This window comes from Prunus persica, chromosome G3 (assembly GCF_000346465.2).
Source record: "Prunus persica cultivar Lovell chromosome G3, Prunus_persica_NCBIv2, whole genome shotgun sequence".
Taxonomy (NCBI): domain Eukaryota; kingdom Viridiplantae; phylum Streptophyta; class Magnoliopsida; order Rosales; family Rosaceae; genus Prunus; species Prunus persica.
The window spans coordinates 14,044,469-14,114,763 of NC_034011.1; the positions used below are offsets into that span (position 1 = coordinate 14,044,469).

Sequence of the window (70,295 nt, forward strand, 5' to 3'; positions counted from 1 at the left end):
CCTTTACCCCAGGGTCCTTTCACAAGATTAAATTTAGCTTGAGAACATAGATCTAAGAAACAGAGAGAGAGAGATAATGTTACCAACAATTTTTTTTGGGTTGTTCTACAAAGCATATGGCTAAGAAAAAAAAAACAAAGAAGAAAACACTCTTATCTTTGGTATATTGCATCGACGTGACTTAAATCTTATGTGGAGAAGCCATTGTAAGAGTAATAGCCTAGTCCCCAGCAGAGTCGCCATTTATGTTGGGGTCTTTTTCGTTCGAAGGCTCATCCAGGCTTTGTTGATTCTTGGATCGCCATAGAGTGATGAATGAAGACTTCATTGCCCCTTTGTCTGAGTTAGCAAGAACTAGGCCCAAAGTATCCTAAGGGAGAAGCAAGTCCCGGGGGAATACTTTGTTCTTCTTCTAGCGGCTGCGTGTTTTGTGTTGATGTTTCTAGCAGCTCGACGAAGAGTTGAAGATGACTTGCTGATGTTGTTATGAGATTATGTGAGCTTGGCATGAGAGCTTGGAGTGTGGGAGCTAAAGACCCACAAGTTTAGCAAATGAGAATGCATGTGCTTGGCTTGGTGTTGGATATGTTTGAGTTTGGTGTTGATACTTTGTTGTGTGTGGCTATGGCTATGGGGATTTAAGAGTTTCAAGAGAATGAGGATGGAAGGAAAAGCTTGAGGTTTGAAGGTTGTGGTGTTTAAAGCTTGGAAGGAAGGAAAAGCTTGGAGCTAGGTGATGCTTTATGGGGGGATGCTTGCAGCAGCCGAGTGAGGAAGTGTTGGCTGAAGAAAAATTTGTGCCTTTTGCTTGAGCCATGAGTGCCAATTTATAGAGGGTGAAGGTTTTCCTTTATTTCCAATAAGTAAATGGAGGTACTGGAACCAGCCTATTTCTAATGGTTAAAAGGGAGCACTAGGGCATGCTATTTTCCAGCAGGTAAAGCTAGGTACCATAAACTGGTTATTTCCTATGGGTAAAAGGAAGCACTGGAAACTGGTTGTTTTCAGTGGGTAATAGGAAGTGCTGGAAAAGGCTTGTTTCAAACGGGTAAAGCTAGGTATTTGGAAAATGACTATTTCCTATGGGTAAAAGGAAGTGCTTGAAAAATGTCTCATTTGCTCACCCACATTGGAGAACTCTAAGTAGTGGGCTTGGACTTTGGTGCTCCCAAGTAGCTAGCCCAAAGTCTCCATTATCTAAGAGCTTCCGTGGGCCTTGTGGACCTCTGTAACCTTCCACACCACAATCCCTCATGCAAGCCCCGTAAACCACATGACTTGGGTTCATGTGAGCTTGATAGGTGATTGGCATGAGAAAAATGTATTATTAGTTTGGCATTGCATATACACTATTTTTATATTTATTCAAATTACAGCTTGAATTAATGCATGACTGACATTATATGTTATATTAGGCTTTGAATGTCTTTGGGCTTCTCGTGACTTTTTTGGGCCTCAACAAAAACACTGCATCAGATACATACAGAGACTCCTCTTGCATTGAAGGTCTAATCAAGTCCTTTGTTTGTTACATAACTTGATATTATTGGACTCAAGTCCAAGCTAGTGCAAACCAACACAATTCAATACTCCAAGTTCAATTCTAACCAATTCAGTCTGGCTCACCAAATGTCCGTGTTTTGCTGGTTATTTCGAGGATCTTATTAAGTCTGGGAAATAGTGTTCTAACAAGGTTTTTCCATGCACAGACTTATCTATCTTCTATACAGTAAAATTTGTTGTATATGTACATATTCTATAAATATTTCTCGCAAATTTAGGACGTCAAGAGAAGTACACAATATTAACTAATGACTAGTATATCAAGAACATCGTTTTACATTATTTGAAGTTTATTTTTAATTTCCCACTAGTAATGGAGGTAGGTCACTTGGATTATATGAAGAGATCAACCAGTGGCTGCTTATACTGGTTACCTTACAATAGATTTTATTCATAAATTATTTGCATATCCCACCAATTCATTTACACACGTTCCTTCAAATATGCTTCAAAAGACTTCGGACCCCTCCCCACTAATTATTTGCTTCTATTCATGAAGTCTCAATTGAGGCTGCAGAAAACAATAATAATCATAATGTTAATTTGTCTACATACACAGTATAAAATTAACCAGAGCTATATGATATCATATTAGGCAATCATTTACCGATCACTACAAGAAAACAACATTATATAATCATTGACATTCGTGACACACAATGAAGTGGCTACACATATTATTGGTGCCTAATAAAAAAATAGATATGATTATCCGTATCCATTGTGCTATTAGGCACTAATAGTGTATTTAGTCGCCTCATCATCTGCTACGAATGTCGGTGATTATAATAATTTTTTATTTGGTAGTTGATGCCAAGGGCTGAAGTTGTTATGAGATGATGCCAAGGGCTGAAGTTGTTATGAGAGAGAGAGAGAGAGAGAGAGAGAGAGAGAGAGTATTACTGTGTGCAATCCATGCTATTAGAAATAGGGAAACTAAGATGAGCATTGCATTTTATGGGAAGATCTTGGATGAGAGAGGCTACAAAAGGAATGCGATATACAGAAGCCATGTCCTGAATGCATTGACATATATTCCCAGGTGCTAACTCATCACCTTGGGCCACCAAGTTCAATGTCCTCACCGCGTCACAACACTCACGTGATGGATATTGAGGGTATAAGCCTGTAAGGAACCTCAGGCAATTGCTGAATTCATGCCAGGCATAAGCACAGAACTGGGATGCTTGTTGAGCATTGGCTGATCCACAAACTAAGAGAAAGATGCTCACATAAGCAAAAAGGTAAGCCATCGATCACTAATTAATTTGGATTTTATATGATCGATGCTTTTGTTTTTTAATGTCTTAGAACTAATTATAGATTTATAAGCACACAAAGCTTATTCTTTTTGGTAATCCAAAAGACAGGTAATCTGTTAGTTTGTTGAGTGCTACCTGGGCAAATCAACATCATGCTTCATGAATGACTTTGACAATATAATATAATACATGCATATATATGTATATATATGAGAAACATAACAAAAGGATAAAGGAAAAACAAACATTAATCTGAAACTAGAATCCATAAAAATAAATTTATTTGCGATTATAACTGAATAAGGTTGTTTAAATAGTAAACTCAAAGCCCTAATAATCTTAGAAAACAATTCAATCTTAAAGTAAATAAATATAAATAAACCTTTATTAGAAAAATAATATCCCAAAAATTTATTTTTTGTCAAAATCCTAAAAACTATTTTTTCCATAATTGAAAACAAGATAAGAAACTAAATATAAATCTTGCCAAAACCATTATCATCTTGAAATATGCTCCAGACCTGAAAATACAAATGATAGGCCTTGCTTTTTTTTCTTGGCCACAAGTATGATTTTCCATCTTTTAACCCATATTTCATCATTTTGAATCGTTTTCTAAATTTCTCCACAAGATATAACCCCATCTTGTCCTATATCAAAATTTCCTTTCAACACCAACGAGAGTTTGGCTGAGTTGGAGAGGATCGATTTCTTCACGATCAAGGCTTAGGTTCAAATCCTGCTGCCAACAATCCCTCTTAGTCAATAATTTGTAAAAAAATTAAAAATTAAAAAAAAAAAAGAAAAAAAAAGAAAGGGCTAAGACCCACTCTATAAGTCCTCAAAGAGGCCTTGGTATGCCGTGGCCTCGGGATGGCATAGCCTCCCCTCTCCCTAAACTTTTAGTCATAAAATAATAATAATAATAATAATAATAATAATTTCCTTTCAACAAAAATGGACCCAAAAAAAAAATTGCAATTATTCATCCACCCCAGAAAAAAGGGATGGGGTACTTCAATTAGAGAAGTATCTACTTTAAGTGGTTTGTTAGCAAACTTGTACCATTTTCGTCGCTTGTCATCGTGCCAAACTAAAATGGCTTGAAAACTGCCACATTTTCTGTAAGCATGTGTTTTGTGTTGTTACTATAGCCCAGTCTTCTTGTAGTGCTTTCATTTCTTAATTGCTATAAACATTTTCTTTTATGAGATTGTTATAAACATTCGAATTGCTTAGCCAATTTACAAACTTCGCTAAAAATTTATTTATTCTTTGTTGTTTTGAATGTTAGAACGTGATATCTGATGTCGAGGGATGAAATCTTGCTCATGTCACGTCGAGGTACTGCAGAGGAAAAAAACTGCAAAATTCGATCTCATTTATCAACTTAAGAGTTCACACGATCTTTATTCATTGTGAATTGATTTTGAATTGACCCGACAATACTCCCACACTACTCAATAAAAATTCTCCACATGAAGGATTTCTTTCTGCATAAATTCATTACGCACAAAAGTACCTGCATATCATCAGGAAATATACCGAACCAAGCAAGTTCACCAATAATAAACAAAACTACTAGGATTTTATGAATCAAAGGGATCCTGCCATTACATGCTTTCCTTTTTTCACTAGGAATATATAGCACTCCCTTGAAATGATGAAATTCAACAAGTTACGGCCTTGACCTATTGCCCCAATCCTCTCCTGTAACCCTGCAGAAAACAACTTAGATTAATTGCTGATTAATTAACTGTTTATGCATAGAGAAAAATTAATGAAATTATTGATACAGCATTTACTCATCATCTGTTCATAATATTCGACCAAAAAGAAAAATTATGTTCATAATATTACTAATCACATCTTTCGTAATTCAATTAGAAGAAATACATGACACACTTATGCAAGTATATTCCACACTTCTGCAAGAGAGATGTCGTCATTGTCACAAATGCGATCAATAAATGTAGTACATGATGAGAAAAGGAGATAATTTATGCTATTCGAGATGGGGAAACTAAGGTGGACTTGGCATATTGCCAGAAGATCTTGGATGTGGGACGTGTTGAAGGAACATTGGTCCAGTAAGAAAAGTTCTCAATGTATTCACATATCATCCGTGGACCGGCTTCAGCATGTCTGGCAATCGAATTCAAATTCTCGACGGAGCCACAGCATTGATCCGACGGTTCAGAAGACAATTCCCCCAACAGAAGGTCATGCAAGGGCTGAACTGTAAAACACACAGTACAAGGACGTCTGAGCCTTGGCTATTATTATGAAGTACTGCACAAAGCAAGACGACACTCGCCACTAGACCAGCCAGAGCCGTATCAAAGATCACTAAAATCTAAATGGGATTTTTGAAGGATGAGGCTAGCTCTAAGCAACCTATATATTAGTGAAGCTGGTAGAAAAGAGTCACTATACCATCATTTATTTACTTCAGCAATTCCAGCAACATATATTGGTTAGTTTGTTAAGTAAATATTAAATTACCATGCTTCAAGCATGACTGAAAAGTTTTGTTGGTAAGAAATTTCTCAACACCATAGTGTCTGCTGATATAAACAAACAGGTATAAGATTATCCAAGGAATATTGAAACATTTCATATGCTTCACAAACAAAAAAGAGCCTGAATCAAACATAAAATTGTTACATACGACATCAAACACTATCTGGAAGGCCACAACAAAACAACTTGAAAATGAAAATAAATGGCGGTTTTAGTGTCACTCACCCAACTGATGATGAAGTGAAACTATGTGATGAGATTTATTTTGGTCTACCAGTGCAGAGGCAACTGTGCCATAACTCTCTCATCCTTGTCATATCCAGTAGGCAAAGCAGAACAATCACTCTAAAAGTAAAAGAAGGATGAAACAACGTCAGGCACATAAAGATATATTCTTTTCACAAATGGGGATGAATAGAGATGCTGAGAAATGCTTCAATTTCCCGGAAGAACCGTCAAGAAACAGAGACGTATCAAGATTAAACCGATAAGCTCTATTGGAGAAGATGACTATCAAAAAATTAGACCCCAAAGAGTCGCAGCAATAGCTAACGCCAGTTAAGACATTTATCTAGCTCTTCAAAACAGTCAGGCTCATTTGCATCAACTATTACCAATCATACAAAACATGGAAACAATACGAACTTATACTGTCCAGACTAGTGTATGTATAATGTACTATATGGCCAAATGTACATGTGATGCAGGACGCGTAGGACATAAATTTATTAGTTTCCTAATGTATTTGTTTGTTTCCTAGATTCTCTAGTTTTCCAATTACTAGTAGGATTTCTACTTTTCCAGATTTCCATATTTCTAGTTTTAAGTTTCCTATTTTATTTGGGTTAGGATTTCTGTTTAAGTAAGGGATTTTTATCCTATTATTTCTAGGGTTTAGTTTGCTATAAATAACCCCATGTAGTTCTTTAAAATGCAGATTTGAATGTTGAGTAAACCCTTCCCTAGAACTCTCTGATTTCGTCCCTTCGATCTATATTTCTTCTCCTTGATCTCCAATATTCTTCTTTGTTCTACTGTTTCTGCCCTTTATCTCGTCTTTTTGATCTATTTCTTCTCCTCGGTCTCTTATATTCTTCTATGTGCTATTGTTTAAGTGCTTAATCTAACACCTACAGGCTGTACTACATCAACATGTATTCATTTACATACTAGAACATGCAAACTTCTAAATCAAAGTAAATTTGTATGGTGGTCTTTCAAGAAGTAAATTGCCCATATCAAAATCCAAGAGAGTAATTAAAAGGCATGCTATGCATACGCTGAACACAAAAGTTCAGCAATTCCCTTTGTTTGTGCATGTCATAGTAAAAGCAGCAGCACAATTACATGGTCAAATTAATAGGTAGCTGGAAGCTTAATGGGTAGACCCTAAAGAAAACAATTCAATTACCAATATATGCAAGCAGTAGATGTAAAATTTACTTGGCTTTTTACCTCAACTGGATCAGGCCCTGCAACTCAACCATCATAGGGCCATTCATGCTGCTCATTCAAAACATTAAATTTGTAATGGGTCAGAGCCAAAATTGATTTTTCAACCAAATGTCAGACTGATAAGGTGAATTGAAACCCAAAAAAAGAAATATTAATTTCAATTCAATTCAAAGTTCAAATACCTGCTCTGCACAGCGGGGGTACCCAAGATTCTGGCACATTCATATTTGGTCATAAATTTGGACGTTCTCTGAGGCCATTCCATGGGTGCTTGTTCATCTATGGCAAGCATAATACATGGAGCACCCAAGTTATGTCGGGCTGAATCCTAAAGTCGCATGTAAACACTGCATCCTAAAGTGGCATGTAGATGGCATATCATCTCCTATATGGCTTAAGGTGATAATTTTGAAACTCTGATCCAAATGAAATAGACTCTTCATCAAGCTTCTTTTTCAATCTTCTCCAAGTTCTCAACATATCAGATTGTATTAGCCCTTTGTAAAGCGTCTCAAAAGTAATCTTCTGAGGGAGAAGCCCCTTCTCTATCATCTCTACAAACAACTGGCAAGCCTCTCTCCACTTTTGTTTCCCACATAACCCATGAATCAACATGGTATATGAATCCAAATCGGGTCCTACCCCACTCTCTTTCATATCATTCCATATCTCTCTCACAATCTCCATACGATTCAATTCCAAAAGCATTCCCACCAGTATGTTATAAGTGTGCATACTGGGCACGCACAAACCCTCCTCCTTCATCTTCCTGTACAGCTTCAAAGCACCCTCGCTGTCCTTTCTCCCCCTGTATTCTTTGAAGAAACAATTGTACGTCGCTGCACATGGACTAACCCCACTCGTCACCATCTTACCAAGCAATTCCTCTGCATCCTCAAGTCTCCCGCATGAGCAAAGACACTTTACAACTGAAGTATAAGTTTCCAGAGTGGGGCAAATCCCTCTCTCTCTCATCAGCTTCAGCTTTTCAAGTGACAACTCGGGCTTATGTGCCCGACTATAAACATGAAGCACAATTGAAAAACTAGTGACATCAGGCTCAATCCCTCTCTCCCACATTTCCTTAAACACCTTCTCTGCATTCCTTATCGTCCTCTCAAACCTTTCCTCAGGGTGCAAACTCGCACGCCTACAAATACCATTCAAGAAGACATTGTAAGTTACAACATTGGGCTCAATACCACGCTCAATCATATCCCTCAAGAATCTCTCCGCCATATCAAAACGACCAATCTTACACCACCCATAGACCAAAACAGTGTACATTTTGACGTCAGGCACAAACCCATTCTTCTTTTTGTTAAAAACTTCAGCTGCAACTTTAACATGGCCGTATTTGGAAAGGGTATCAAGCAAACAGCAAAAATCTTGGCTACTGGGTTTGGTTTGGACGAAGGTTTCCATGTCCTCAAAGGCCCGAACGGCTTGGCGGGTGAGGCCGGAGGAGATCAACCGCCGAATGAGGATGAGAAATGTGGAGGCGGTGGGGGTGAGGTTGAAGTTGTCCATTTCGAGGATGAGCTGCCAAGCGACGTCGTACTGGCGAACCTTGGCGAGGATGTCAATGAGGAGGTTGAAGGAGGCGGTGGAGAGAGGAGGGTCGGGGAGGGACTTGGCATAGTTGAAGAAGGCGAGGGCAATTTTGGAATTGTGGATGAGGCGCAGGAGGGTGTGGTTGAGGAGCTGAGGAGAGAGAGTGATGCCGTGGAGCTGCAGAGAAGACTCCATGGAGTGGAAGGGATTGTGGTGGTGGACAAGGATCTTTGATATTAATTCGGCATCATTTGAGTGTTTTGCCTCGTCATTTGGGTCATGAAGGAGGTTGGTGGAGAGTGAAGAGCAGTGGCGGTGGATTTGCACTGAAGGGAGATGAAGGAGAAAGGAGAAGAACTGGAAAGAAGCTGAGCGACTTTTGGCCACCAAAGTCATTATTTCAAAACAAAGATAAAACCTCCAGAGTCTCAGTCAAGAGACCAGTTATGAATTAAGTATCAGAGTAAGTAGAGCATCGCAATTAGGAGACAAATAATTTGAAAACCTGTTGCATGGTGGTGACCAAATTGAGGATACTTTTGCCAATGAAAAAGCAAATCAACACCTGAAAAAAACAAAATAAGCACAATCAAAATCAGACAGAAAAGAAATTCAGATCCACAATTAAATCACAGAAAAGGAAATAGGACATCTAAACTAGAATGCCGCAAAACACCAAGAAACTTTGAGACAACCTCTTTTGGCTCGGTAGTTTTGGCACACAGAGAGTGATGATGGCGTGGCTGAAGAAATTTCTTGCCCAAGTGAAGTTTAAATTTTAAATAGCCAATAAAACTCACAAATTCAACCCCAATCTCAAAACCCACATCCAAAATAATCTGAAATAAGATGTCCAGTTGTTCAAATCAATACTTACAAGCCCTGGTGTTCGAATTGGAACAAGAAAATTTTCTTTTTCCTTTAACCGGATACTTATAAGCCCCGGTTGTCCCAAATTTTCTAAATTCCTCTAAGTGAACACGCGACAAGGCACAACTGACTGCACCGGTGCAGCCATTATACCACAGAAGAACTTGTAATGGTTAGTTGATTAGTTAAAAGGTAAAATGACAAGACAGCAATTGGAAGAGTTTGATTTACACCTATCTATAATTCAAAAAAAAAATTCAGGCACATAAATAAACATATTTCAGACCCATCACAGCTTTAGTCATTTATATTAGATTAAGGAAACTTGTGTTAGAAAAAGAAAATTTTGAACTTTTGTCTATGATTAAAAAAAATTAGATGAAAATTCAAAACAATTAATTAGATGAAACTTCTGCCATGGATGGTAGAACACCTTGATAAATTAAGGAAACAATTGAAAAAATTCAGAAACAATTCATTAATAAAAATTGTACATCAAGAACTTTAAAAGTAGCCAAAAAAAACTTCAAAAGTAACCCGAATCAAACTGAAACAACCATTGAAGAGATATGACTTACCATATTCTTTTGAGGAACAAGTATTTGTTGTTGCTATTTAACTACTCATGTAATTACCAACTAGCTATGAGTCTAATCGTATTTCTATTTCACAAACAAATAAGTTTAGGTCAAAAGTAAAAAACGTAAGTAATTTTTGTTTAAAATTTTAAGTAAAATATTTGAGATGAGGATACTCATGAGTGAACTTGTTAAGTGCTTAGAACACAACTAGTTTTTCTAGAAAACTAATGTGGAGTAGTGGATTTCTTGCAAGGTAAAGGAACAAAGTCTTCAGGGGGAAAAGTGCCTTGTAGGAGCAGTGTTTAAGATAAAGGTGGAGAGAGAGAGATTTTTCATGAGTGGGATCTCAGAGAGAAGAAAATGGTAGCTTCAATGGAGGTGGGATTTTTGGTTGCTCCTAAGTAATGTGCTTCGAGGCTAAAGAAATGAAGCAGATTTCCACAAACCAGAAGACTACTCAACACAAACCAGCTGAGGCCTCAAAACCCTTACAAATCAAGGCCTCTAACTTATCTGTGCATAATGAGCCAAAAAGTTTCTCCTAAAGTTCTTAAATGATAAATTAATACTCACTCTTGCAAGGTATCTAAGAAATAAAATATTTCATATCCTTAGCAAACCTACAAGAGCTAAAGTAATAGTTATACAAATTATCACCTATCTACAAGGTCATCAAAAAATTTGAATAAATGTGGCAGCCAAAGTGTTACTCCCAAAATAATAAGGCAATAACGATAATAATAGCAAAGAAAAGAGGCATTATAAGGAGCAATCCTAAAATTAACGGAAAAAGGACAACTAATGGTGATTATACATGGAAGCCTATCAAAAAAGCATCTTTATTGCTTGTTATCTTTGATCACAAAATCATCAAATGTCCTATGGAGCTTTTCACAGGGAACACACGTACCTATTGTTCTTTGATGTAGGATATGGGTGAATTGAGTATTTGGGTAATTTAGAGGAAGCGAAAACAATGGAAAAACAGAAAATAGATGGTAAAAGTTGCCTTGGCTTCACACCAAGGAGTCACCAATCTTGGAAAGTAAACTTTTCTTAATATCTCAAATCTCCATTTTAAAGAACTACATAGGAAGTATTTATAGCAAACTAAAACCTAGAGAGAATAGGATAAAAATCCCTTACTAAAACAGAAATCCTAATCCACCAAGGAACTAATTCAAATAAACTAGGAAACTTAAATAAAATCCTACTAGAATCTGGAAACTAAAATCCTAGTGAAATCTAGAAAACTAGAGAATCTAGGAAACTAATAAATCAGGAAACTAACTAATGATGTCCGCATCATTTTCTTTGGCAATGGCGTGAGCACACCCCACTTTCTTGGCTTCTTCTCGGCTTAGACTTTGAGAATAGCTCTCTTCCAAGAGTACATACAATGACGATCAGCAAATCAGAACACAAACTCAAGATTAAGCTCTGTTGAAAAACTATATACGATGACAAAACTACATGAAGCTCTATTGGAATTTAACTTTAGCATTTCTTTATAAGTATGAAGCACAATTCTAAAAAGAAGCCTACCCTAGTGAGTAAAAGCATACGAAAACTACAAAGACTTGAGGTTTTCTGAGGACGTTCACTATTTACTCTGTTTAGCAGCTGCAAAAGGAGCTTGGTAAGAAAGAATGTATGTATAATGTATTTTATGTATAATGTATAAGGCCAAACATATTATGGTTAAAGAGTAGAATTTGGATAAGGATGAAAATGGATTTTCATGGATTTGGGAAGGAATTAATGTGAACGACAAATGGATTGATTTGCTGACATAAATCCGGTAATCAAAACAATGATATTAGGAAGAGGATATTGAACGATAATGTTTGAAGAAGTGGATAACTAATATCACATACTATTGATCGAGTTCTTTTTACTAATACCATCCTTTATTTTTGGAACAAAAATTTGAGGAAAATTTGCCAAAATGTAATTATTATTCAATTCTCATACGCAGAACACAACATGCAAACTTCAAAATCCAAGTAAATTGGTAAGGTGGTTTTTCAATAAGTAAATTTCTCATATCACAATCCAAGAGCGTAATTAAAAGACATGCTATGCATATGCTGAAAAATTCCCCTTGCCAATATAACTGAAACGAATCCAGTGAGATGTGCTTCTTTCAGCTCACGCATTTTCTCAAACACCTTGCCTACATTATTATACCTTATTTTCCCAATCATGGCCTCATGACACAGCCTCTCAGGCCCATAACTCGCTTTTAGCTAAGTATTATTCACAGTCAACAATATGATTCAATAACCAATCAGATGCATCCAGTTTGACAAAGAAGGAAATACCTGAGATAAGATTCAAACTTTATGGTGCTCTGTAGCAATGCACTGACATTTGGGGAGGAAGAGAGAGAGAGAGAGAGAGGTTTTGATTGAATTTGGCTTCCTCTGCTCTCGACGTCCTACAAACAAGTAGGTAGGTAGTTGGGGTTTGCAGACTCAGAGCATAAGGCCTCAGAGAAGAGAGAGGAGAGAGTGAGAGGAATACTGTGTATAGGGACTGAAATATCGTTAGTCCATAAAGAAGGGGAGATGGCATACATAGAGTGTTGGGTCACTTCACATTTTACCCCTTACGACGTCGTTTTGGCCTCTAAAGAGTTCAGCTAAAGCATTGGAGATGTGGTTTAATCTGAACCGTTGAAAGCTTCAGCATAGTTAATGGGTTAACTATTGATTTGCCTCCTAAAATATAGAGTGATACGGTATCACCACGTTAGCTAGTGATACTCCCACTCAAAATCTGCCATGTGTCCTTTTTAAAAAAAAAAATTAAAAAAAATTTACACCTGGACTTTGTCTTACAAGTTTACCCTTCAACATTAATTACCCTAACCCCTCTACCCCGTCTTCCTTGTGCTATCGATGCCACCTAGCCGTCTTTGCATCTCCCTCACCACCCACCTAGCCTTTCCGTGCCTCCCATTCTTAGTAAAAAGTTAAAAGTATTTAGAGCATCTCCACCTATAAGGGCTAAGGGAAGGGTAAGGGCAAGTAAGGGCTGCCACTATTCATGTGAATAGTGGCAGCATTGTCTTTTTTGGTTCCACTCCAAAAGGCTAGGGCAAGGGCAAGAAAGAAAAAAAAAGAATATGCAACAAAATATAAACTTGTTATGTATTTATAGGGAACAGTCCCGATCTCTTGGACCACAGGAGTCCAAGAGATTTGTGGTCACTCATCGTTGGATGTAAATTCAACGGTTCACTCAATATTGAACTCCTTTTAAGAAACTTTTTTGAACCATTAGATTAATATTTTACGGTGAGTGACCACAATCTCTTGGACTCCTGTGGTCCAAGAGATCAGGACTGTTATAGGGAAAGTGAATAAAATTGTTATGTATTTATAAGGAAAACATCCATAATTTTTTGATATTTTTTTTTTAAAAAAATTTGATTTTTTTTTTCCATTTTTTCAATTTTTTTGACTCGCTGACGTCAGTGTGACATCACCACTGACATCAGCGCCCTAGGGCTGAAGCCCAGGCAAAATCTGCCCTTAGGCTTGCCCAGGCTGGTGGGACCCAGGGCTTGCCCGGGCTGCAGGTGCTGCGCTGGAGATCCAAAACTGAGGGAATGGGCCTATTGCCCTGGCGAAAGTCCCTGCGGTGGACATACTCTTAGAAAACCCAGAAATCTTGAAAATCAGTGCAAACCCAGTAAACATAAAACAAAAATCTTCAAAATCTCCTATGACGACAACCCACTAGTGAAAGAAGGGTATGTTTGATGTTGATATTATTTGAGGGGGATTGCAGCCAAGGGGCGGTAGTGCAAGGTAAGCAGATTGCCGTTAAGGGAAATTGCTACAGTCTTCTTGTTTTCTTTACCTATTTTTTCAAATTTTATTTTATTTTATTTAGGGTAAAGTTGGAAGACAAAGTCCAGCAGTGAAAAAAATTAATTTTCTTTTCAAAAAAGACACATGGCAGATTTTGAATAGGAGTATCACCAGCTGACGTGGTGATACCATATCACTCTATAATTTTCCCTAAAATTGTACCTAACTTTCAATTTATCCCTTATCCTTTTTTTTTTTAAAAGAAAAATAAGGATATGAACTTCTTTTTTTCCTTCAATTTCCCTCCACCTTCTAATCCTCAACATTTCATTCAATTTTTTTTATTAAATCATTAAAAATATATTTTTATAAATTGAATTGAATGATGTTAGCAGGATAAATTTTTTTTATTTGATTTATTGAAGCCTGAGGCCAGGATGAATTGATTTCTTAATACAATTCAATACATGTTGAACGCTTGAGTTATATAAATGACTATTAGTAGGTGAAAATTTGGGGGAATGTTTAATTTACAGGGGAGACTCTGCCGAATTTTCGGCAGAAATCCAACTTAAGATAAATTGTATTATGAGCAGAAGGGCAAATAGGTCATTTGTGCCCTGCACCCTCCAAGTGTCGGACACGCATAGGATTCGCCTAGGATTCCAAAGTGAAATTTGGGTCGGGTCTTGTAAACTCGGTATCAGAGCAGTCTAAAAGTGCCTCGGGACTTAAAAGCGAGAAAGTACCAAAAAGTCAACTTGGGACCCCGTGGGGTCTACGACCTCAAAATTCAGATCCGAAAGTCCCTAAAGGTTTCAATATGCTTAGGATACGTTTCCTGAAAGTTTGGTCTCAATCGGACTGTCAGATTAATCACGATCGCACGATCGGACAGTTTCTGTAACCCTAGCCCTAGGGTTGGCCTTTTTAGAGTATCCGGGACTCCGATTCACGATCTGTCAATTTCTACACGATCCTGGAATTATCTAGATCAACAAACACGAAGATAACTACGATCCAACGGTTCAAATGTATTGAACCCGAAAATCGCACAATATGCGAGATCCGATCGGGGCTCAAACGTTGTCCGAATTGAGATCCGTGAATTCCTATATGCTCGTGACAACACGAGGATCATTTAGACTGAGAGTGACCTCACCAAGCTGCCCCATGCGCCAGCAGCGTGTGGGTGGCTTGATCAAATTCTAGCAACTGGAAATCTTCAAAATTGGGAACCCAGCTTCCTACCCTAGGTAAAACACCTTATTTGGAACCACTTTTGTTCTTGGACCTACCCAAAAAGTTGACGGAAGTGATTGGAATCGGAGGCCGAAATGGCCAAAACTTCAATCGCTTAATCAATCAATTAAACGCAGAAATTTCTCAAAACTAACACAATCAGCAGCTAGAACACGTTGAAATGATAGAAAAGCATACCAAATTTGAAAGATTTTGTGGCCGGAGGCGTCCGAACAAGCTCCCAAAAGTTTACTAAAAAACATAAAAAAATAAAAGTTTTTTTTCTCCTTCTCATCCTCTTCTCGAAGCTTCTCCTCCGCACTCAGCTACTCCGGTCCATTCCCAGGGATTCCAGCTTAGCCTCTCTCTCTCTTTCTCTTTGAATGGTCAACGGGAGTAAAGGAAAGCTCATCTCTCTCTCTTTGAATGGTCAATGGGAGTAAAGGAAAGCTCATATAGAACCATAAACATGATCATAATGCTTTTCTCTATGTCTCTTAGCCTATTAATTGCCAAGTTAAATGGGTATTTAAAATAACAAATGTGTTGTTTCAATTGGTGAAAACAAAACAATCATGTTGAGTTTTTGAAATTAAAAGTGGGTGTTGATGGCTTCGTGAGTTGGAATTAGGGTTGTGGCTAGTGGAATTGGAGGGAATTTGGTGGAGGAGGAAAGGAAGAGAGAGAGAGAAAAGGTTGTGGGAGTGGTGGGTTGATTTTTATTAAAATTCTTTTATTTTTTGTATTTTATGTTTAATGTTATTTTATTTTTCAGTATTTTCCTATTTTTAATGTACAAATTGACTAATTTACCCTTATATTAAAAGACAAATTGGATAAAAATTGAATAAAATGTTTACAATTTAGACGGCATGGAAAAACTGGTGAAAAATTAAAATACATATCCTTAAATTTCTAAAAATAAAAGATAGAGGTAAATCGAAAGGGCAAATCAACAGTTAACCCTAAAAAGTCTTGGTATAATCAGGTAACGAGGTCGAACCCGCTTCCAATTTCCAGAGACGCCTGCTCGACTCACATCTACAGCTGCTGCTCCTTCTTCTTCTTCTTCAGCGGCACATAGGAAAAGCTTCTTCACCAATCAACAATGGCGGACGACGATTACAACGAAATGGATATGGGGTTCTCTCTCTCCCTCGTGCCTAATATGGATTTGATACTCATAACTCAACAAGTAACTTACTGAGATCTTGCTGATGCAGGTATGAGGATGAGCCAGTGGAGCCAGAGATTGAAGTAAGGATTTTGTTACTTCTTTTTCTTTTGGGTTTAATATGGTTGTCTAAATCTCTGATAAGAATGGAATAGAATGGTTGTTTGTATTTTTATGAGATAAATAAATTTGCTGAATAATAATTGAATAATGGACAGGAAGGTGCAGAGGAGGAAGATGTAGAGAACGCAAATAATGATGATCTTCCAGGAGAAGCCGTTGAAGCTGATGACAAAGAAGAACAAGCACCCGTGGAACGGCCTCGGAGAACATCCAAATTTATGACCAAATACGAACGGGCCAGAATCTTGGGTACCCGTGCTGTGCAGATCAGGTATTTGAACTTTGAATTCAATTAAATTGAAATTTCTTTTTGGTGTCAAATTCAACTTTTCAGTCTAAAATTTTGTTGATAAATTAATTTTGGCTCTAGCCCATTACAAATTTAATGTTTGGAATGAGCAGCATGAATGCGCCTGTGATGGTTGAGTTGCAGGGTGAGACTGATCCACTTGAGGTAAGAAGCCAAGTACATTTTACTGCTATTGCTTTGCTTGCGTATATTGGTAGTTGAATTGTTTTCTTTTGGGTCTACCCATTAAGCTTCCAGCTACCAATTATTTTGACTATGTTATTGTGCTGCTGCTTTTATTATGACATGCACAAAACAAGTGCTTGCATATAGGATTTTGTTTTAGTTATTGTCTTCTTCCGTACTTCTTTGTAAGCACTCCTTTATATAATTTGAATAGGAGGTAAAAGTGAACAAGAGCAGAAACTTATAGTGCAATTGTATCAGAATAGCTAGTGTGGTGGATAATGCGATTAAGACCAGAAATGGTGTCACTGGCAAAATGAAGACCATAAATTTTGTGTTGTAACTTGTGAGTATGTGTGTATCATCCAAATGATAGCACAACTAATGCAATGCATACAAATAGTAGTTATAGAGAAATTTTAAATCCTTGTTTAATGAAGTAATATTTATATATCTCTTTCAAATGTGCTTTTAAAATCGAAAGAAAGTACATGAGTATGCTCCGCATTTTTCTGCTTTTGGCTTTCTTTTGGCTTACTGGGTGAAGCTCATCGACCTCCTTTCTGTATAAAAATAGGGTTCCATCGTCCGCTGAGGATGATTTTTCTTCGGATAAAAGAAAACATATTGGTAGTTTCTTTAAGTTGAAAGGAAATTATGGTATTGAATCTGACTTGTGAGAGCTCCAATTGTTAGTACACAACTTGATAAAATAAAATATTGTTCCCTTATGTCTACACTAGTATGATCTCTTTCATTTTGAATTTCTTAGATTGCTATGAAGGAGCTTCGTGAGCGGAAGGTACCCTTCACCATACGCCGGTACCTCCCTGATGGAAGGTGCGGTTCTGACTTTGGTTTTACTTCAGTGAAAACATTGTTTTTGTGCTTTCGCACAAGTGCCCACGGACAAAACTCTTTGTAACTTGTAGTGTCATGTATGTATTTTTGAAACATTTTAATTGGGTGTGTAAATTTTCAGTTATGAAGATTGGGGAGTAGATGAGTTGATTGTGGAAGACTCGTGGAAAAGGCAGGTGGGAGGCAATTGATCATTTATGCATGAAGAATGGTTTCCGATGTCAGATTGTTTTCTCTATAAATGTCCAGATGTGCTTTTGTGGACTTGTAACATTTCGGCACTGATCCTACAAACTTATATGTTAAAACACTATTTGTATCTTTTTTTTGTTTTTGTAAATGTGTTGAAACACTGTTGCAGGCATCTGAAATTTAGTTGATTAATGGCTTTTTGCAATCTGTTTGTATGTATATTGACAATGCTCACTTTATTGTTTTGTGAGCCAAACAAAACCCATTGCTTCTTCAATCCCAGTAACTGTAAAATCTCCGATGGAGAAAATCTTCTTACAAATTTGAACCCTGTTTGCAATAAGCGCTTTTATTCATGACTGATATTCTATAGGTGTTTGTGCAAATAATCTCACGGGAGAATATTCGCTTCTAGATCCTTCAACCTTCGATATTCCTTCTCTCTCTTCCTCGATTCCTGCAAAAAAGACTGGAGTAAATAAATCACACCCGGGGGGTGCTGGCCAAAGGCCCTCCGATGCCTAAGTTAGTTTGAGTGTTTGTAGGAAAACAATAGCTAAGCAAAGAGTACGGAGTTTTATGTAGAGTGTAAACCGGGTGGCCGGAGCCGTGGGGAGAAAATATGGAGAGTGGAGAGGGAGAGAGAGAGCTTCGGGTATTTTCTCGGGTATCAGGAGTAGGTTTAGATGTACCTTGAATGATGAATGAGGTTGTCTATTTATAGGAGCCTCGGGGCTAGGGTTTCGTAGGAATCCAGTTGGGCCTGATAATATCTGAATTAAATATATATTATCTCTTAAGAAAATAATATCTGAATTAAATGATATTATCTCTTAAAAAGATAATATCTGATTTAAATGATATTATCTTCTCTTTATTAGGATAATATCTTAATTAATGATATTATCTCTTTAAATAAAGATAATATCATATTAATTAAGATATTTATCCCAATTAATTAATTAGCTAGATAAACTGGTTTAATTAATTAATTAAAGAGATAATCTTCTTTTCCACGTGGCGTGCCCTGATTGGAGACGAAAATATATGCTCCCACAAATGCCCCCAGCTTCTGCATGACGCTTGTGTGGCATGTAGGAGATGAAATTATTTTTTTCGGGCTCTCCAACTGTGTCTGGGCTTTATTATGTGAGTTGGACTCCTTCGCAGATTGGATTCCCAATTGGTGTAGGCTTCTGACTGTTGTTGGAGTTGGATTCCCAGTAGGAATGAGTTTGTGATTCCTTCTTGACCCGGGTTGTCCAACTTATATAAATACAGGGCTTCTCTTCACTCTTTCTCACATCGCAAACTTAACTTCTCTACTTTCTAGCTTGAGAAAGATCTTGGAGAATTTTGTACTGCTTGTCGAAGAGAGGAGTTGCCGTGCATTCCAAAGTAAGTCGAGCATGTAAATTTTTTTTCTTCATCTTCCCTTTTTCGCGGCGAGGACCAACTGGGTGGGACTAGGCTGGTTGTCGTCGTGACTGGCGGCCAAAGACGATTGGAGCAGCGGTGGCCGCTGGTGGCTGCCGAGCGACAATCAGGAAGAAGTTAGTGGACTGCCCCCTGCTGAGAATGTCGAGAGATGGAAGCAGGATGGTCCGAACCCTGATGATTTGCCTGCTGCACAAAATGAGTGCTCTGCTGAACAGGAGGAGTGCTCTGCTGAACTCCCACCAAAAAGGAAGGCCGATGTCAAGTCTTTGAGAACTCAAGCTACTTCTTTACGGGCGAGGAATGTGTCTCTATTGAGGAAGAAGCCAAGGCTCCCTTCTGCTGAGAAAACCCAAGTAGGAGCTATTCCCGCGTCATCTGCCAGAGTCAAACATCTTGTTGGTGCAGATAGCAAGAAGATTGGTGGTATGCGCAACATTAGGGATGTTCCCCTTAAGCCTCTTGCTGATGAGTTTGGAGATCGTGATCTGCTCTGCGACGTAGTTCGTGCACGGTCCAGCTCACCTGTTGAGAAGCCAAGAGATGCTGATTTTCCTCTCCGAAGTTCGGGTCGTTTGCACCAGTCGAAGAGTGGAGGTCGATGTGCGAGGTCTGTTCATCCATCCAACCATCATGTTTCAGTTGTTGAGTCACGAGCAGTCAAGCGTGGAGTGGATTCGTCGTCATTGACTCCTTTGGAGGTGAGGATGGCGGCGGCCAAGAAGGCGAGAGAGTCATCTGCCCGGGCGAAAGGTTCTTCTGCAACATTAGCTGCTGATTCTAAGGTGGACAAGTCCAGCCCTGCAGGGGATGCAAGTGTGTCTAATATGCTGAAGACGAACTTCCTGTCAAGTCCATCCACTTGTGCTAAGCTGTTGATCAAATCCGTCAGGCTGGTGATCTTGGTACTTTCTCAAGTCTTTCCTTGGAAAAACAAAGGGAAGAAACATTTCATCTCCTTCAAAAAGGAGGTGGCGGCATACGTGGCGAATCAGGCAGGTGGAGCTGCTGATAGTGTGGCTGATCAGGCCAATGCTGAAGAGTCTGCGGATCAGGGATCTCCTGCTGACGTCTCGAAGTAGATGAAGACTCCTTTATTTCTTTTCAGCTTGTAGTCTGCTTTTTGTTTAGGATAATTGGTCTTGTTTTGACCATCTTCTTTTTGTTTGAACTTGGCCGGTTGGTTGCTTTGCTATGGAAATTTCAGTCTTTATTTTTTCAACTTCAATTTGCACATTTTCTTGTGAACTGCTTGAGTAACCGGTTAGTGTCCTGCTGTATATTTCCCTTGGGATTTCGGCAAAGGCCAGGGTCCCCCTTGAGGGACTCCGGGCGTATTCTGCATTTTTCCAGAAAACGCTTTAAGACGCTTCTGGTCGTTGCCCTGCGTCTCCCTTAGGACGCTGCTTATGGACAACTGTCTGACTATCCTGCCCCCCCTTAGGAAACGGATAGGAACCTGAATACCTCCCTTAGGAAATTCCTGGCGCACCCTGCAACCCCCTTAGGATGCTGCTTTGTGGGCTGCGTCTCCCGAAGGACGCTTTTGGTCGTCGCCCTGTGTCTCCCTTAGGACGCTTTTTATGGACAACTTTTTTGACTATCCTGCCTCCCTTAGGAAACGGATAGGAACCTGGATATTTCCCGCAGAGAGCATGTTGACCCCCTTTTAAGAAACTCCTGGCGCACCATGCGTCTCCCTTAGGACGCTGTTTTGCAGGCTGCGTCTCCCAAAGGACGCTTTTGGTCGTCGTCCTGCGTCTCCCTTATGACGCTTTTTATGGGCAACTGTTTGGCTATCCTGCCTCCCTTAGGAAACGGATAGGGACCTGGATACCTCCCTTAGGAAATTCCTGGCGCACCCTGCGTCTCCCTTAGGACGCTTCTTTGCGGGCTGCGTCTCCTAAAGGATGCTTCTAGTTGTCGCCATGCGTCTCCCGAAGGACGCTACTTATAGGCAACTGTCTTTTGTTGTGGCACATTCTGGAATTTGCAGTAGTTTGCTTCTCTTTTTCAGAAATGTGCAGTACTCAGTCGTCTACTGGGGACTGAGCAGGTAGGAGGAAGCGTCATGGATAGTATCTTTGGAGATGGTAGGCGTTCCATTGTTGAGGAATCTCCTTCCCTTCCATGGTGTCAAGCATATAGCTTCCTCTGCCCCCGGACCGACTGATTATGTAAGGGCCTTCCCAATTGGGTTTCATCTTTTTAGACCCTTGTCTTTGTGCAGTGATGAAGGCCTTTCTTAGCACAAGGTCGCCTGGTTGAAACTGTTTGATCTTGGCTCTTTTGTCATAGTAAGACTTCAACCGTTGTTGATAGGAGGCGACTCGGACAATGGCCTTCTCGCGCTCGCCTTCAAGTAAGTCAAGGTTGAGTCTCATCTGCTAAGAGTTCTGCTCAATATTGCCCACTTCGATGCCTATAGAGGGGATAGTGATGTGGGGAGGAATGATCGCTTCAGTTCCATAGGCGAGGGAAAACGGGGTTTCGCCAGTTGATCTTCGCTTGGTGGTGCGATAAGCCCATAGTACGCCAGGGAGCTCATCTACCTATTTTCCTTCAGCGCCTTCTAATCTCTTCTTTAGACAGTCCAATATTATTTTATTGGATGCCTCGGCCTGGCCGTTGCCTTGAGGATATCTTGGGGTAGATAGATGCTGCTTGATGCCGTACTTTTTGAAGAAGGCAGTGATCTGCTTGCCGATGAATTGCGAGCCATTGTCGGTAACTAGTGATTGTGGGCAGCCAAATCGGCAGATAATATTTCTCCAGATAAATCGTTCCACATCATCTTCTTTAGTAGAGGATAGAGCTTCGGCCTCGATCCATTTAGTAAAGTAATTAGTGGCGACGATCATCATTTCTTTCTTGGCTGGTGCCGTTGGCATAAGGCCTACTAAATCGATGGCCCATTGCATGAAAGGCCACGGACTGTTTTGCAGATGGTAGATTTCGGCAGGCAGATTAGGAACTGGTTTGTACCGTTGGCAGCGATCACGTCTCTTGACATATTCAGTGGAGTCATGGCGCATAGTAGGCCAGAAATAGCCTACGTTTAGACCCTTCTGGGCTAGTGACCTGCCCCCAGAGTGGTTGCCACACTCGCCGTCATGAATTTTACAGAGGACCTCAAGTGTTGAGGGTACTTTATGCAAGTGAGATGAGGGCCGGAGTATGATCTGCGAATGAGCTTGTCGCCTTGCATGTAATATCTCGCGGCTTTCTGTTGGACCTTCCTAGCTTCGGACTTATCCGTTGGCAGATTTCCATTCACCAAGTAGTAGATGATGGGGTCTTGCCAGCTGGGGTCTTCATCGATCTGCATTGAGTCGATTGGCTCTATTTCTTCGATGCTTGGTCGGTCAAGGCGTTCGACTGGGATGGAGCGTCTGAACTGGCTGTCCAGCGCTGATCCTAGGCTTACCAACGCATCTGCATGAGTGTTATCTGCCTGTGGAACTTGTTGGATGGTGAAAGTAGGAAATTCTTTCAACAGTCCTTGGACTTTGTCGAGGTACTGGATCATTCTTGGATGCTTTGCCATGTACTCGCCTGAGGCTTGATTCGTGATCAGCTGGGAGTCTGAGTAGATGGCTAATCTCTTGATCGTCAGTTCTTTTGCTAGGCGCAGTCCTGCGAGCAATGCCACATATTCTGCCTCGTTGTTTGAAGCAGAAAAGCCTAGTGTGATGGCTTGTTCCAACAAGGTTCCGTCTGGGGTGATTATGACGACGCCTGCCCCTGCTCCTTTGTGGTTTGATGCTCCGTCTACATGCAATTGCCACATGTCGTTAGGTGGGTTTGAATCGGCAGGGGAGGTGTTGTCTGCTTTTTCCTTGCTTTTCATGACCATCTTCTCTTCTTCGGCTGTCGGAGTAAACTCTACAACAAAATCTGCTAAAGCTTGGGCTTTTATAGCAGTCTTCGACCGGTAGAGGAGGTCGTATTGACTGAGTTCGATAGCCCATTTCATGAGTCGCTGAGAAGCGTCGGGGCTGTGGAGGATCGATCTCAAAGGACATTCTGTCATGACAATTATCCAGTATGCTTGGTAGTAGGGCCTTAGTTTTCTCGCGGAAACTACAAGCGAAAAAATGAGCTTCTCCATTTTCGGATAGCGAGTCTCTGCATCGAGGAGAGCTTTTGAAGTGTAGAATACCGAATGTTGTGCCCCCAGCTCTTCTCGGATGAGAGCTGAGCTGAAAGCTGAGTCGGACACCGCCGGGTAGATGTACAAGTCTTCGCCTGGTATCGGTTTTGAGAGTAAGGGAGGTGAAGTGAGGTAGGTTTTCAAGTTTTGAAAAGCTACTTCGCACTCGTCATCCCACTTGTCCCTGTGTCCTTTCTTCAAGGCTTTAAAAAATGGCCTGCACTTGTCGGTAGATCTTGAGAGGAATCGGTTGAGAGCTACCGCCCTACCCGTTAGACTTTGTATCTCCTTTGTTGTGGCAGGTGACTTCATGTTGAGTATAGCCTTGATTTGATTTGGATGTGCCTCGATTCCTCTTTGGGTGACTAAGTATCCTAGGAATCGGCCAGACGAGACTCCAAACGTGCATATTCTCGGGTTCAACTTCATGTTGTATTTTCGGAGTAGGCTGAATGCCTCGGCAAGGTTCTTGATGTGGTCTGCTCGCTCGGGAGCTTTGACTAGCATGTCGTCTACGTAGACCTCCATAGTCTTGCTGATTTGCTCCTTGAAAATTTTGTTCACCAGCCTTTGGTAGGTTGCTCCGGCGTTCTTCAGCGCAAAGGGCATGACTTTGTAGCAGTATGTACCTCTTTCGATGATGAAAGAGGTTTTAGCCTTGTCATCTTCATGCATCATGATTTGGTTGTAGCCGGAGTAGGCGTCCATGAAGCTTAGCAGTTGGTTGCCGGAAGTTGAATCGACGAGCTGATCAATTCTAGGCAGTGGAAAGTTGTCTTTAGGGCATGCCTTGTTGAGGTCGGTGTAATCGACGCACACTCTCCATAAACCTTTATCTTTCTTTGCCACTAGAACAACGTTCGCCAGCCATTCTGCGTAGGAGACTTCTTCGATGAAACCAGTAGCTAGAAGCTTATCGATCTCGGCTTCGATGATGGCAACCCACTCGGGGCCGAAGTTGCGTTTCTTCTGCGCTACAGGTTTGATGGCTGGGTTGACGTGTAGGTGATGACAGATGATCTGGGGATCGATGCCAGGCATGTCAGATGGCTACCATGCAAATACGTCTTTGTTGTTCCGGAGGAAGGCTGCAAGCTCTATTTTTTCCTCATGGCTTAGGCGCGAGCCGATCCGCGCTTTTCTCTCTGGCTTGTCAGGATCAAGGGGTACTAGCTCAACGTCCTCTTCGGGCTTCCATCCTTCTTTAGGAGAGACCTCCGAACGGATTCCCTCGACTTGGTCCTGGTTCTTTGATTGCTATTGGGGAGTAGCTATTCCCTTTCCTTGCTGGTCTGCTCGGCCGTTAGGAATGAGATTTGCTTTCTTCTCTGCTTGTTCTACTCCTTTTAGATCTGCCTGATTCACAGGGAGGAACTGTGTTTGCTTGCCTTTCTTCAGCCCTTGAGCTGAGCATTTTCTTGCCATTGCCTGATCGCTGTTGATCTGGCTGATACCGCCCCTAGGGATTGGGTAGCGAATCTTCTGATGTGTGGCAGAGGTGATAGCGTTGATCTGGCCGATCCATGGTCTGCCTAGAATGCCATTGTAGGGTGAGATTTCATCAATGACCATGAACGTTTGCGAGCTGATTACAGGTGGAGAGTAGACATCGAGATCTATCGTGCCCACGGTAACCGTAGTTGCGCCATTGAAACCAGTCAACGACTTGGCTGATTTATTGATCTTTGCCTCTAAGCCCATCTGTTGGACGACTGCCAATTGTAGGATGTTGGCTGCACTGCCCTCATCTGCATGGACTCGGTCGACCATGGCCTGAGCGATTTGAATGCTGATGACAAGGGCGTCGTTGTGCGGTAGATCAAGGCCGATTAAGTCTTTCTTTTGAAAGCCGATCACGAGATCGTCTTCTGCTAGTGAGAGGTTAGTTGAGACTTGGGAGATCATAGTAGCCTGTTTGATCTTCTTCTTCTTCTCTTTGTTGATCAGTTCGGACTCCTCGGAGTCGGCTAGGATTGTGTTAATCCTTATGACCTTCTGGGGTGGCTCCTTGGCGGTATCGCGGTCTTCTATATGCTGGATGGCCTGCTTCGCGATGAACTCCGTGCAATGACCTTCTCTCACGAGTTCTTCGAGATGCGCTTTCCAAGCAAAGCAATTATTCGTATTGTGCCCATGTGTCGCATGGAAGGCACAATATTTTCTGGTATCCCTCTTGTCTGGATCTCCTTTCAAGGGTGGCGGTCTTTTTATCCAAGGTTTGTTCTTCACTGGGGCCAAAATTTGATGTATGAGCATAGAGAACTTGATGTAGTTCTCTTTCGTCGTGGCCTCTCTTCGTGGGTGTGACCTGCCTTTGTCTTTGTCCTTGCTGCCAAGCCTGTCACCTCTTTGTTCTGCCAGTTTGCTCAGTGGACTTCTTCGCGGCGATTCGATCGTCATCCCAGAGTGCGTAGCGTTCTGCGATCGCGAAGACCTCTGCCAGAGTCTGGCTGGGAGTGATAGTCAGCTCGCGGTATAAGTCATGTTCTGTTGGAAGACCTTTCTTGAATGCAGAGGATGTGATTTGGTCATCGCACCCTACGATGTTGGCCTTTTCTGCTTTGAACCTCTTGATGTAATCTCGAAGGGATTCCTCGGGCTTCTTGCGCAGGTTGAACAGATGGTCAGGGTTCTTCTTGATCGTCCGATAAGAAGTGTATTCTTTAGTGAAGACATAAGTAAGCTCCTTGAAGCTGTTGATCGACCCGGATGGCAGGGTATGGAACCAATCCTGAGCTGCTCCTCGCAAAGTCATTGCAAACAACTTGCACATTAGCGCGTCTTCGGCTTTGTAGAGGATCATAAGGCTCTTGAAATGCTTCAGATGACTTTCAGGGTCGGAATCGCCTTTGAAGCATGTGAAAGAGGGCGTTGAGAATCTTTTCGGGGGAGCAGCCTGCTCGATTTTGGCGGTGAAAGGTGAGGAGTTTGCTTGGTCTACCTCAAGCGTAGTGTATCTTCGAAATTTCCGCCAATCTTTAAGTCTCGAAGTCGGTTATTCACAAGCTTTTCAACGTCTTCTGCACGCATGGTTAGATGATGTTGATTGAGTTCCTCATTGGCTTGCGTGGGTCGACCTTCTCGGTTGCGCTGTCTAGGAGGCGTGTTGGTGGACTGCGCTTGCAAGGGATTTCCAGTAGTTTGCCGACGAGAATTGGTTCTTCGAGAGCGAGTACCGGAGCGCCTTTCTTCACGGTCCTCATTGTGATGATTGTCGAGTTGACCTCCTTGGGGGCCTATCCTTTCGTGAATATTTCTCTGTGAGCGAGCAGCGGAGCGCCTTTCTTCTCGATCCTCGTCTCGATGGCCGTCAAGTTGACCTCCCTGGGAGCCTAGCCTTTCATGAACGTCTTCATGCTGGCCCAGGCGAGCGTGGATGTCAGGTCTTGGGCCCAGCCTATCGCCCACGTTGGTCCTTAAATTCAATCTGGATGGGAAACTTCGTCTGCTCTGAGTGTGGCTTGCGGATGCTTGCGACATGTCCGAGAGCTGATCTCGTTGTTGCGCATTTCCTTGTCTGCTTACTCCTGCTTGACCTGCTTGGTTCCCGCCGAACTGCCTATCAGCGCGTTCGTTTATCCTTCTCTCTTCACCCTGTTGTCCAAGGCCAAGGTTTTGAGCCAAGTTTATTTGGTTGAGGAGCTGCCTCATCAAATTGTTTTGGTCGTTCATTCTCTGAGTTAGCTGGTCAACTCTCAGATTAAGGTCTACTTGACTTCGTGGATCGGGAGGAGAGAAATGTGTAGAGCCCAATTGCACACGGGCTAGGGTTTCGTTGGATGTGTGCGTGGGAGCATGCGTCGAGCGTGGAGGCAATGGAGGGAATGGTTGAAGTTGCTCCAAGATTGGGCCAAAGTCGGCAGTGGTAGTGAGCCCAACTGGATGTGAGGTTCCACCATGCTCAACGGTAGTGCTATGAAGGTGGCTAAGTCCGGCCATGGGGCCTTGAGATGGTACGACGGCGGCGGAGGCTGGTGCAGTGGTTCCAGTCACACGGGGTGGCTGCTGAGGGTTCATGGCGGCGAGAGGTGGTGGAGCTGCCATGTCGATCGTGGGATCGTGGGAGGAGTAGCTTTGGGCCGTCACGGATTGAGCCATAGCGGCGGTTTTGCTCCTCGTACGCTTGCTTCCAACCATGGTTATTTGGAAGGCTTCGGTGGATTGGAAAATAGGAGGAACGGATTCCTTGAGCACGCGTTGAGTATAACTCGTGCTCTCAATGAAAGCACCAAATGTTTGTGCAAATATTTCACGGGAGAATATTCGCTTCTAGATCCTTCAACCTTCGATCTTCCTTCTCTCTCTTCCTCGATTCCTGTAAAAAAGACTGGAGTAAATAAACCACACCCGGGGGTGTTGGCCAAAGGCCCTCCGATGCCTAAGTTAGTTCGAGTGTTTGTAGGAAAACAATAGCTAAGCAAAGGGTACGGAGTTTTATGTAGGGTGTAAACCGGGTGGCCGGAGCCGTGGGGAGAAAATATGGAGAGTGGAGAGGGAGAGAGAGAGCTTCGGGTATTTTCTCGGGTATCAGGAGTAGGTTTAGATGTACCTTGAATGATGAATGAGGTTGTCTATTTATAGGAGCCTCGGGGCTAGGGTTTCGTAGGAATCCAGTTGGGCCTGATAATATCTGAATTAAATATATATTATCTCTTAAGAAGATAATATCTGAATTAAATGATATTATCTCTTAAAAAGATAATATCTGATTTAAATGATATTATCTTCTCTTTATTAGGATAATATCTTAATTAATGATATTATCTCTTTAAATAAAGATAATATCATATTAATTAAGATATTTATCCCAATTAATTAATTAGCCAGATAAACTGGTTTAATTAATTAATTAAAGAGATAATCTTCTTTTCCACATGGCGTGCCCTGATTGGAGACGAAAATATATACTCCCACAATAGGCATGTTGAAATTTGTTTTCAAAATTCAAGTGCTTACTAGAAAAGCACTTGGAAGTGTTTCCGGAGGAACATGATGCTCTTTTGATGAAGCAATTGCAAACATGCCTGTGAGAAAAACTATGACCATGGAGCTTTCGCAACCGTTATCTTGGTAGGAAGATGGGAAAGTGGTTCTTCAATATTAAGTAACAAAAGGATATAATTTTTGTGATGGCAGTTATCGAATTGAATAAAATTCATGATTGTAATTTGGGTGCATGCCAACATCAATTTAAACTTTGAATCCCATTTGTATTCCTTCCTCATTCACAAAGTGTTTTTGGCACTTGGACAAGTGGGTTAGCGGTGGAGGTGCTGGCGAGACATTCATCATGATCCATTAGAGCAACTCCAGCGAGGAGCCCAAGTCCGAGGCTGGGGGGGAGTCCAAGCCAAAAAGCCAGTTCCAGCGGGCCACTTTTGCCCGGGTTGGAGGTGGGACCCACTAAGACGGGTTGGCCTGAAAGCAGATCTCGCCCGAGTTCGAGCCCTAGGGGGGAGATGACGTCAGCTTGCACTGACGTCAGCCATGTGCTCCACCAACAGCTAGAAGACAGGTGTCGTCGTCTGGGCGCTCCGATCGGCTGCTCTCCTCCAATCCAATGGCTGGGCTTTTTTTTTTGGTTATAAAATTATGAAAAAAATTTGAATTTTTTTAAAAAAATTACCAAAAAATTCTGGAATTTGTTTTCTATAAATACCTGCGCTCCGATCGGATGCTCTCCTCCAATCCAATGGCTGGGCTTTTTTTTGGTTATAAAATTATGAAAAAAATTTGAATTTGTTTTAAATTATTTATTTTTATATTACTCAATTTACTTAAGTTTACAATGTAAATAAGGAAGTACCCTCCATTTGGATTCAAATAAAAATATTAGAAAATTAAATTCCCACCAAATCAAAATATGAAAATTCGGTTTTAGTGCAAAATACGATTTATGCTAAAAATGATGGCTCATTAAGTCAATATATACTTTATAATAAAATCCCATAAAATCAAGTTTTCTTATTTGATGTGTAAGGAATAAAAGCCGCCAAAAATTATCTTGAGAAAATGATTATTCCGAAAAACCATTCTTCATACTTAGTCAATATTGCACCTCCGCTAAAAAATTTCTGGATCTGCCAGTGCCTGCCAATACTCTTCACTTTCAACACTAAATCCTCATACATTTTCTCTACTTCTACTATTATTCACTTTTTACTCAACATTTTATTCACTTTTAAATTGTATTTTTATTTATCATCTTATCCAAAAAATTTATCTGATTGAGATATAAATTTTATAATAAATATTGACACGTACGAACTCAAAAATCTTATATGAAAATATTATCAAAATTAATTGTTTAGGTAAACAAATTTGTGAAAAAAACAAAAAAATGAATAGTATTTGCCCTTTGCCATGGCAACGGGTGGAAACACATTTCTTTTTGGAAGGGCAGCTACTATTCATGTGAATAGTAGCTGCCCTAGTCTCCCCTCCTTTACCATGGCAAAGGGCAAATGGGTGGAGTTGCTCGTAAGGTGTCCTAAATGACATTAGGAGGCTCATCTATCTAGCGACATTCATAAATATAAAAATAATAAAGGATTTCAACGTACGTTTAATAATAAAGAATTTCTGTAATAAACCAATATATGAATGACATAATATATAAAAGCAGAGACATTGTTTGTTTACATATGTTAGCAGAGAGGCAAACCTCTGTTGAACTCATAAATAAGGAGGCAAACCACTATTTGCATATGTTCGTCTGGTGAAGAAAAAAAATTTAGTTGCAACGGGATATCACTATTTTGCTATTCCAGCTAAAAATATTATGCCACGTGGAAGTGTTTTCGTCATAGGGTTATTGGTAGCCCAAGCAGTAAAGCCATTTCCATCCATGAGCCATAGGCCAAATATAGCCCTAAAATAATGCAAAACCAATCTCCAGTTATGGGCTTAAAAAAATTGGCCATATTTAGTCATTTAGCTCTCCAACCAGGCCACTCGTAGCTCAGGCAAAAAAATTTTGTGAGCCCAACGCATATGTTTTCTAAAAAGAGAAAGTATCACGCATGAGTAAGAGCACGAAATATCTCGTGCACCTGCAGATCCATTAGCTAATACTAAGTTTTTTTTTTCTTTTAACCTTTTTAAATGTATTTAAATTCATTTTGTTTAAAAACATAAATATACATATACATAATTGGTTCAGACCGTTGGAGGTGAAAACCATTTGAAACATTACCTTATCAACATACACGTATCATATATGAAATATTGTCTATAAATAGTAGTTTAATTAAATAAAACAGTGCATAGTAGTAGAATGTATAAACCATAGTTTTTCTAAATAAAAAAAAAATATGAAGGGCCCTATAATATAGCATTGCATTGCTAGAGATGGAAAAAATTTAGCCCTACACTATTCTTTTAAAAATTATGGGTCATTTTCACTTTACTACGGTAAAATTTATCGACTTTTAGAGTTCGATACATTAAATTTTTTTCGTCTCAATTGCATGGACAAAATTGATTTTGTTACCAATTTCATACATGTCGTCACTCTTTTTGTTAACTACTGACGTGGCAACAAATATGCCACGTAGACTCACTCATATGATGCCACATGGTCCACATATATTATTAAATAAAGAAATATAATTAAATAAAAATAAATCTCTCTCTCTCTCTTCCCACCCCACACCCCCAACCTACCATGAAGATGCAAAATGTTCGATTTTTTTTTTCTTTTTTGATTTTTGGATTTGCAGAGAGAGAGAGAGAGAGAGGATGCGGGTTGGGGAAGGGGGGATTGGGTGTTGGGTCGAGGAAGTGGGGGTCTGTGAAGTTGAGTTGGTGAGGTTGGGTGGATTGGAGGGGTCTATGAAAAAATGCTTTCTCGATTTTTCTGGGTTTTGGAAATATACTAACATGTGTTGGAAAATATGAGGGTCCGTATCGAAATGGCCCCCAAGGTTACAATTTCAGCAATTTCATACCAAAAATTTCAAAATAACCGCATGTTAGATTGACCATCAAATAAGACGTTAAATGATGACGTCGTCTCACAGCCAGCAGTCCTCGTTGGTGCACGATCTATAATTTCATACATAAATCCATACTGGTGGCAGTTGGCAGTTTGGTGCCACACGTAAGTCATTCTGGCTCGAGGTTATGGGTCTGCCTTGGCGCTGGTGGTGAGAGTAGCCAATCTCCCCATAAACTTTTGTTCATAAAAAAATGATAACGTGGCAGCCAACCCACCATATATCCTGATAGCCCGATCCAAATAGTCCAGATAAAAGGGCATTTTTCGAAAAAAGAAAAAGAAAAAAAAGAAGAAGCTATTTTTAAATCCAAGGCTTCGTTGCCCCTTTTAAACCAACATCAAGGCGATAGTTTATATATTTTTTAAAAAAAATTCAAGAAATCAAGTCCCGAGGAAGCTGCTCACAGAGTGTGCCGTAACTCTTGTTACGAAGAAGATTAAGAAGCAATTTGATGCCTAGAATGGATGAAGAGGCACCTATGTGTTGGTGTGGGAAGGCTGCTACAATTCGAACCTCTTGAACATATTAGAATCATAGGAGGCGATTTTTCATGTGTGCAACAAAGGTACGTGAGGCAAATAAGGGTTGCTAGTTCTGGGTATGGTTTGATTCGAAAATGTGTAACCGATCAAAGGTAGTGATTCCTGGGCTTCTAAAATCATGGAATAAGCTCAAGAAATCAGTGGCAAAGGCAAGACAAAGAGAAAATGTTATTTGGGTGTTGTTGGTGGCTTCGTGGGTTAGGTTTGCAAGCTTCATTTTGGGATGGATGCGTGGATCTGGATTGAACAAAAAGAGGAGCTTCGATTGTGGGTTGTTGGGTTAGGTTGTTAGTGTGATTTTGTAAGGGTTGGGTTTTTGTGTGATTTTGTAAGGTTTCGGTTGTTAGTGTCATTTTGTAAGGGTTTAATGGCTGTAAGGGTTACTGGTTATGAATGTATTTGGTAACTTTGTGTTTGTGCTAAATGGAATTGTGAAGGCAACATATCTATTTTAAGACTATTACAATAGCTTTGAATCCTCAAAACAATAGATGTGATAAATGAAGTCAAAATATGCAGAGGATAACTTAGACAATTTCCCATTCAAAATGGGCTCAAAATAGCCATATAATAACATTGACAATTACATATTTGAAGATGTTTCAAATCCATTCCAAAATGACAATAAGTGGATGTATTTGCATTCATAGTTGTTCAAGCTTATGTGAATGCCATTATATCCATAAAAAAAGGTCAGTCATTAAGTTAAACATGACTAATTTACCAAAAACAAAAAGGCCTAAACCCTAGGACCAATTGACCAACAACAAAAACCATCTAACACAAAATGCTAGTCTAACAACCATAAACCCTAATGCTCCTATGCTTCAATCTACAACATTTGCTTCTGTAGTTGAAGCACTAGTTGATGCAGTTGGACATGAAGTTGAGGCTAGTGATGCAGTAGGACATGAATGAAGGAAACATGTATCTTTTTCTTGGAAATGAATTTAGCCACAACATATAATACATGAACATTCATAATGGCTGATTGATTATGCTTATTCTAGTTGAGCTAAGCCTTTTTCATTTTAACCCAAGTATCTTATGATCTAGTTTCATTTTAACCTAAGCTTTTACCCTTGATGACTATTTCTTGGAGAAGCCATGAATGAACACCTTTGTGAAAAGGCTTTGTTTTCTTCCTCTTCTTACAAGCTCCTCAACCCAAGACTCCAAGAGTGAAGTCCTCTACCTCACCACACCAAAATGGACTAGAGATGAAGAGAAATCAACCTAGAGAACTTAGGTGCTAGTCTTTCTCTAGGTTGGACTGATTTTTTGGCTAAGGAAGATGATAGGGAGGATGTCTCTCCTGCACATCAAAGCTCCGATCAAACATGTTAACCTTGACCTTTGACTTTTGGCCTACTTTTGACTCCTAGTTTCTTTTCTCTTCATTTGTTCCTCTAATCATATTTCTCGATGTGTGATCTGTAGGTTCCTTTTAGCAAGGTAGTGGGTAGACTCAACTTCTTTGAGTTGATTTGTTAATTAAATTTCACTATTTAATTCTTCCTATTAGTGAAAGTCAATTATGATTGAACTTTTCAGGACCTCCACAAACCATGGGTGATGCCTAGCAGCATGTCATGGTTATTCGAGCTAAATAGGTGTAGGAAAGATCCTATTCAAATTGGAATGACCATGCAATTGAATCATTCTCTTAGACAATACTCATTATTCACATTATTAGATATTGGAATCTAATGTCAAATATCCTAATGTGAATTATTCTTTTATATGATTATCTTGGTAAGATTTGAAGACTTCTTCTTTCAAATCTTATCCACTACTTTGCACAAAGATTTGATCAATCATATCCTTGGAGTATTCTCTCTCTTTACTGAGAGTAGAGATCCGTTGTTATACATTCATTTGCCTCCATGACTTTATTGAGAGTCTTAAATCATGTCTCCTTCAACACAACTATATGGTGATCTCAAAGACAAACAATATAGCCACAAGACATCTATGTTGTCTCAGGTCTAAGGATTAGCCTGAACCATTACAATCTATGAGTTCTAGTTTGACATGTGAGTAAAAACTTTCTTTCTGGAACTCATGTATGTGTTTGGGCCAAAAAAGCAATTCACGCGCAAGCCCATGTTCGCAAAGAAAGGCCCACAAAAATAGAAAAGAACAAAGGACTGGCTTTGATTCCAAAGAAAAGAGAGCCCAAATCCACATTAGAAGCCCACCTATTTTACGAAATGGCAGAGCTGTAAAAAAACGCCAAATTAAATGGCAATTGACCACTAAAGCAAATCAATAAAAATCTAAAGAAGAATTGGTTAGGCCCAGCTTCTAAAAAGCTCACCATTGATCTCAAAACTCAGAGTACAAAGTCAGCAGATCTTTTTGGAAAGCCTATTCTCAGAACCCACGTGACTACTTGACTTTGAAAAGTCAACAATTTCAACTACCACAAGAGAGTTGATTGATAATTAATGAAAGCATGTCATTAGCATAAAGACTTCTTTGAAACTCAACGGCCAAAAGATCAGAATCCTTTTGTATATAATTCTGCATCAGAGTAGGTGATCTTTCCAAGAGATAAGCAAACTACAATCTCAAGAGATAAGTGGGGAGAAAGGGAGTTGTTCAAACAAGAAAAGCCAACTGACCATCACGTCAGATTGTGTTCTTTCTCTGTACCAAGAACAAACAGAGAACAAAGAAGAGTTGGTCTTTCCTTCAGAAAAGCAAGGAAAAGACATCAACAGAAATTGATTATTGATGGTTCTTCTCTGCCAGAACAAGATAACTTCCCTTTTTCTTCGCATTTAAAATAAAAGATCTTTCTCTTGGAAAATTTTGCCGCCCCATTATTAAAAGATTAAAATACCCACTCCAGCATTTTCTATAAATATGAGAGGAGGTGAATAGGTCAAAAGACAGCCAAAAATCAATCAAAAACAAAAACTCAAAATGATCACTTGATCCCAAAAACCTTCAAAACACTGAAGCAACCAAAAGCTCATTGAGCCATAAGAAAGAAGCCAGCTACAAATCAAAATCTCCAACTTCAGTTCAGAGTTAGACAAATAAGTCATTCAAAATGAGATTTCTCTCATTAAAAATTTGGTTCAGCATAAGCCAAGCCAAACAGAGTTCGGGTTTTACAAATATGAAAACCTCAACAAATTTATGAAGAGCCCTGATTAAGCAGAATAGGTACCACAGTGTAGTTCTAACTCAGTAATCATCAAGTCCAGTGACTTCTGCCATTTCCAGACTGAAGAGGTCCCAATCCTGCCCGTTCAAAAAGCCTTCCAGGGCTTGAAATAGATTAAAGCTCTGCCAAACTCGAATGTTGGTATTGATTTACAGCTGAAACTTGACAGTCCAGTCCAGCACAGACATACCCAATCCAGCCCGGATCAGAAGCATTTATCCAGGCAGAAATGGAAGTCCAGCCCTCTTTTTTGTCTTTTTTAGAGTTGGTTTTCCCTTTTTGAGCTTTGTAAAAGGCAGTTCAGCCTAAAAACAGTTCACTTTCTTATCATTTATTCTGGCCAGAACTATCAGTTTGTACTGTGAAAAATTGTGAAGTCCTCACCAGTCTGAGGCAAGAAAAGAACTTACTCGGGAGATATTCCTCACCCAAATTCACAATCGCTTGTTTAGAAATCAGTAACTTTGGGCACAAGTTATCTATTTTTAAGAAGTCTGCTAGGATTTTCATTACTAGCAGTGGCACGCTCGCACACAAAAGAAAGTTGACTTGTTGACTAGTCAATGGTTTTCGAGGCAATATGGAACTTTACCCTACCATCACAGGAGCAAACATAAAACAGGTGAACAGTATGTGATTGCGTTCAGTGTACTTGTTCTCCTGCAAGCACCTACTTACATATCTTAGTGTCATCACACTCAATGACTTGAGACCTCGTCATTCTCTACATATAGAGAAAAGACTAAGTGTTATGGTCTTAGCTCTATGTCAATGTCCAATTGATACTCCTATGGCCAGGAACATATTTAGGATTAGGGATCATGATAAGTCTCGATGTATACAATCTCATTACATAATTCTCATGCCTACTTATATTTACTCCTAGGACTATAGTTGTTTTGTATTTCATAAGATAACATAATCATAAATCCAAATAATGGGTCTTGCCCATAAATAACTTAATAAGTCATTACAAAAGATGCCCTTAATTCTAACTATGACATAAGTAGTTGGCTTTAAGGGCATACATCTAACAATGAATTCTTAGTATTTCTCTACGATAGTTGTATTTAGTCCATTTGTGAAATTCTTGGTAATTCTATGATGTCAATTTCAGTCTTCTAATTATATGTAGTAGGGATTCTTAGAATTTCTTTTTTTGTTAAAGGTACTACCTATGTACCGAACTGAACTTTTAATTAATTGATCTGATTTTACTGAAAACTTTGGTACGGTTAACGGAAAAAAAATTATCCGGCCGAAAACTTTGATGGCTCTGTTTTATCCAATGAAAACTCAATTGCAAGCTTTGTCATCAGAAATGCACAAGCTCATCTAGTTATGTAGGATCTTCTCCCTTAAGTTATACATTTATTTTACAGGCTAAAGCCTTTGCTTTCAAACAACATTAATTTGAGAAACACGATTAAAGATTTTGCAGGTGGAAATTGAAGGGGATTCAAAGACGCTTATACAAATCATCACTAGGCAAGCCAATATATCATGCATCTTATGTTGACTATTTTACTCAAGATTGCACCCATGTGCAACGTTGCTTTCGACTATTTATTTTGGTAGTTGGCTGATTGGCAGACAAGGGGAAAGCAAAGACTGGCTGCACATATTTTTTGGTGCTTTGACATTAATGATGTCGTCCTAGGGGATTTTTTCCACCAGCCATTTATTGTGGCTTCCTTAGGCATGCAGCTGCTTCTTTAGTAAGCTGCTGCATGGGTTTATAAAAGGGGAAGGAAGCAAGTGCTGAAGAGTAGAGAATGAGCTGCACCAAAGAGATAGCAGAGAGAAGTTGGCAGCAAAGAAAGTGAGATAAGAAAAATAATAGTTAGGCAGCAAAACTATTGTGGTTGTCATTGGTTATTTTTCCCTTTCTCTAAATTGTACTCAATTTGTAATCCTTTTATATTCTTGAGTGTGTGAGCTTGGGTTTCTGAGTGTTAAACACTATTGTATTCTCTCATTTGATTATAGTGGATTACTATGTCGTCTTCAAAATGGATGCTGGCATCGCCGAACTAGTATAAATCTTGGTGTTGTTGTTGGTGTTGTTTTGTTATTTTTTTATTTTCACTCACAATTGGTTGACACTTCCGCACAACAAGTGGTAGCAGAGCTCCAGTTTTTCTACTGGGGTTTCGTAGAAGTGAAAATTTATTGGAGCTACAGTGGCATGAATAGTGTTGTGCTACAGTGTTGTGAATAGTGTCAGCGCTATAGTCTAGTGAATAGTACTGCTACAGTACCTGTGAATAATACCGTGTTTGTGAACAGTGCCGAGTAGATGGCTGGAGATAAAGACGAACCTGTTAAGGAGAAGGAGTCGGCATTGTCTTTGTCAGCACCTACATCCAATAGACATCCAATTGCTACTACAAGGTTAGAGGTTGATAAATTCAATGGCTCTAATAATTTTGGTATGTGGCAATGTGAAGTTATGGATGTGTTGTATCAACAAGAGTTGGATATGGTTCTGGAGGATAAACCCGAAGATATTGATGACAAGTAGTGGACGCGAATTAATCTTCATGCTTCTGCCGCTATTCGATCGTTGCTTGATAAGGAGTTGAAATACACGTATATGGAGGAAACTTCTACTAAGGAGTTATGGACGAATTTGGAGGAGAAGTATATAACCAAGAGCGCAAAAAATCGGCTCTTCTTGAAGAAGCAACTCTTCCATTTTCAGTATCTTCCAGGTATTTCTATGCACAAACACCTCAATGATTATAATAAAATACTTGCTAATTTAGCAAACCTTGATGTGAAAATTCCTGGCGAGGATAAGGCACTACCTGATAATTATGATCATTTGACAACTACTTTGTTGTATGAAAAATCCGAGGTGGAACTTGATAAGGTGTTTGCAGCATTGATGAATCATTAGTGTCGTAAGAAGTAATAGAAGACTCACAATTCACAAATCGAGGCACTAGTTGCAAGGGGTTGAACAAGGGAAAGAAAATTTGGGAAGCAGGGAAAAATCTAGTTCAAAATCGAGAGGGTAGTTTCCTGTAAGACGAATGTGCCTTTTGTCGTCAAAAGGATCATTGGAAGAAAGACTGCCCCAAATTGAAGAATAAAGAGAAGGATAAAGCGGGGTCTGAAGCAAATGTTGCAAAATCTGGAGATGATGATTTCAAGTTTGTTTTGGCTAGTTCATCTGCTAATGGTCACTCCAAGGAGTGGATTTTAGATTCAGGTTGCACCTATCATATATGCCTAATTCGAGAATGATTTTTTAGCTTCCAGGAACTGGATGGTGGAGTTGTTTTGTGTAACGACCCGGTCTTAAATAAATTTTTAATTATTAATTTATTCAGATAAAAGACCATTTTTCCCCTAGAATATTTTATTAGGTTTAAAGTTGAGTTTTTAACCGAAAAGGAAGTGGAGAATTTCAACTATACCGTTACGTAAAGCAAGGAAAGATGAGTCCGTAGACATGTAGTGGGCTCGAATCGGAATTGTAACAAAAAACATACGATCAAAATACCCTCAGTGCCATAATTGTGATTTTTACGAAAAGGGTTTGATAAAAATCTGAAAAAACCCTAATTTCTCTCTCCCTTCCTCCCTGTGCAAGCCCTCCCCACACATACAAATAACGGCGACGGTTTTATCGTCTCCACCGCTTCCTCCGACCACCATTTGAGGTGGCGTCAGTCCCAAAATGACCGGGTGGTCTTCCTCTTCCAACCGCAGCCAAACCCGGCCGCCAGCAGCGGCGGCAAAAAATCTGGCAGTTTTTCCCGAAAATTCAAAATGCTCGTTCTCTCTCAATTCTCCACCAAATTTGTTGTATAAGGTATGGATTTCCACCTATTGTTCATGATCTAGCTGATGGTTGGGTAGGCTTTCATCAATTTTGACCCTAGGTAGCTTGATTGTCGAATTGGATTTTGGCCTGTTTTGGGATCGCGATTCCGGCCACTTCCGGTCACTTTTTAGGGTAGGCACAAGAATAAAAGTGACTCCAAATAAGGTGTTACACCTAGGATAGGAGTCTTGAGCCGTGATTTTGAGTTTTTCCGGTGAAGTGTTATCGCTTTGGACACCCGCGCGTTGCAGGCATGTGTGGCGTCGTATGGGCACTGTAGAAAAGGGGCATTGTGTCCCCATGTGATCTCCTGGTTCTTACGAGCACGTAGGTGTGCTCGAATTTCAATTCAGATACCATTTGAGTCTCGAACGAATTTCGCCTATTGTACATTATCCGGGTTCGATAGGTTTGAACGGTTGGATGGTCTTGAATTTAATATATGTTAATCTAGGCATTTCTAAGATCATGTAGGAATTCACGGATCGTGGGTCGGAGCCCCGGAAGTTCCGATTTAATAACTTAAAGTTTGTGTTTTATAATAACCTTCCGATCGTGCGATCGTCAATGATCCGACCGTCCGATCTGGACCAAACTTGCAGGACATATATCCTAAACCTTGTGGAACCCATAGGAACTTTCGGATTGTAAAATGGAGGTTGTGGGCCCGGGGGCCTGGTTGACCAAGTCTGGGTAGTTTGCCCCTTCGGTTGTCCGTGAGTCTTCCGAGGTAGTTTCACCTTTTGAAGAGTACTAGAATGACCTTATTAATGAGTCTCGATCGTTATTTGAGTTGGGTGAATTTTGAAAGTGAGCTCTAGGTTCGGCCATGATTTTATTGAGTGGACTTTGAAAAAGAAAAAGATTGAATATTACCAGAGTTGTGACTGTTGAGGAAAGAACTACATGTGGCTTGATCCCTCACAAGGGGTATGTAGGTAGCCTAGGGTAGTACCTAGGTGCAGCCACGGACTAAATTTTACTTATGTTGTTTTATTAAGTTTGGTTTCGACCTTGTCATTGGTCCTGAAACTCGGTTGAAATTGAGGTGCAATTAAATAATTGTTCATACTCCCGTTTGGCTAAAGGAGGGTTGTGTAATTGTATTCTGGTCAAAACAGGTATAAAACCCGTTTTGGATTGTCGTACGTTTTGAGCTGATGTCTTAAACTACTTGCGATTGTGTTAGGAGGTTAAACCTTACATGATTTAAATTTGGAAAGTTAATTTATGTTATTTGCAGTGGGAATTCGTAAATAAGTTTTAGTTTATTATCTGCGTTGTTTAATGCATTATTTTGATTCAATAACATTGTTGGCAGTTCTGTTTCCAATTATGTGAAGGCCAAAGGCCGATTATGTGAATTGCATAAAATTATCTGGTGCATACTATTGGTTGGTGATATTAAATGTGTTTTAACAGGTTGAGAAATTTTGGGAAATGTTCAATTTACAGGGGAGGCTCTGCCGAAATTTTGGTAGAAAGTCTCGATTTTTAGTAAGTGGGCTCAACATCGGGGTGATGTCGAAATTTTTCCACATGATTCGTCTCGAGTTCTGAGGAATTCGGGGCTGGTCCTGTCATTTTGATGGGCACTAATAATGCCTGCAAAACACAAGGGATAGGCAAAACCTGTTTGAAGATGCACGATGGAACAGTCAGAGACTTGAGTGATGTTCGATATGTACAGGATATGAAGAAGAATCTTATCTCATTGTGCGCTTTTGGAATCCAAAGGTCTCAAGATCACCATGGAGAGTGGAGTTCTTAAAGCTGTGTATGGGGCACTAGTGGTGATGAAAGGTACAAGACGAAATACCTTGTATTTCTTACAGGGGAGTACAGTTATTAGTGGAGTAGCTATCACCGAAACTGCTGATGCAGATAGCACATACACTACGAGGTTATGACATATGCGTTTTGGGCATGTTGGTGAAAAAGCGTTGCAAGGATTGGTGAAGCAAGGCTTATTGAAATGTACGAAGGCATGCAAATTGGAATTATGTGAACATTCTGTGTTGGGTAACAAAACTAGAGTGAAATTTGGTACCGCTATTCACTATACTAAAGGCATTCTAGATTATGTTCACACTGATGTTTGGGGACCTTCCAAGAATGCATATTGGGGAGGTAATCATTATTTTGTCTCCTTTGTTGATGACTTTTCTAAAAGAGTATGGGTATACACCATGAAGCGTGAAGATGAAGTCTTGAAGATATTCTTGAAGTGGAAAAAGATGATTGAAACGCAAAGTGGTCGAAAGATCAAGACTCTCAAATCAGGCAATGGTGGTGAATATAAGTCTGATCCTTTCTTGAAATTTTGTCAAGATGAGGGTATTGTGAGACACTTCACGGTTAGGGAGACACCGCAATAGAATAGGGTGGCAGAGTGCATGAACCGTACTTTGCTTGAGAAAGTCCGGTGTATATTGTCTAATGCTGGTTTAGACAAGGTGTTTTGGGCTGAGGCGATTACTTATGCAAGCCAGCTTATTGATTGGTTGCCTACTGCTGCGAATGAGGGCAAAATGCCCATGGAGGTATGGTCTGGTAAACCTTGTACTGATTACAAGTATTTACACATATTTGGTTGTCTTGCTTACTATCATGTCAGGGAAAGCAAGTTGGATCCAAGAGCAAAGAAAACTCTATTTATGGGCTTTAGCACTAGCGTGAAGGGATACCGACTCTGGTGTCCAGATGAGAAGAAATTTGTTGTAAGCAGAGATGTGATTTTGATGAGGCTGTTATGGTTAATCAGAACAAGCATGAAGATGAAATTGAAGTGACCAAGACCATGAGTTGTTCAAAGCAGGTGGAGTTACTGAAGACTCCAGTTGTTCCAGTAAGGTATGATGTTACAGACACTAGTCCAATAGTTGATTCTGATGATGAGGACTAGGATGATGAAGAGGAGGCACCTACCCAAAAGCCTCCACAGCAACAAGATTCTATCGCAACTAGAAGATCGAGAAGGGAAATTCGAAAGCTTGCTCGGGTTACTGATATTGTGGCATATGCACTTCTCGTTATTGAAGATGATATTCCATCCGCCTACAACGAAGCTGTCAGAAGTTCGGAGAGCGTAGAGTGGAAGAAATCTATGGATGAGGAGATGAAATCTCTTCATAAAAATGAGACTTTGAAGCTGGTTCAGTTACCGAATGGGAAGAAAGCAATTGGTTGCAAACAGGTTTAAGCCAAGAAGATGGAATCTTTGGGAAAAGGCAATGTAAGATTCAAAGCTAGATTAGTAGCTAAAGACTATGCTCAGAAGCAAGGCATTGACTACAATGAGGTATTTTCTCCTGTAGTAAAACATTCTTCTATTCGTATTCTGTTGACTTTGGTTGTATAGTTTGACCTTGAGTTGGCTCAACTTGATGTCAAGACTGCATTCTTACATGGTGATATGGAGGAAGAGATTTATATGTCTCAGCCGGAAGGTTTTAAGGTTGCTGGCAAGGAAAATTGGGTTTACAAATTGTGAAAATCATTGTATGGCTTGAAGCAGTCTCCAAGACAATAGTACAAGCGATTTGATTGATTTATGATCGGGCAAAAGTACATAAGAATAGACGGAATGTTCATTTATTTGCTTTTATATGTTGATGATATGCTTATAGCATGGAAGAGCAAAGTGGAGATTGAAAGGTTGAAGACTCAACTGAGTAATGAATTTGAGATGAAAGACTTGGAATAAGCTCGAAAGACACTAGGTATGGAAATTGAAAGAGATAGAGCGAAGAGCAAGATTAGTCTGTGTCAGAAGCAGTATTTGAAGAAGGTACTACAATGTTTCGGGATGAATGAAAATTCAAAACCGGTTAGTACACCTCTTGCCCCTCATTTCAAACTTAGTGTTTCTATGTCTCCTAACACGAATGAGGAGAGTCATTACATGGCTCAAATTCTATATAAAAGTGTTGTTGGTACTTTGATGTATGCTAGGTGTGTACCAGGACTAATATTTCACAAGCTGCTAGTATTGTTAGTAGACATATGCATAATCTAGGAAAAGGGCATTGGCAAGTTGTGAAATGGATTATACAGTATATTTTGGGTACTGTGGATGTTGGTTTATTGTTTCAGCAGGATAAAGTTACTGGTAAATGTGTTGTTGGATATGTGGATTCTGATTACGCAAGTGGTTTGGACAAGCGTGGGTCCACTACAGGTTTTGTATTCATTCTTGCTAGAGGTCCAGTGAGTTGGAGGTCTACTTTGCAATTTACAGTTGTATTGTTGACTACTGAGGCAGAATACATGGCAGTAATAGAAGCTATTAAGGAAGCAATTTGGCTTCAAAGGTTGCTTGATGACATGGGGGGTTCAACAAGACCTTGTGGATGTTCATTGCGATAGTCAGAGTGCTATTTATTTAGCAAAGAATCAAATTCATCATGCATGTACGAAACACATTGACATAAGGTTTCATTTTGTTCGTGAGATTATTGACAAGGGAGATATTCTTCTTCAGAAAATTGGGATCGTAGATAATCCTGTGAATATGTTACAAAGCCAGTTTCGTTGCTCAAATTTAAGCATTGCTTAGACTTGATTGACATTTATAAAATTTGTTGACTACCCTGTGGGGGATTGGGAGACTACCATTGGGAGTATTACTACTATGGTTTGGTGAAATTTTGAGTCGAGGTGGAGATTGTTGACTATTTGACTCAAGATTGCACCCATGTGCAATGTTGCTTTCGGCTATTTATTTTGGTAGTTGGCTGATTGGTAGACAATTGGAAAGCAAAGACTGTCTGCACATCTTTTTTGATGCTTTGACATTAATGGTGCCATCTTAGGGAGATTTTTTCCACCAGCCATGTATTGTGGCTTCCTTAGGCATGCGGCTGCTTCTTTAGTAAGCTGTTGCATGGGTTTATAAAAGGGGAAGGAAGCAAGTGCTGAAGAGTAGAGAATGAGCTGCGCCAAAGGAAGAGCATTGAGAAGTTGGCGGCAGAGAAAATGAGAGAAGAAAAATAATAGTTGGGCCGCAAAACTATTTGTGGCTGTCTTATTTTTCCCTTTCTCTAAATTGTACTCAATTTGTATTCCTTTTATATTCTTGAGTGTGTGAGCTTGGGTATATTTGGGGCTTGGGTTTCTGAGTGTTAAACACTATTGTATTCTCTCATTTGATTATAGTGGATTACTCCGTTGTCTCCAAACTGGATGTAGGCATTGCCGAACTAGTATAAATCTCGGTGTACTTGTTGATGTTGTTTTGTTCTTTTTTTTAATCTCTTGCCACTTGTTGTTTTATTTTCACTCACAGTTGGTTGACGCTTCCACACAGCAGTTTATGATCACTTGCGGAAGATATATGGCAATTTCTTGGGAATTACAGTTTTGTGACTATCAAGCATGTTTATAAAGAAGCTAATATTGTTGTTGACCAGTTAGCTAAAAAAAGGCATGGGTATAATAACTCATGTATTTGGTTTAATAATTTCCTTGTGGGTTTAATTACTAGAGTTTACTTTGATATGTATGGTACTAAGATCCCAAAGAGATCTCATTTGTAATGTATTTATGTTTTTTTTTTTAATGGGAAGAAGTTTCGAACCCAGGCCATCTAGGTGATAAAGGAGAAGGAAACCCACTAGGCCACTCCACATCCTTACATTATATGCAATCTTAGTCATCCAAGTCCGCCATGTAATTAAATATTTTAAAAAAAATTTATTTAGTAAATTATTGATTAAATAAACATGTCAGAGAGTTTCATTCAAAATTTTCAAAATTTTCTAACAATGTCCGTTATTTGTACTAAATTTTTATCAATATTGATATTTTATTAATATATCCGTCAAAATTTCAGTATTTTGGGATTACCGACATTTAATACTTTAGTCAACTATGCCGAATATCAAGATTACGACTTGGGCGGCTTTTGAAGCTATCTTTCTAGAGAAGTATTTTCTCAATAATTTAAAAGGAGCAAATGCACGGGAATTCATGAACCTCATTCAAAAGTGTTTGAGTGTGACTACACATTATCATCATCATCATGATGTTGTGCGGTGCACTAGAGTGGTTCCCAACACAAGATAATGATGATGAAGCCTTGAATTTGTAGACACGGCCTCCTCGAATGGTTTGATAGTGAAAGAGGGTGTCAATGATGATTTTTGGGTTGCTCTAGCGAGATGGATGAGATCTTATATTTGGGTTATTTATTACACATTGAAGGTAAGAGAGTGAGGCAAAAGAAATAGATAAGGAAGAAGAGAGAAAGAAATGAAAAAGAGGGTTTGAGACATGGAAATATGGCTTATATATGAGACACGTTGGAAATTTAAAAAAAAAAAAAAAAAAAAAACAGATTGGTGGCCCGGACTAGATTTTTTTATTCTTAAAAATTGAAACTGAAGCAAAAACGATTTAAACTAGTACCAATTGAATTGAAAAATATATATATATATATATATATATATACAGTCCCGATCTCTTGGACTACAGGAGTCCAAGAGATTTGTGGTCACTCACCGTTGGATGTAAATTCAACGGTTCACTCAATCTTGAACTCCTTTTAAGAAACTTTTTTGAACCATTAGATTAATATCCAACGGTGAGTGACCACAATCTCTTGGACTCCTGTGGTCCAAGAGATCATGACTGTATATATATATATATATATATATATAACGAATCAAACCGATCACTTGAAACGAAACTATTCGAAAAAAAAAAAACCCCTTTTATTTTATTTTAATAGTTTGTGTTTTTTATTTATTTGAAATAAAAAACTTATAGCTCAAATGGTTAATATTTGCCCATGCTCTATGTTTGATTAACCTTCCTCTAATAACGCTTTTATTTATTAAAGAAAAAAAAACCGGTCCAATTCAGTCGGGGTTTTTGTTTTGGAGTTTACCGGTCTTAATACCCAGCCTTGGGCCGCTAGTAGTCAATCAAAGTCCAACCCCAGAATCCCCCAGAGTACTTCCAAATTGAACCTAGGGTTAGGGTTTAACAAATTACAAATTGGAGCTGGGGCTTTCGGAACTCGAGCTTCGAACAATGGAGACGGCGACAGCGAGCGGTTCAGGGACAGTGACGGCGAAGAGAAAGCCGGTGTTCGTAAAGGTGGACCAACTACAGCCAAACACGAGCGGCCACACCCTCACGGTGAAGGTGGTGAGCTCGAAGCCGGTCAAGGTGACCAACAAGAACGGCGGCCGACCATCGTTCTCGTCTCGCCCTCTCCAGCCCTCTCGTATCGCCGAGTGCCTCGTTGGTGATGAGACTGGGACCATTCTCTTCACCGCTCGCAATGACCAAGGTACATAATTCATGATTGTTAGCTTATAGATGAATTAATACACGAATTATTTAATTAAATAAGTAATTATTTGTGAATATATGGTATATGTGTTCTGTAGATTTGGGTTGTTGGTTTGAATGGGTTTTGATAGGGTTTGAAGTGTGTTTAACTGTTTGTTTTGAGGAGAATTGAAAACAGCGGATTAGGGTTAATTTCTGTGTTGGGTTTGTTTTTGGTTCATGAGAAGCTTTAGTTAATTGTAAGTGAATTTCTGCTTTGCGTAATGTTTTTCATTGTTTGGAGACCAAACTATGATCTTTAATCCTGCTATTTGTGTACAATCAGATAAATAAATATGCCTGTCTTCAATGGGCTATTATTTGGTCTAAGTTGTGATTCAACTCCGTTTTGATAGTTTTGTCTTCTGTATTTATTCTCCATCAACATAGAACAGTGAAGGCGGTATCCAAATATTGTTAGATGGTATCCCTTCTCTGTTCTTAGGGTCTTGCATTTGTGTGTTAATGCCTTTGGTTGATAAATGAAAGAAGCCTGGCACTACTTTATATGTGTCCATGCCTGTTGTCGCTAGCCTTTTTGGTACTCGGAGGATTGTTGGTTTGCATTATGTGTAAATGATGAAGTTACAATTTATACGTGCAGTTGACACAATGAAGCCGGACACTACTGTGATCCTGCGTAATGCGAAGATTGATATGTTCAAGGGAACTATGAGGCTAGCAGTTGACAAATGGGGACGTGTTGAAGTCACTGAACCAGCTAACTTCCAAGTTAAAGAGGAAAACAATCTTTCTCTCGTTGAGTACGAATTGGTTAACGTTGAAGAGTGACCGATGGTTATATTGTGGTAGTAGATACTAATGAATTATATGTGTTCCTAACCATTACTGTTAGTAGGATGCAACTAATGTGTTTAGTTTGAGTCTTGATGTTGCTGTGTTTAGTTAACTTAAGTGAGTTTCAGACGGTGATATAATATGATTTGGAAGAACTAGACGTTGCTAGACTTGGAATATGGAACGCAAGAGTTTATGGTTTAGATCGTATTCAATATGATCATGCATTTTGTACATTATTTCTTTACTCTTACTAGTAATTTTCTGTTTTGGTCAATCTCTTGCTATGGTTGTTGTATTGGATTTTACACCGAAAAAAAAAAGGTTTCACCTTTTCTGTTGTTTTTTTTTTTTGGTCAAACGCCTATTCTATTGTTTTGATTAAACGTAAACTGCGTCATGTTTGGGATTGATTTGAAATCTGTGGAAGTACTGCACTGTTATATCAACTCGTGGTATCAATTTCCAGAGCAAGGTTAAGTTTAATATGTCCAATTAATCACTATGTTTTTTTTTGGGTCAAATTTAATCACTAAGATGACGTGCATATGCGATTCAAACGCTCTAATTCATGCCTTCTTGCCATTCTTGTTCTCCCTTCTCGACACTTCACCCGTGGCGACGAACAGCCAACCCTTGTCGACACTTCACCCGTGGCGACGAACAGCCATGAATGATGTGGGTTCCTCTTTAAGGCGATTGATGACTGTAGATTTCTTTCCGTAACTAGCACTGGTTTCGGGGTTTTTATAGTGATTTGGTCCTTACGAGCTTGAAAGTAATGAATGATAATAGCGTTGCTCTTGCAACAAGTGTTTCATCGGCTTAAACACTCGTTTCTTGATTGTTATGAATCACGATACCAAATTCCCTATCAAATGGTGCGGTGATAGGTTGAAGGCATGGGCGAGAGAAAAATATACAGTACGAATTGATCTGATAAAATTATAAATTGCATGTAGCTTGATAAACCAACAACTGCATATCCAACGAGTTAGAGGGGGAGGCAATGAGGTTTTCTCAGCTGATCCCGCAATTATATAGCTATAGACTAAAACAAATCAATCAGTTGGATTCAAAATTCTTTATTATTATTATTTATTTATTGAGAATCAAGAATACAACACCATCAACACTTGGAATTAGTAGCGGACCTATTAAGGCGCAAAGAGGTGCATCTGCACATCTTCTCTCCATAAAAACCATTATAGGTGTTGCATTTTGCATCTCTGCTCAGCCTGAGTGGTGCACTCTAAGTGTTCGACGAAAAACCTAAACGAAGTCAGTGTGTTGCGTTGCAGTGTGCTGCACTGCGTTGCTGCTCGCTATGTTGCATAGCTACCTTATTCCATTTTCAGCATTTTATTCCATTTTTGGTATTTAAGTAAATGTCTTTGTCCTTTTACTTTCATTTATTTTTATATTATTCAATTTACTTAAGTTTACAATGTAAATAAGGAAGTACCCCATATTTGGATTCAAATAAAAATACTAAAAAATCAAATTCCCACCAAATGAAAATATGAAAAATCTGTTTTAGTGCAAAATACAATTTAGGCTAAAAATGATGGCTCATTAAGTCAATATATACTTCATACTAAAATCCCATAAAATGAAGTTTTCTTATTTGATGTGTAAGGAATAAAACCCTCCAAAAATTATCTTGAGAAAATGATTATTCCAAAAAACCATTTTTCATACTTAGCCAATATTTTTACATAAAATAATTTTTCATGTATGATATAAATGCATGAAGGAACTTAAGGTCAATCTAGGTAAAAAACCTTAGATGTTCAATCCACAAAGAGTTTTAAAAGAATAACTTGACTCTTACGTATTGAAGAAATATTTGCTTGAATAAGCTCCCCCTAAGACAGTATTCATAAGGGTCTAAAGTTTGAGAGCTAGAGTCCAAAAGAAATGCAGATAAAGCCCAAAATCAATGGACCTCAAAAATGACATAAATGCCATAAAATGAGTAGGATTGTGCTAATATATGCCAACTCTTATGTCGAATAGGACGAGACGCCTTGGGAGGCGAAGAGGATTATGCTAATTTTTTGGTTTATTATCACATTCTTAGAGATATTTCTAGTTTATTGCAGTGTCTATTTTTTGAAATTGATGCAATTCTCTTTGATAATGAACATGAGTATTTTGTATGGTTTTATCTATTAACTATGAATTAGAATATTATCGTTTCATTTCAATGAGTCTATTTTATATAGAATTTTTTTTAACCTTCTACACATTGATCCCCTGAAATGAAAATTCATGGATCCGCCGCTCGCTATTGTACAACGTGCTTGTTTTTTAAAATAATTTTTTTATAAATAAATCCTGGCTAAAATTGCACTTTCGCTAAAAAATTCATGGGTTTACAGTACTTGGAATAACAAGAAGCTACATTGAATTTGTAAACCCAAAGGGGAATGTCTAACAAATCTTCGACCTTATTCGATTAATTTAGGGGGGGGAAAAAACCAGTTGACAACACCAAAGATTTCAACCATTCAATAACTTGTTCTCATCCAAGAATGTATGCGTTGGCACCTCAAAATTAAATAAATTGAAGGGTGCTAGGGCAATGGAAAACCGATCATGGGGGAGATGAGAAAAAAAAACGGCGGCCAGAAGTGAGAGGAAGAGGGTAAGAAGGGAAGGCCCAATGTTGAAGATTGGTATTTTAAAGTTCCATTTTTCAAAAGAAAATAATCAAATCACATCTGGCCAAAAGAACACACATTAGTGTTCTTGCTGGTTCTGCCAGCTGTGTTGTATTTGCTTCCCGTTCTGGGATGTTTTAATACAACAATCTCTCAGACCGAAAAAAAAGAAAAAGAACACACATTAGTTTGGCACATCATGTGGTCAGTTCAAACTTTTGCCCTAGTGTGTGCAAATAGTGCAGGCCACACGGGTAGTAATAAACTCAGATGAGTATGATCTCATTGACTACTCTCACTAACCATAAATTCCAGAGGAACTACTTAGGAGGGAAAAACAATACGATGTGTGATGAGGATTGGCTGTTTGATGCTCTATTACAAAAGGTGACCAAATGAAATGTAAGCTCAGGGCCGGAAACACTGTTTATGGCACTTTGGAGGTCAACGTCTTGAGGGGATGGATCTGCATTCCTCAAGAATCTGCGCACAGATTGAAAAGGAAGAAGAATAAACATGTCAGCTACTCGGGAAATTTTGGAGGGCTGTGGAAAAACCATAAAAGAAGAGGCAAATTTGGAAAGTGAAATCACATAGCCCCTATCAACCTTAGACACTTTCTATGTAGCATATATAATTTGGCCACAAAGCATGAATCATGTATGAACCAAGATGCTTGCAAACTCAAACTTGACTGTACTTGATCAAGTATTACGAAGTCCAAGTTTGGTCCGAGTAAAACACGATACAAAGCTCACTAGCATTCGTCCAACATAACCACAAGCTAATACTAAGAAATGAGGCACACAAATTTTTTATGAATCGAGCATATACCAAAACACAAAAGTGGATTCTTCTCTAATTGCCTGCAAGCTTGGTAAAAGAGACCTAGGAGAGGATTGCCAAGCAATAGCTCTTCGACTAACTGCACTGGAAGAGCATAATGCTTTACCAGGCAGAAGCTACTTTTCTTACTTCATATAGAAGATATAATGCCTTGCTGCCACACATGCAATGTTTTTTCTTCAAAAAAGAGAAGAAAAAAATGAAGCTAAAAAGAGAGACAAAATAGCTATAAAGGATTCAAATAGGATAACAGAACAGTAACATGCAGAGTAGATGATATTCATCTTTGACTATGTAGTCATAGAATTTTTACATTTAAAGTTCTCAAGGTAATCAAACTGAAGAAAATAAAACACTGAAAAGGTTTATTTCAGAACAGATTTGTCCAGTAAGCATGCAGTTAAGGCTTCCAAGTCATCATTCTCTTCAAGTGCTAGAATCTTGAACAAAACTTCTACTGAACTCACTGGAAATTGATCATGCATCATTGTTGCAAGCTGATTGAAAACAATATAAGTATGACTCTCCAGTCATTAACATCAAGGAAAAGGAAAAAATAAAATATTCAGCAATGCAGATTACCACTTTTAAGTCTATGAGCTACACAATGAGCATCACAAAAGAGAGAACCAGAAAAGGAAAAAGGAAATTGTCTTTATTCCTTGGACAAAAGTAACCAAGTCTACCAGTTGATCTATGTTTAAAAGCTCAGGAGATGCAACTTATCTCTTCTGCAGCTCATTCAAAACTCTTATATTACCAGCAGTCACTGCCTTAGACTGAAGAACTAAGTACATAAAACTTCCTTGACTCCTTGGAACAATCATCACACATCATCATTGCAAGCTGATCAAATAAAAATGATCAGTCACTAACTTTATGATCATCGTGGTTTAAACATTTCTAAATTCCACTAAACATGTAAAATATTCATAAACTACTATAGGTGTCTACCTTGAATTTGGGATTTTAGTTAAGAGAGATGAGGACAGCTGACAAAGGAAAAGTAATGAGAACAGCATAGAAGACATCTGTACTTGGGGACCTATTTTATTATAAATTGTTTTAACAACAAACAAGATACAGTTTATACTCTCTTCAATTTTTCATCAACTATTTTTGATTCAATCATATTTAATAAAAACCTCCAAACATTCAAAACATACAAAGACTATTTCTAAATACCACTGAAATAGCCATCATAAAAAATGTTCCACCTCCTCTTCCTAGAAATTTCCATGAGATAATATCAAAGAATTCAACACATCTAATGGACTCTTATAAACGTTTTTATAAAAACAAAGTTTACAAATTTAATGAACAGAAATGTTCTCCAATCTTTTAGGAACATAGCCCCCTTAGATATTTAAAAGCTTGAAATTTAAAATCAAAGTTACTCCAACATCGCTTCTTGATCTTCATCTGTCTTGGCCTACAACAACAAACAGAGGTATTTTTGCACCTTTCAAATAAGGAGTACGAGAAGGGGCATTGACTTAATTTTTAAGACACAAAGTGAACTAAAAGAAGCAGAGAGATAGCGCATAAACCAAAACCACCAAATTCAGCTATTAGTACCTAACAAATTCATTTGCGTAAGTTAATGACCATAAAAACTTATTTTTCCCACATCTTGTATCAAAACAGACACATGATATGGCTCTGTGATGACATTTCAAAATTGAAGTATCCAATATCTGAACCCAACATAAATAGCCACTACCTTACCAGAAAATTAGAAGGAAGAAAACGACATCAAGGGACCCTACAAATGTTCGCTAGATACCTAATTCAAGAATAAAAACCCATCGGTTAGGCAGCCAACAAACAAAACTACTTCTTTGTTGAACATAATGAAACAAGGCTGCTTGTTATGAGAAATATGCAAATCTCACCAATCCTAGCAGGAGGAGGAGTAAGGAGCAAAAGAAAAATCAGTGTGGACGTAGACATTGCATAAGGATAGAGGAAATAGTCCCATTTGGTTGAGTCATTCGCTCTTTTGTTAATTTTACTAAGCAAATAAAAAGTGGCAAAATAGAAAGACATCACAAGGGTTCAAAAAGGACATTTGAATATAAAATATATATATATATATATACATACACACATGTACATATACGTATACATATGCATGTGCTTATGTACAAACAAATCACTTTTCCCACAGAAAGAAAACAAAAAACAAAAGTGAGATATTTCCATTGATCTTAAAAATATGCAATGAATACTATTAATATCCACACTAACTTTTACATGTATAAGCGCTTATTGGGAAGCATTCAAATTTGGTTTCAGACCAATCGTTTCTTTAGAAACACAAACATTGGAACGGAATGCTCACTGCTATTCCATTACTTCAACGGAACAAACAGAAAGATAAATCTTAGTCTATTCCATTCTTAATGCACGAAACAGTACTTTGACACTGAAACCTATTGCTCGAAACAGTTCTTTGACACTGAAATTAGAACTCAAACAAGCACAAAAGCAGTCACTAGCAAAGAACATAAATAGGACACAAGCAAACGTTCATAAAGCCAACAGCCACTCATTCCATCGCAAAAGCAAACAAATTCACTAAATACAAAGAGCCACTTGAGAGTACGAGCAAATACAAACAGATTGCTGAGAGACTACCTTCTGGAAGCCAACCATAACTGCGGCGAGTGATGGAGAGCATCGAAGTCATCAAAGCCGATGCTGTTGCTGTGTGGTAGGGCAGCATTGACTCCACACAGAAGCTCAATTCAACGGGAGACCTTCAACAAACACAAACAAATTCCAAATTTTTTACAATCAAAGTATTACAACGTCATTTGAATGGCAAATTTGGCAACCGTGTAACTTGAACATTCTATTTGGTTGCAAAGAAAATGAGGGAAAATTAAGGGGCATATATATATATACACACACATATACATACATACGCATACTTACCTAAGCGCGGGAGAAGAGGAAGGTCGCTTGCCTGCCATACGAAACGGGGAGCGAGCGGCTTTGGCTTCGGAGGCGAGCCGCGCCGCCGAGCCGCAGCTGCGGGAGGCGCAGGAGCGGAAAATGGATCTTGCGGCTGCTGAGGTGGCCATTCTCATTTCTTAGCTTACAGGGTTTAAGTTTTTGAAAGGAAATAGCTTTGGCTTTAGGGTTTTGGAGGAAAAGCAGAAAAAAAACAAAAACAAAAAAACGAAGCGGGTATAGGATCCGATTATGTGACCCGGTTCGAACCGGAAGCTGAAAGTTGAAAAATACGCTTCGAAAGAAAAACAAAAACCCCATTCTCGCTTCCACCGGGGCCAAAGCTGCCTCCCTGGTACTCTCTCTCTCTCTCTCTCTCTCTCTCTCTCTCTCTAGCTTCTGTAAAGCTATGGTTGTTCTTAAATCTGGTGTCTTCTGGTTTAGTGTTTTAGGGTTGAAGGCAATTTTTTAGGCAGCTAGGTAATTTGGTGTGTGGCATTGTAGCTAATTTTATGTGCAAATCCATATTCTCATGCACTGCAATTTTACTTGATTACTGTGACATAAAATGGTTTAAATTGCGTCAATGAAGTATTTCTAACAAATGGGTTTCAAGGAACAAGCTTGAAATAACACCATTCATGCAATTGTTTTACAGAATGTTATATATGATATATATTTTGGGTGCTAGAGTGTTTTGTACTTTTCATTCAATATCCTATTTTGTTGGCTTTCTCCATTCTATTGATGTTGTGGGTTTCCGTTTCTGGTGCAGATTTTGATAAAACTCAGGAAATTATTCTCCAACTTTTACTTTATTGATTTGCCTTCAGTTGCAGACGGTGATGGCTTCTTTGTTCAAGGTAAAGTAGTCTTGGATTTTATTGATCTTCTTCTCAACTTGGACTTTAATTTAGTACTAGTGTCAAGTTTCTGTCTGATGGAGTGAAAAATCCAAGTCAGTGCACTAGGTTTTTCTTTTCAGTTTGCAATGTAAACTTTCAATAAATATAAATGAAGAGGAGGAAGGTGTATAATATTCCATTTTGGTAATATGAGGGCTGGAGATAACATTACAAGAAGAGGAGAAAAGAAAAGAAACTCATGGTGGGTGAGAGATGGAAATTAGAAGTTAAGCCCCCACCCCTTTTATTTTCTTCTATTTGAGAACTAGACATCGCAAAAGGGAATGTTTAAGTTCTATCTTCTCTTTTCTTTGTTGTCGAGCCAAATATATTGGTGTTTCCATTTTATGATACATGGTCATGCAGCTGCCTTTTTCTTTTCTTAAAAAGATGTTGTCGTATAAAAGCTGTGGTTTTCGATTTGGTTCAAATCAATCAAATGTGTGAATGCTAGAGAAGTTCTGGAAAATGTTTAAAAAGATTTGTTCATAGTAATTACTTAACAAGATTTGTTTATTTCTTGTTCAAGTACCCTGTACATGTGCCGTGAATTGTTTTTTAGAACTGAGTGGGTTTTTTTCATTATGATTTCTTAGATTCATTTTACTCTATTTTCATAACCGTTTCTATTATAGAAAAAAAGGGAACTCCAGTGGCCATATTGTACATCTATGCATTTGTTAAGTTTGCCAGATTATTGTATGGTACTTCAAGTCTCACTTTGAAATACTGATGAAAATACAGCTTATCCTTTGTGATCCAGCATGCATTGTATAAATGTGTTATTCCTCTCTGCACTTACCTCATCTTTCATCATTTTCTTTTTTCATTAGGATCAATCGAAGCTTTCACAATATCGGGATAGAAGATTTCCTGGACCACAGGAGGAATTTGAACAAGCACTCCTGGCATCAACGACTGTTTATATTGGGAATATGTCATTCTACACAACAGAAGAGCAAGTTTATGAGCTTTTTTCTCGAGCTGGAGAGATTAAGAAGATAATTATGGGCTTGGATAAAAATACCAAAACGCCTTGTGGTTTTTGTTTTGTCCTGTAAGCTTCATTCTTCATATTATTAACTTCTTTGAAGGGAAACAGTTTAGTGGGGAGAGTCAAATTGATTGGCTTCATTTACCTCAATTATCACCCTATGTTGAAGTAATATTTATATTGTTGCAATCTCCTATCTACTGCTGAGCACAAATATTCATGCTCCCCAACCATAGGATCAAATTCGAATTTCTGACATTCATCCTGATAAGAAAATACTTTATCAGGATCTGAATATTGGGCACGGGTTGGTCAGCATGAAGATCATGCTCATTGGTCAATAGCAAATCAAAATTGTACGCATATATACATGTAACTGTCTTCATTGCTGATTGTTTTTGCCACTGAGTCTTCTCTGCTGATGGACTGTATATGCATTCTGACTCTTGAGATGCTTTGAATATGATATGGCTTGTTTCATTTTGATGGAGAACATTTGCATATTTTCTTGAGTTTCATGTTTTGAGTTAAATGAAAGGCATATATCCCTTCTCTTTCTGTCTTGAAGTTTTCAGACAAGTCAATCTTATTTAAATGTGTGGGACATGAGTACTTCTTTTGGATCTGATTGTTCAAGTAAAGAGAGGGAGTGCACCACTTTCCATTCATGCTGTTGCTTAAACTATGGCTGGCAAGTCACAATGATTGTATGTTGTAGCAGTGCACATTGTACCTGCACCAAATTGTTTGATCTTTTGATTTATCAGGGGAAGTTCCTCATGTTTTATACTTAAAATTGATTCTTTTATGCTTCAGTTGTTTATCATTTCTTAGTGTTCTTTTTCAATATATGCATAGCTTGTAAATTGGTCTTGTATCTTGAGAATAGTAAAAGTTACATATTTTTCTTTTGAGAATTAGATTCTTAATTTACATGCATTTGTTAACAGATACTACTCTCGAGAGGACACTGAGGATGCTGTAAAATATATTAGCGGGACTATTCTTGATGATCGTCCTATTCGTGTGGATTTTGATTGGGGATTCCAAGAAGGAAGGCAATGGGGTCGAGGCCGAAGTGGTGGACAGGTGCATTACTGTGCCTTCCTGTAATTGGCCAAAATGTACCAGTCTGATTGTTTTGATTTAATATCTTTTTCTGTTTTACAGGTGCGCGATGAATATCGTACTGATTATGATCCTGATATCCTTTTGATTTCAATATATGGAAAAGCTTTCTTCAGCATGGTCAATAAATTATGGTATTTCCCTGAGGTTAAAAGGGAGTCCTAGCTTCTTTCTTTTTACTTTTTCTGGAAATTCTAGATAGAGAATCCGTTTTAAAATTATATATTTGCTTGTCTTTGCATTCAATTTATATTTAAGTTCATTTGATACAAGGGTTTCTGTTTCACAAAATTGGGAATTATAAGCAGTGGTAGGTAGAGCAGATTGTATGTGCTTCAGAACTGTGTAAGGTTGTATGTTCTACTTAAGAGCCTAAAAAGTGGATAGATAAATTCTTGTCAGTTGTCTTTCCTGTGAAGCTTACTTCACCTATATATATAAAGGGAGAAGCCAAAAGATAAAACATTTAAAATCCCATCAAGTACCCTTTGATAACTAAAACTCTATAGAAAACAATTTAATATAATTCAGGGAAAATTGGTAAAATAAATAATTAAACACAATTAAAGGGGAAAAAAAAAAAAACACATCAACTTTAGTTTTGGTTAACAGTTAACACCCCACTAGCTCAATTTCTAATTTTTTCTCAAACTGAAGCTTTATATTTACAACTTCACCTTTTTATCTCTCCATAATTTTTTTCCTCCACCCTCTTCTGTTACAAAATTAAACATGCTCTCCTCTTCTAAGATATGAAGGATGATAGGGCCCTGTATTCTCCTCTCCCCTCTTATATGAGCCACTTCTTTTCTATCATTAATGGCACGCATGACTCTTAAGAAATTTGTCTTATTGGTTACTGGGATGAGGATGAACCTTTTTCCAGGGTTATGTTGAGTATTCTCCAAACAGAAACCTCTTCCAAGATCTGCATGGTAATATTGTTTGTGCTTTTGTTCTGCACATTAGTGGAGTTACTGTTGCATTTATAAATGTATTACCTTGATAGTAATTTAATGATCGATTAAAAAATTGATGCACATCCAATAGAAAAAGCCCATGGCACACGCTCTCGCGTGTGTCAAGAGGCCAGTTTTAGATTATGAATGGGACAGATGTACTTAATGGCACTACTGTGCTACCATCAAATCTAGACACCTATGTCCTCTCTTAACTTTGCCAAATCGGCGTCTTTTCAACTTGATTGAAACCATCTCCAGTTCTTGCTCAGCATTCTATATTCTTATTTACCTTTTGGTCACTTTTACTTTTGTTGATGGATATCAAGTTTATACCTCTGCTTTATGCTTTTCTTAATGTTTTCTCTAGCAGATGTTCTCTTATTTTATTTTTTAAAAAGATTTTCTGCATATTGTTTTCTTTACCACCCAAGTAGGAGTTGAATCTATTGATCCCATTTCGTTAGAGTTGCAGAAAGAGGATATAAATGATTAGCTATTTCCAGCTTCAACTTTGATCTGTCTTTTAGTCTGATTATATCACCTCTTTCTTATGAGAATTTATTCCTAGAATTTGCTTTTGCAATAAAATTTAAAGTCGATCTGGTTCTTGTGATGTTTCTCTTGAATGTGAAATGTTTTCGATTTAAAGAAGTAACATTGCTGTCAAAAAACAGAATGGTTGATGGATTTTTAATCTACATTGTTGAATATGAGATGAAAAAGCTTTGCTCTTTAGTTTCCTTAACATGTTATACGCAGAGGTGGATATGGTAAATTAGTTCAACGAGAGTTAGAAGCTCAGAGAACGCTAGTAGATTATGGTACTGGATCTTTGGGCACTTTCCCTCCAGTCATGCCACCTCACTGTAAGTTACTCAGAAACAGTTTGTGTAGTTCAAGAGATTTGGCTTATTTTCTGGATTATTTGTCTCTGCATATGTCATTGCATTAGGGTTTTCTGGGTTGGTTTTCACAACTGCATCCTTCGCAAAGCATCTAGATGGATAGTGGAAGTAGGATATGAGGGGAAATTTCATAGCTTTATAAGCTGAAATCACATAGGAACAATTTTAGGTCAACCAACTTTGCATTGTGTTGTGAGCTTATAGGAATAGGCAAAGGCCCCCAGGTTGTCTTTACAACAGCTATTGATTAGAATAATCTGGGCATGGGCACTTTAGTTATTAAAAAGTCACCTCAATTATTGTCTTTCCACTAGTGTACACGTGATTGAAATGTCAGTCAATTATATCTCATCTTTCTTGCATTTTAGTGATTCTTATCTGACAAATTTGAATAGGCAGCAAAATTATTGTTCGAAGAAACTTTCCTTCTGTCCATCTTCTATGTGTATTTAAATTTTCCTATTGTTGAATATTAATTTGAAGTACAATTTAGTGCTGGAAAACGTACACATTGGCTTCATATGCAGAATTGGGAATGAGTGCAACTTTCTATACGGATGACAGGGCTTTTATTAATGAGCCTGTAGAGATGCTGCAATTAACTGTTTGCCATGGTGAACTAGAGTTTAGTCTAATATACATGACAGTTCCTCTCTGATTAATTTATTTTTTTATTTTTTTTATTTTTTGTTGTTGTTGACTTTTTAATCATTCAGATGGTAGACATGGTGGAGGCCATAATCATGGGGGTACTCATCGGCCTGGTAGAGGTATCTATCGTTAAAAACATTTCTTTGATTGGTGTAGCTGTTTCAGCCCAGTTTGTTGTTTACATTTTTCTTTTTTTACAACTGATTTAATTTGAAACTTATTTGGCAAAGGTGACTATCATCGGAAACGACATCGAGATGATGACCGCCACTCATATGAGAGCTCAAAGAGAAACTCGGATTATGAATCCCGAAAGAACTCTGATCACGAATCTAGACCAGTAATTCTAACAATTCTCGTCCCAATTCTTCTTGCATATTTTTAAAAGTTTGAATTGCCAACCTGTTAGTATGCCATGTCATCTCTGTGGCTGAAAGAGTGTCAGGTTAAATGTTCAATGATGTTCCTCTTTCCTCCTTTTTGATTGCAATGACAACAAGATGGCAATTGTACTATTTACTGGTTAGATGTCCTACAAGAACATAGGACAGGACAAACTTACCTTTTGTTTAAGAGAAGAAAAAATGACATGAGCATTTCTTATTTTAATTTTATTTTCATCTTTCATTTTCTATTCATTCCCTTATGTTGCACAATCTATTTTCTCCAACAGGAGAAAAATCCACGGTTTCGTGAGAGTGGCGACTCTGATGATGAAGAAGATGAGCAAAAGCGACAATCTTGATCACATTCTCACTGCTGGGCATCGACTGATACTTCAGGGCATTTCTGCAATCGGATAGAAAGCAATGGTGTCCAAATTTGAATGTGGACAACTTGAAGACGTCATTTTCTTTACTCTCATTTTATTTCTTGAAGGCTTAGTTTCCGCACCTAGTCCTGCACAGGAGATTGATCAGCTACATATGTTCAAAATGAAGTATTTTAACGTCATATTGTTCATTGTATGGGAAAAGAATTAGTGCATTATTCCTTTCTCCTATTTGCATGCATTCGATTAGGCTCAGATAAGGTCATTGAGTAAATGCATTCTACTTGAGCACGTCTTTAGCAAGTCTTACACTTATATCCGAATCGATATTTAGTCTCGAATTCCTGGCCATGTGATTCGTTCATTTTCATATTTCTTGAGCTACTCCCTGAAGATACTCTTGCTTCCCTCATCGGCTTATCGACCTATATACTGTGCATGAAAGGTTAATTCCTTGTGAACTAATGAACAGAACGTAAGGGTGCACATGAATTTATCTGACCCGATCTGTTTATAAGAAAGGACTAGATTTGATGATTTTTAAGACTTGGTTAACCACTGCTAGAGAGCTAGGCATCGATGGGTGCACAGAAGGAGAATTGATCTAAGTTCAAGAGGGCTTGATAAACCTAAGGTGTTAAGGGTTTGCCTGCAGAGAGCAAGAAAGTGGTTGGTTATTTCCCTAAATTGTTGTAAAACAAATTCTAGCTGTAGCCTCTCAAACGTTCTGCAGATTAAAAAAATACCACATATGCTGAATAATGGTACACAAGGAGTGAGCAAAAGTGAGGGCAAAAGAAATTTGGGGAATTGGTCGTCTATTCTTTCTATTATATTATTTATGGCTCGTTTGTGAGTGATTTTGATAGATCAATAATCACTTTTATGGAGAATCACTTATTCATATAATCATTTCAAGTGGTTTTAAGTAATTTTATAGAGAAGCACCTTAAAATAAATTTAAATGATTATATAGAGAAATACATGAGTGGTTCTTCTCCCCATAAGTGATTCTGGTCCTCTCAAAATCACTCTCAAACGAGTTCTTATTCATTTTCTTGTACGTTCAAAGTTTACTTGGGAGGTGCTACCAAATGTTCCTACTACACACGGAAATAACCTCCTTTTTTTTTTTTTTTTTTTTTTTTTTCCAATCACAACATAGTTAAAGAACTTAACTAAATTTTATTACATACTTGCCCTAGACATTTATTTGTAGAATTTTTCTTGCCGAGAACATTTATTTGTGGATAAGCGCATAAGTAATAGGGTTTTATCACGAGCTGTCTCTCAACTTTTCAAAAGTCCTCGTTTTAAGTACACAAACAATTTGGTCCCTCTCGTTTAGTCCATCAAAACCTTCATTACATGACCAACTTTATAGAGTTTTTTTTGTCAAAATAAAACCTATCCACCTAAAAGATTACGTATTATGCTCAACCCTAGTAGATAGCCCCATTGAGCAAAAGAAAGTGAATTTTATTTTATCTCATTGGTGGATGAGCTATATTTTGATGAAAATACTCCTTTAAAGTTGGTTATGTGACCAATTTTAACGAAAGTTTTGATGGATGCAATAATAAGGACCAATTGATATGCAGATCAAAAGATTAAGTACCACATTGATTGATTCAAGAATTGGACTAGAAAGATGACTTTAAAAAAAAAGTTTAGGGGCCAACAAGGTCTAGCTCAATGGAAAAGGGTCTAGACTTGTAGACTAGAGATCTCTGGTTCAAATTCCCACGACATCATAGTTGTGTGTGTGTGAGAGAAATCCCCCTCCCCTGTAGTCTAGACGATCGTTTGTACTTTAAAAAAAAAAAAAGTTTAGGGGCCACTTGTGATAAAATTTTTTTTTTGAAAACATTGACATGTAACTAAAAAATAAAAGAAAGGCAAAAATCAATTTGGGTCCCTGTAGTTTGCCAGATTTACCACTTCGCTCCCCATAGGTTTAATTTTATCCTCGTAGTTTTCAATTTTATCAATTTTATCCTTTAGTTTTCAATTTAAAGCAATTCAAGGACATATTTCAATTTCTGTTAAAATTCTTCCATATTCCTTTTAGTTTTTACCACGACCTCACATAGAGGGATAATTTCGTGCGCTTGAGCCAAATTCTTCCAAATTCACCCAAATTTTAATCTAGAGATGCAAATTTTTTTGAAACTCTAAATCCCTAAATCACTCGTAAAGTAAAAAAGAAGAGCTCCAACTTGTGTTTTACTATTAAATGGCAGCATATGGTCAAAACTTAACATAATTGGAGGAATTTGATAGAATTTGAAACGTGTACTTGAATTACTCCGAATTGAAACTACAAGGATAAAATTCACAAAATTAAAACTACAGGCCAAGTTATAAAATCGGCAAACTATATTGCGACACCCCAACCCTATTTTTATTGTCCATTTAAAATTAATTAATTTACTTAATTATGAAATTACAATTTTGCCCTCGGAGATAGAGTTATTTTGATCACTTTTTAATCTGGTAGGATTTTGGGGAATTGAATGGCACCATGATGTAGATCGCGTCTGACAAGACCCGACCCAAATTCCACTTTGGAATATGAGCCAAACCCTGTGTGTGTCCAACACCTGGCAGGTGCCAGACACACTTGACCAACCCTAAACCCTAAATTGCTCATTTCCCAAAATTTTCATATGTACAAAAATCCCAATCATTAAGCATGCATTCAAACAAATAACTTTGAATGGCCTCGAGCCTCTTTATACCAAATCAAACATTCTACCATCTAAATTTGGTCTCAACTCTTAGAACAATGTGAAAAACTTTAACAATATCCAATGTGACCTAACTGAACAAAATTTTCCATACTTGATCTTATGGCTGCACCTAGTAACTCTAGGTTACCTACGTACTCTTATCGAGGGATCAAGCCATACGTAGTTCTTTCACTTTTTATATTTGCACTTGTATATCTTTATCAACTGTTATATTTCAATGTAATTTGCAAATCAATCCACTGAAACTCAGGCAAGGGCTATTGATGTTAGAACAATCTTCCACTCATCCCACTTGTGCATAAATATATAAATATATATATATAATTAACTTATTATTGATAAGTAGGAAAATGAGAAAATTATTAATGACCATGTGAAACCTTAATGTCAATATCAAAAATTTAAATAAAACATGTTTCCCTCTTTCACATGTAAAAACAAATTCATCACTTAAGAAAATAATTGTGAATTATATAAAATCCTTAAAACTTTGAAAACTCTCAATCCTTGTCTCATAATTCGGAAAACATGTATTAAAACCTTCACCAATAAATACAAAGATAAAATCATCAATTTTAGTTTAAAACATCTCAAACTCAAATACTCTCCACCTAAGTGTACCCCCATTCATAACCCGTCAATTCCATTAATATTCCGTCAATTCCAAGTACCATGTCTGTTACATACTCGTAGAACTCGGGGGACATGTAGTCAACCCGAGATAACATATCCTCGCAAAACTCAGGGAACACGTAGTCAGCCCTAGAACGCACATCCTAGCAGAACTCGGGGGACATGTAGTCAGCCTGAGAATGCATATCCCCTCACCACACTGTTCAGGAGTCCTTGATACTCGTGGGGCATTATCATAAATGACTAAACTGTTCCAAAGGCAACTGGGTGAGGGTACTCCTGGGGTGGGTTTGAAAACCATATTTTGAAACTTATCATAAGATTTCCCTTATTCCACAAATCCATTTTTCAAATCTTTTATCAACTTTCCAAAAATCAGTTCTCAACTACATTTAAATTTGCATCACATACTGTTGAGAACTAGCGTCCATAATTCATCATTTTCAAACCGCTGAGTATATATATATATATATATATATATATATTAAATATAGACACATACTTAGATATTTAATTAATTTATTATTCACCTCAAAATCCGATTAACAAACCATTCCCAACTCTTCACAACTAAACATAATATAAAATACTCAATATGTAAAAGTGATTATTAAGTAATCTTCCATAACCATAAGTTCAGCTCATTCTAAAGGTCTCGTCATGATCCAACGATCAAATTGACCCAATTCGCAGAATTGACCACTTGGGTCCGCGGGCCCCACAACCGTCGACTTATGATCCGAACATTCCTATACGTTTGACAAGGTCTACTCAACATGTCCTGAGAGTTTGGTCTTGATCGAACAGTCGGATTGCTCCCGATCGCACGATCAGACGGTTATTGTTTTACGTAACTTTAAATCATTGGGACGGAGTATCCGGAACTCCGATTCTCGATTCGTGAGTTATTTGATTAGACGGTTATTATTTTATGTAAATTTAAATAATTGGTACGGAGTGTCCGGAACTCCGATTCTCGATCCATGAGTTCCTACACAATCCTAGATGTTCCTAGATCAACATAAGTGAAAATGGAGTCGATCCAACGGTTTGAACATATCAAACCCGGATAACACCTAATATGCGATATTCGATCGACAGTCAAACGATAACCAAATTCAAATCCGAGCATACTGTCGGGCTCGGGATGACATGTGGATCATTTTAGGACTCAAAGGCCCACCACAAGGTGGCCCACGCATCGCATCACGCGCCTGCAACGCTTGGGTGCCGAAAGTAATTCCGGCAATCTGAAAATCTCCAAACTGTTGGTCAAGACCTATACTTACATGATCAAGACATTGAGTGAAGCAACTTTTGTTCTTGGACCAAGGCCAAAAAGTGGCCGGAGATGACCGGAACAACGACCATCAGCTAGAACACATTGAGAGGATGAAAAAGCATACTTGGATTGAAGAAATTGGTGGTCGGAAGTGGCTGAACGAGCATAAAAAATTTCACGTAAAACAGGTCAGATTTTTCTATTTTCTGGCAGCTAGAGCTCACTGTGGAGGCGGCGGAGGCATGGGGTAGGACGAGGGAGACTGGCAGGTCATTTTGGGATCTGTCTGGGCTCCGATGGTGGCCGCAGCGGCCCAAAACCCTTTCTGCTGGAGGTGCTAGTTGCGTGCGAAGGGAGGGAGGCTCGGGGAGAGAGAGAGAGAGAGAGAAGAAAAAAAAAATATGGGTTTTAAAAAAAAAAATCTGACTTCACAATATTTACGGTTGTGCCACTGCACTATTGTTGATCATAACTTCTTCGTTATAATCCCGATTTGAGCCTACTACATGTCTACAGACTCATATCGACGCGATCTACGTAATGGTTGCACTTAATTCCCCAAAATATTTCCTGAACAAAAAGTCAACTTTAAGCCCATTAAAATATTCTCGGGGTAAAATTGTCTTTCATTAGAATAATTTAATAACTAAACATTAAAAGTCAACCTTCGCGCGACAGCCAGTTTAGCCGACCAAATTTTGGGCCACCGTCGCCGCTTCCGACCACTACCGCACATAAGGCCGGAACCAAAACAACCACCTCCACCTCCTCTTTCCATCCCATCTATCCCTCGCCTCAGCCGTCAGCCCAGAATGCCAGAAAAAGCGAAAATCCTGCCTGTTTTTACCCAAAACTTTAGTCATTCGTTCCGGCGATTCCTTCCACCAAATTTGCCGATCCAGGTATGCTTTCTCATCATTTCAACGTGTTCTAGCTGATGGTTTGGTTGATTAGGATTGATTTTTGAGTTTTGAAACTTGATTTACAACTTAAGGTTTGGCCGATTTTCGATTTGTGATTTCGACAAGTTCTGGTCACCTTTTGACCATGGTCCAAGAGCAAGAGGAAAAGTTGCTCTACTCGCTATTCTAATCACGTAAGTATAAGTATTGTTGGGTGACTTGAGAATTTTCCGGTCGCCGAAATTTCTCAAGACACCCACTCGTTACCGGCGCATGTGGCGACGTGTGGGCCCTGTTTGGGGGACCCATTTGGTCCTAAAACGACCCAATGTCGTCCCGGGCATAACGGTATGTTCAATTTGAATTTGGTTATCGTTTGATGGTCGATCGGATTTACGTGAATTAGGCGTTATCCAGGGTTCGATATGTTCGGATTGTTGGATCGACTCCATTTTCAAATATGTGGATCTAGTGTCGAAGCCCCGAATGCTTCGATTCAATGAGTAAGAGATTAGGTTAAACAATAACCGTTCAATCATGCGCTTACGAGCGATCCGACCGTTCAATTTGGGCCAAACTTATAGAACATGTATAATAAACCTTGTTGAACCCATATGAACTTTCAGATTGAAAATCGGAGGTCGTGGACCCTGCTGGCCGAGTTGACCAATATTGAAAGTTTGACCACTCAGTTGACCGAGCTTCTTCTGAGGTTATTCCACCATTCAAAACAGGTAGTTGGACCTTAGGAACTCCTTGTTCGTCATTCACACACCATGAATCCCGGGAAAATTAGGAATTTATTTTAAAATTCTCGTTCGAAGTGCTTTATTTTAATCTAGTCCTCGTGTCTTTAAATAGGTACTCCGACCTAGTGTACGCAACAAGCGGGACCCTCTCTGGGTTAAGCAACATGGGAGTATCTGCGCGTGGACTTTGTTTTTAAACTATAATCATTATTTTCAAGGATGGAAAAATATGCATAATGATTTCTTGGATTATTGAGTTATTATTTATTTATAAATGCTGAATATAATACTATTATGAAAGTATAGGAATTATATTCGAATCATTGCAGATTATGAATATTTTGAATGGATATGTGCTATTTTTGAGAATTTCTATCTATAATTGGATGTGTGTGGAACATGGGTTTGTTGGAAAGGGATAATGGAATATGAGTTGGGTTGTGGTTTATGTCAGTTTTGAGTGCTATAAGCACTACCCTATGTACCTCCCCGGATTTAGAATACTGAAATTGGATACTGGGAATTGTGTGACACTTGGATATGTCGGAACCCGGGCACCCTTGACAGGGCGTTTCATAGACTCTTAGCAGGGTTTGTCTGCGCTTGTAGGACTTGTCACAGGCGTACGAGTATTGAGGATTCTGCTGTACATGCTGGTGAGCCCAGTCCTCGGTTTGACAGCTTGTTCCCTAGCCACATTGTAATGACCCAAACCTAAAATTCATATTTAATTAGTAATTAATTATGCGGAAAGACAATTTTGCCCTTTGACTAAATTATGAACTCAAAGTTGACTTTTTGACCAAAAAGGAATATGACAATTTCACATATACCGTTGCGTAGAGCACGACGACACGAGTTCATAGACACGAAGTGAGCGCGAATCGGAGTTGTAGCGAGAGAGTTATGGTCAAAAGAGTCTCAGTGGCACAACCGTAAATATTTTGAAGTTGGATTTATAAAAACCAGCTTAGCCTTCTCTCTCCTCGCGCCGACCTCCCTCCCTCTCCCACGTCCGTCCCTTCTCTCCTTCGTATCTCCGGCCACCGACCACGGCTGTGGACGGAGCCGGTACCAAAACGACCGGGACGACGTCCTCTTCCTTCCCCGACCGTTCCCCGCCGGCGACGTGACCTGTGCTGGCCGAAAATCGCGCTGGAACCGATGGTGCTCACCGGATCTTCAAGTCACTCGTTCTCCCTCAATTCTCCTCCAAATTTGTCGAGTAAGGTATGGATTTCTACCTATTTTCCGTGCTCTAGCTGATGGTTAGGTAGGTTTGCGTTGATTTTCACCGTAGCAAGCTCAGTTTTCGAATTGGGAATTCGGCCGGTTTTCGGCCTCCGTGTTCGGCCACTTCCAGTCAGTTTTTGGGGTAGGTTCAAGAACAAAAGTGACTCAAAATGGGGTGTTTTACCTAGGGTAGGAGTTTGGAGTCTTGGTTCCGAGATTTTTCGGCCACTCGGTATCGCTTTAGACACCCGAATCTGCCCGCGCGTGCTGGGGCGCGTGGGCGAGGGTGGTGGAGTAACTCTGGGCAGTTTTGAGATCCTCGTGTCATCACGAGCGCGTAGGATTTCGTGGATCTCGATTCGGAGTCCGTTTGAGCCCCGAACGGATTTTCCATATCGCGCGATCCTTGGGTGCAGTGTCGTCAAATTGTTGGATCGCGCTGAATTTCGGATATGTCGGTCTACATGATTTCAGGATCGTGTAGGATTCGACGGATTGCGAATCGGAGTCCCGGATACTCCGAAATCGCGAACCCTGGGGCTAGGGTTTGGATTTTAAGCGATAACGCGATTTTGGCTAATCCGACCGTCCGTTTCGGACCAAACTCGCAGAACATGGTTCCTTCTCTGTAAGGAACCTTCAGAGGAGCCCAGATTGGCCATCGAAGATCGTGGACCCACGGGGTCCGGGATCGGCCGATCTGGCAGTATATCGCTTAGTAAGGCTTCGGGTCTCTTAAGGTCGTTCTAACTGTCTAAAAAGCTAATGTGGGCATAAGAGTAACTTTAAAATGAGTGCACGTATTTCTAGGAGCCGGGGGCAGGGTGTTTAATTTGATTCTTTTTATTCAGCAGTGATTTATTATTCATGGATAATCAGGCACCAAAGGTCCAGTCGACTTGCAGGAAGGACCTTCGAAGGGTCCAATTAGCTCGGACCATCCGTGAGTGGACTCTTTGTTTTAATAAATGAATTTAAGCAGTTCAGTTTCAGTTATAGCTGTTTTATGCTGTTAACTATTTTATGTTGCATGCTGCCGAGTGCAATTTCCTTTAAAGCTTGTATGAACAGATATTCTCGTTAATTATCAGATAAATGGCAGCAGAATTTTAAAGGTTACAGAAAGTTAATTATTCAACAAATTTTCTTCAGAAACTTTATATTTTCTCAAATCACCTTGTACCCAGTTATTAAATGTTGCCTTCGGTACTAGTTATTGAATGTTGCCTTCGGTTTATATTTGTTACCTTCGGTTTAGTCAGCATGCTTGACAGTTGCCCCACGAGTTCTTTGGTACTCGAACTCGTGTGGAGCGAGTAATGCGAATAAAGGTGGACTACGGTCCCCTGAATCCTGCGAGTTGCGGCTCGGACTGACTTCGTGTCATTGAGACCTGCGAGTATGTGTCACCCATGGTGATGCAAGGAATTGACGGATATAAGGATTTGACGGAAATAGGGGTACACCTAGGTGATAGTTTTCAACTGTTTTCAAATGTATAGTTATATACATGCATTGATTTCAGAAATAAAGAAAATAAGTTAGTTTGTATAACTGTTTTTATAGTGGGGTTAGTATGTTCATATATTATTTTCTACGCTTTGTTTTGGGTCCACTCACCCTTCTTGTTGTTTTGCGCCCCCAGGTAGTAGACGTGCACAGGAATCCACCACCGGGCCACTTCCCATCTTCCGCGCCTTTCTTTGATGTAGGATTTGTATTTTGTACAAAGATTCACTCTTTTGTAAATTCTTAGCAGTCGCTCTGATGTTTTGCCCTAGACTGAGTTTTGATCTCTTGGAATGTATATATACATATGCTGGCAGTTGGTTGTATATATGTATACTTGTTTGGCAGGTGTGAATGTTTTGGTATTGAGCCAGTTACAAGGGAAACTCTGCCGGTTTTTCGGTAGAAGTCAACCTTGTCGTTTTATCGTGTTTTGTTTGGAAGGGCAAATAGGTCTTTTGTGCCCGACATTTGCCAGGTGTCGTACACGCACAGGGTCTGACTCGGATTCCAAAGCGAAATTTGGATCGGGTCCTGTCAACTTGGTATCAGAGCATTAGGTTTAATTTCCTGTAGACTTCGCACTTTGTGCATCCTCGTTTTCCTGAACATCTGTTTCGTGTGACAGAAAGATGGGCCCTAAACGTGGTGGTGTCCGTAGAGGGACGAGACAGTCGTCCCGACAGAGGGGACAGGATCCCCAGCTCGGGCAGGAGGAAGTTCCTGTTCCTGCACCGGTACCTGAACCGGTAGAGCAATCTGTGGTTGGAGGTTCGTCAGAAGCCGTACCTGCTATACCTCCTATGCAGGGAGATCCCCACTTTCAGCAGACCTTGGAGTTGCTGACGCAGGCTTTAGCCAGAACTGGGCAGCCCAGAGATCCCTCCCTGGGATACGCTGATCAAGCAAAGAGGATAGGGGCCACTGACTTTGATGGTGATGGTACCCCAGCAGTAGCTGAGGAGTGGATTGAAAAGATGGAACGGATCATGGAGGTCATGGCTGTTCCACAGAACAGTAGAGTTACTCTGGCCACCTTCTTCTTGATCAAAAATGCCAGACATTGGTGGGATTCAGTCAAGAGGCGATACAGGGATCCTTTAACCATTACATGGCAAGTCTTCAGAGCTGCATTTGACAGTCAGTATTACCCACAAGCGTACCAGAATTTGAAGATGCAAGAGTTTTTGCAGCTAGAACAGGGGATGATGACTGTATTAGAGTATGAGAAGAGGTTTCATGACCTGTCTAAGTATTGTCTTCCACTGGTGAAGGATGAAAGTAAGAAGTGTCAGCTGTTCACTATGGGATTAAAGGCCTCTATCAGAGATATTGTGATCAGTCAGCGGTTGACCAACTTTAGTGATGTGGTGATGTCGGCTTCGCTGAGTGAAAGCAGCCAGATGATGGCCAGACCACGGGGTGAACTCCGTAGGCAGCAGTTTGAAATAGGTGGTCCTAGCCAGGGAT

The 70,295-nt window shown here is 39.1% G+C and overlaps 7 protein-coding genes across 18 annotated transcripts; 3 read left to right on the plus strand and 4 right to left on the minus strand.

Annotated features, from left to right (window-relative positions):
* Positions 4,180–12,889, minus strand: LOC18765987 (pentatricopeptide repeat-containing protein At2g13420, mitochondrial). Of its 3 annotated transcripts, XM_020560862.1 has the most exons (6): positions 12,133–12,889; positions 6,986–8,922; positions 6,804–6,851; positions 5,574–5,693; positions 4,942–5,064; positions 4,180–4,543 (listed from the first exon to the last, which is right to left on the minus strand). In XM_020560862.1, the coding sequence occupies exon 2, from the start codon at positions 8,751–8,753 to the stop codon at positions 7,182–7,184; it is 1,572 nt and encodes a 523-aa protein (XP_020416451.1). In that variant the 5' UTR covers positions 8,754–8,922; positions 12,133–12,889; the 3' UTR covers positions 4,180–4,543; positions 4,942–5,064; positions 5,574–5,693; positions 6,804–6,851; positions 6,986–7,181. The 3 variants fall into 3 exon arrangements, with proteins under 3 accessions (XP_020416451.1, XP_020416450.1, XP_020416452.1); XM_020560861.1 differs by lacking the exon at positions 4,942–5,064; XM_020560863.1 differs by lacking the exons at positions 4,942–5,064; positions 6,804–6,851.
* LOC18766058 (DNA-directed RNA polymerases II, IV and V subunit 6A) lies at positions 15,809–17,975 on the plus strand. Its single transcript, XM_007198876.2, has 6 exons — positions 15,809–16,014; positions 16,095–16,128; positions 16,264–16,439; positions 16,571–16,622; positions 17,416–17,483; positions 17,626–17,975. The coding sequence occupies exons 1-6, from the start codon at positions 15,980–15,982 to the stop codon at positions 17,693–17,695; spliced, it is 435 nt and encodes a 144-aa protein (XP_007198938.1). The 5' UTR covers positions 15,809–15,979; the 3' UTR covers positions 17,696–17,975.
* LOC109948061 lies at positions 24,544–25,542 on the minus strand. Its single transcript, XM_020559966.1, has one exon. The coding sequence runs from the start codon at positions 25,540–25,542 to the stop codon at positions 24,544–24,546; it is 999 nt and encodes a 332-aa protein (XP_020415555.1).
* Positions 26,224–27,384, minus strand: LOC109948062. The gene is made up of 2 exons (XM_020559967.1): positions 27,046–27,384; positions 26,224–26,880 (listed from the first exon to the last, which is right to left on the minus strand). Exons 1-2 carry the CDS (start codon positions 27,382–27,384, stop codon positions 26,224–26,226), a joined length of 996 nt encoding a protein of 331 aa, XP_020415556.1.
* Positions 45,725–47,257, plus strand: LOC18766083 (uncharacterized protein At4g28440). Its single transcript, XM_007198875.2, has 2 exons — positions 45,725–46,138; positions 46,784–47,257. Exons 1-2 carry the CDS (start codon positions 45,877–45,879, stop codon positions 46,969–46,971), a joined length of 450 nt encoding a protein of 149 aa, XP_007198937.1. The 5' UTR covers positions 45,725–45,876; the 3' UTR covers positions 46,972–47,257.
* On the minus strand, positions 49,649–53,675 carry LOC18766020 (protein NUCLEAR FUSION DEFECTIVE 6, chloroplastic/mitochondrial). Of its 9 annotated transcripts, XM_020559144.1 has the most exons (5): positions 53,430–53,673; positions 53,130–53,251; positions 52,218–52,275; positions 50,478–50,986; positions 49,656–50,126 (listed from the first exon to the last, which is right to left on the minus strand). In XM_020559144.1, the coding sequence occupies exons 1-3, from the start codon at positions 53,582–53,584 to the stop codon at positions 52,268–52,270; spliced, it is 285 nt and encodes a 94-aa protein (XP_020414733.1). In that variant the 5' UTR covers positions 53,585–53,673; the 3' UTR covers positions 49,656–50,126; positions 50,478–50,986; positions 52,218–52,267. The 9 variants fall into 9 exon arrangements, with proteins under 9 accessions (XP_020414734.1, XP_020414736.1, XP_020414733.1 ...); XM_020559145.1 differs by lacking the exon at positions 50,478–50,986 and having other exon boundaries at positions 49,649–50,126; XM_020559142.1 differs by lacking the exon at positions 52,218–52,275 and having other exon boundaries at positions 53,430–53,626.
* LOC18766031 (nuclear cap-binding protein subunit 2) lies at positions 53,713–60,132 on the plus strand. 2 transcript variants are annotated; one of them, XM_007198777.2, is made up of 9 exons: positions 53,713–53,802; positions 54,223–54,310; positions 55,186–55,409; positions 56,297–56,435; positions 56,517–56,550; positions 58,192–58,302; positions 59,058–59,111; positions 59,223–59,332; positions 59,666–60,115. In XM_007198777.2, exons 2-9 carry the CDS (start codon positions 54,293–54,295, stop codon positions 59,735–59,737), a joined length of 762 nt encoding a protein of 253 aa, XP_007198839.1. In that variant the 5' UTR covers positions 53,713–53,802; positions 54,223–54,292; the 3' UTR covers positions 59,738–60,115. The 2 variants fall into 2 exon arrangements, with proteins under 2 accessions (XP_007198839.1, XP_020414729.1); XM_020559140.1 differs by lacking the exon at positions 53,713–53,802 and adding an exon at positions 53,909–53,927 and having other exon boundaries at positions 59,666–60,132.

Excerpts from the sequence above, each read along its gene's own strand:
- LOC18765987 (XM_020560863.1), bottom strand. The coding sequence starts at position 8,753 with ATGACTTTGGTGGCCAAAAGTCGCTCAGCTTCTTTCCAGTTCTTCTCC.
- LOC18766083 (XM_007198875.2), top strand. The coding sequence starts at position 45,877 with ATGGAGACGGCGACAGCGAGCGGTTCAGGGACAGTGACGGCGAAGAGA. Across the intron at positions 46,139-46,783 it reads CACCGCTCGCAATGACCAAG|TTGACACAATGAAGCCGGAC; the intron begins GTACATAATTCA and ends TTATACGTGCAG.
- LOC18766031 (XM_007198777.2), top strand. Across the intron at positions 55,410-56,296 it reads TGTGGTTTTTGTTTTGTCCT|ATACTACTCTCGAGAGGACA; the intron begins GTAAGCTTCATT and ends ATTTGTTAACAG. Across the intron at positions 59,112-59,222 it reads TACTCATCGGCCTGGTAGAG|GTGACTATCATCGGAAACGA; the intron begins GTATCTATCGTT and ends TATTTGGCAAAG.
- LOC18766020 (XM_020559141.1), bottom strand. The coding sequence starts at position 53,584 with ATGAGAATGGCCACCTCAGCAGCCGCAAGATCCATTTTCCGCTCCTGC. Across the intron at positions 53,252-53,429 it reads TCCTCTTCTCCCGCGCTTAG|GTCTCCCGTTGAATTGAGCT; the intron begins GTAAGTATGCGT and ends TGTTTGTTGAAG. Across the intron at positions 51,482-53,129 it reads TTATGGTTGGCTTCCAGAAG|CTGTCCTCATCTCTCTTAAC; the intron begins GTAGTCTCTCAG and ends TTCCTTTGTCAG.
- LOC109948061 (XM_020559966.1), bottom strand. The coding sequence starts at position 25,542 with ATGCTCATACATCAAATTTTGGCCCCAGTGAAGAACAAACCTTGGATA.
- LOC109948062 (XM_020559967.1), bottom strand. The coding sequence starts at position 27,384 with ATGGCTCAATCCGTGACGGCCCAAAGCTACTCCTCCCACGATCCCACG. Across the intron at positions 26,881-27,045 it reads CCAACGAAACCCTAGCCCGT|GGTGAAGAGAGAAGGATAAA; the intron begins GTGCAATTGGGC and ends CTTGGACAACAG.
- LOC18766058 (XM_007198876.2), top strand. The coding sequence starts at position 15,980 with ATGGCGGACGACGATTACAACGAAATGGATATGGG. Across the intron at positions 16,015-16,094 it reads TACAACGAAATGGATATGGG|GTATGAGGATGAGCCAGTGG; the intron begins GTTCTCTCTCTC and ends TTGCTGATGCAG. Across the intron at positions 16,440-16,570 it reads ACCCGTGCTGTGCAGATCAG|CATGAATGCGCCTGTGATGG; the intron begins GTATTTGAACTT and ends TGGAATGAGCAG.